Here is a 72089-nt window from a genome sequence, read left to right as displayed (position 1 = left end):
GTCTTGGAGACCGAGGCTCGATCTAGGAGATCGAGCTAGATGGCTACTGAGACTAGGAAGAGTAGGCTCAGTCTTGAAGGCTGAGGCTCGGTCTTGGAGACCGAGGCTCGATCTAAGAGATCGAGGTAGATGGCTAGTAAGACTAGGAAGAGCAGGCTCAGTCTTGGAGGCTGAGGCTCGATCTGAGAGGTCGAGGTAGATGATAGAGCAGTCTTAGAGACTGGGAGAATTTGGCTAGTGGGACTAGGAGTATCAGTCTAGGAGACTGGAAGGCTAGTGGGACTAGGAGAATTATTTGATTGCTTATTGACTAACATTTTTATATGATTGTATGATTGATTATTATACATATATGTGTTTGTGTTACAAACGCCGTGCTTTCATCCTGTACTAGAAAGATGGACACTACGAATCCCATAGCCATAGTATCAGACGACATAGTTTCATCGGAGCACGAGGTGTACATTTCCGATACTACCGGCACAGACGATGACGACTTTCAGCCCTTTTGCGCTGCCTGATGTCGTAACAGAGCCTACTGATGGGCATCTTGTTGGGAATTTGCCACTCGCGGTAATCCCTGCTCCTGTGCCCCTTGCCGCTTATCCTGTTGTTGATATGCCCCCCCCCAACGTGGCCTCTGACGACGATAACGATCTACTAGAGGAGGACCCATTCGAGGGCGAGGCCCTATTGCTGCTGGTATTAGCCTACTGCTTGCGGACGCTCCTGCAGGGGAAACTCATGCCCATTCCCCTGTCCCAGACTCATTTGAGTTCCTGACATCCGCATTTTCGCATATACAGGGAGTGCAGCACCATTCACACAACGCCGACCCTGATACGGCATCATCGGCTGCACCGGTTCCCGCACACAGCTTTGAGTTTGATCACAGTATTGAGGGTGATCCTGTTCTCCCATCTAGTTTTGATCCAGACCATGACCTTGAGTTCATACACTTAGACCAGCCCTTGGAGGATCCTGTAACCCCCTGTGATGGTTGATCCAGCTGATTTTGAGATGGAGTTTGTTGATACGGAGCCAGCCGTGGCCCCTGAGCCAGGCGTTGCTCCTAACACCGCATTGGAGCATGACCCTGTTCATGCCGATGCACCTGCTGTTGCTCCTTGATTGATCATCTGCTTGGACGAGAGAAAATTTGGGGTAACTATGCAAGACAATTTATTATTACGGGGGCCCACGTAATAACGACTTGTAGTGCACAGAAATCCTGGTGGACTCTGCGGGTCAAGCTAATGAAAACCAATGTGGCAGGAAATAACTCGAACACGAATGACTAAGGCGATGAAGCCTCGAGTTCATTCTATTTCAAGCAACAAGCCAAATTGGCAAGCCTATGTGAAGGCTCAGAAATTTATTTCCCCACCCATACATTGAGTATATTTACGTGTAAAATTAGGTGAGTACATGATGGCTTATGGTGCTATGCATCTCATAGACAATTGGAAAGTTTTCTAACCCACTTCATGCCATTTCGGCAGAAGAGAATGCCACCCAGGCGTGACACAAACACCAGTATGTTGCCAAGGATAGAAGCTGAGCTGCGAAAACGCAACTCACAGGCAATTGCTTGACATGAAGCACTCCGCTCTAAGCACAACGATGGCACTACTGGGAATAACCCCCCCCCCCCAACTGGCCGCACCACTTGCTACATTCTTCTCTATGACGCTCGATAAGCCGATTTGATGGTCCCTATAAACGCACTATGCTAGCTATAAACCCTTACCATTCCTCGCATTATGAAAAACACACACAGGATAAGTTGCTCCTATAACATTGACTGCAGTTGAGGATATGAGTCGCGGAACATTGAAGCTTGAGCTGACACCACAAAGGGCAACTTCTAATACAAAACATTACATAACCGAAGACATGAGTTAAGTGTCTACATCACAAGACAGCATATTGTCTGAAGACTTTAAGTAAAACACCACGTCCTCCACCAGCATGCTTTGATCCGCCGCATACATCAAGACCCCCTTGTGCTCTTGACCTTGTTCTTTCACCATTCCCGGGATTCTGATGTTCATGTCTAAACTAACAAGCGATAGAGCAAATGACTCACGCACGTTAACAGTATACTTTTCTTTCCTCCCCCACCTCGGTCACCAGTATAGTTGCTTTCTGGATTAAGCGAATTGCATTACTCTTGGGAAAAGATGCTAATGATAAGCGGGGATTTCGGAGACTTTTGAGGATCACTTCTGACTATGTGATTGTGATGCACCGATATACTTGTTGGACAAGGGTAGGGTGACCCTATGTCCCTTCTGATGTGATGCATTTTGGTAAGACACAGTGATTGTGGCCGGAGGATAATGGAAGCCCGATCATCTTTAAACATGCGACAATACTTATGACTAATGACTGACGAAAAATATCGTCGCTATGCTCCCACTAAGCACGTTGATGATTTACATATCTGTGCTATAACTATAATACCACATGTTTGCTTGCTACGTTCCTATCTGCCAGCTGTGCTATAACCGTGACGATATGTGATTAATTGTTAAACAACTGCGTATTTACGTAAATGTAATATACCTCTGAGGTCTTATTCGTTAAACAGAGATTTATGTGCTCGTGTCCTTACTAAGACCCGACCTAACCGACTTCCTTCTAGGAAGATGTCGACTCGAGGGAACACCGATACCAACAACCCTTTCCCGACGACAGAGGCGGAATTTCAAGAACGCCTCTTACAGTTCATCGCACAGTACGAGGCCTTTCGCCCCGGAAACAAACCACCCAACGGCTGCACCTATAAGCAGTTCTTAGGCTGCCAGCCCCTACATTTCGACGGCACTGGGGGTGCCGTAGCCTTCGTGCGCTGGGTTGAGAAGACGGACACTATTTTGCGTGCGAGCAAATGCGCCCCAGAGGATCAGGTCACGTACATTTCCGGGCTGTTCCGAGATGGGGCTCTGTCATGGTGGAAACTACAGGTTCAGACAATGGGCGAGGCTGTTGCGTATGCTTTATCATGGGACGAGCTAAAAGAGCTAATGCATAAAAAGTACTGTTCGAGAACAGAAAGCCAGAAGGTGGAGACTGAGTTCTGGAACTTGAAGATGGAAGGTCCAAAAATAGCTGAGTATGTGGAGAAGTTCCAAGTTCTGTCGCGTATTGTTCCTTACATGGTAAATCCGGAGTTTAAGAGGATTGAGCGTTTCATTTGGGGATTGGCACCCCAAATCATGAGCATGGTGACGACATCTAAGCCTGCAACGATCACTGAGTCCATCAATCTAAGTGTAGCCTTGACTGAAGAGGCAATCAGGATGAACAAATTTTCAACCTCTGAGGAGAAGAAGGAGACTCATGTAGAGTCATCTGGGGACAACAAGAGAAAGTTGGCGAATTTCAAACAGGGTACCCAGTCGAGCAGCAACAACAAGGCCAAAAAGAGAAAAGAGTACATGGGTAAGCTACCTAAATGCGACAGGTGCCGACGTCATCATACCGGGCGATGTAAAAATGGGAAGTGTGACAACTGTGGCAAGGTGGGACACAACAGGGAAACGTGTTGGCGTGAGACGAAGCATGGAAAGAAAGGAAAAGGAAAAGATAAGGGATGTTACAACTGTGGGGATATGAGGCACTATAGGAAAGATTGCCCAAAGGAGATTAGACAAAATTATGGGAAAGATGCCTAACACCGGGCTAAGGAAGCACGCCAGGAATCCAAGCATGGATATCGGTACGTCCCATATTACTCAACGCTATGCATCCGTTTTATTTGATACTGGTGCCGATTATAGCTTCGTATCATTAGAGTTTAAGAATATGCTTGGGTTAGCCGCTAGTAAGTTAGATATTCCGTACTCAATTGAATTGGCTAATGGAAAGATAGTAGAAGCCAACGAAGTTATCAGAGGTTGTGTGATCGAATTGGGAGAGCGTGAGTTTGTTTTGGATCTACTACCCGTCCAGTTGGGAAGCTTCGACGTGGTAGTAGGGATGGATTGGTTATCGAGCAACAAGGCAGAAATTGTTTGCCACGAAAAGATTGTTCGTATCCCAACCGATGATGGTGAGACCATTATGGTTCATGGAGGGAAGCGTGAGACGCCTTTGAGAATTATCAGCTGCTCGAAAGCACATAAGTGTTTGCAGAAGGGATGTGCTGCCTTTCTGGCACATATTGTGGATAAGAAGGCTGCTGAGCCGAGAATCAAAGACATCCCTGTCGTGAGGGAATACCCAGAAGTCTTCCCAGAAGACTTGCCTGGACTGACGCCTCAGAGGCAAGTAGAGTTTCGCATCGATTTAGTTCCAGGCGCTGCGCCTGTGGCTAAGGCACCCTATAGACTTGCTCCGTCTGAGATGCAAGAACTGTCGACACAACTTCAAGAGTTGTTAGACAAGGGATTTATCCGACCAAGCTTCTCTCCTTGGGGAGCTCCAGTTTTGTTTGGCAAGAAGAAGGACGGTAGTCTTCGAATGTGTATCGACTACCGGGAGTTGAATAAGCTGACGATCAAGAATAGATACCCTCTGCCGAGAATCAATGATCTATTCGACCAACTGCAAGGTTCAAGCTTTTATTCTAAGATCGATCTTCGATCTGGATACCATCAGTTAAGGATACAAGAGGAGAGTATCCCAAAGACAGCCTTCAGAACTCGTTATGGGCACTACGAGTTCCTAGTTATGTTGTTTGGGTTGACAGACGCACCTGCAGTGTTCATGGATTTGATGAATAGATCTTCAATCTGCAGTGAGCATGAACAGCATTTAAGAGCCATTCTGGAGTTGCTGAAGAAGGAACAGTTGTATGCCAAGTTCCCTAAGTGCGAGTTTTGGCTACGCGAAGTGCAATTCCTTGGACACGTGGTAAATGGAAATGGAATCCACGTGGATCCAACCAAGATCGAAGCGATCAAGAATTGGGAAACGCCAAAGACGCCAACCGAGATTCGCTCTTTGGCTGGCTATTATCGAAGATTTATTGAGGATTTCTCAAAGATCGCTCAACCATTGACGCTCCTCACTTAGAAGGATAAGAAGTTTGATTGGGGAATCAAACAGGAAGAAGCGTTCCAGATATTGAAGGAAAAGCTCTGCAACGCGCCGATCTTATCCCTACCGGAAGGTATGGATGATTTTGTGGTATACTGTGACGCTTCGCGTCAAGGATTGGGTTGTGTGATGATGCAACGCCAAAAGGTTATAGCTTACGCATCGCGTCAATTGAAAGTGCACGAAAAGAACTATACCACGCACGATTTGGAACTAGGCGCAGTGGTTCTTGCATTAAAGATCTGGAGACACTACCTTTATGGTACAAAGTGTACGATATTTACAGATCACAAGAGCCTGCAGCACATATTCAACCAGAAGGAGTTGAATATGAGGCAGAGACGTTGGGTCGAGTTGTTGAATGACTACGACTGCGAGATAAAGTATCACCCAGGGAAGGCGAATGTGGTCGCCAACGCCCTAAGTCGAAAAGAGAGGATCAAGCCCATAAGGGTTAGGGCTTTGGAGATGATTATTCAGACCGATCTTTCCTTGTGCATTCGTGCCGCGCAGAAAGAAGCTCTCAAGGAAGGGAACCTTGAAGAAGAATATCTCCGTGGAATGGAGAAGCTATTGGTACCAAACAAGGAAGGAACGTTATGTTTTGAGAAAAGGATTTGGGTTCCTTTGTTTGGAGGTTTAAGGAAGGTCATTTTCGATGAAGCTCACAAATCGCGGTACTCTATCCACCCAGGAGCGGATAAGATGTACCAGGACCTTAAAGATTACTATTGGTGGCCTAGGATGAAAGGCGATGTGGCTGTTTACATGAGCAAGTGTTTAACATGCGCTAAGGTTAAGGCGGAATACCAGAAGCCTTCGGGACTTCTGCAACAACCAGAGATTCCCAAGTGGAAATGGGAACAAATCTCCATGGATTTTATTACGAAGTTGCCAAGAACACCAAGAGGCCATGACACTATTTGGGTGATAGTGGATCGATTAACGAAGTCAGCGCACTTCTTACCTATCAGAGAAAAGGATAACACGAGCAAGTTGGCCGAAATTTACATGAAGAGAAATTGTTACACGTCATGGTGTACCTCTCTCGATCATCTCTGATAGAGACGGAAGGTTCGTATCAAGGATTTGGCAATCCTTCCAAGAAGCTTTTGGCTCGCAATTGAATATGAGCACCGCGTTTCACCCGCAGACCGACGGCCAAAGCGAACGGACGATACAGACTTTGGAAGACATGCTGAGAGTGTGTGTTATGGATTTGGGCGGTAGCTGGGATAAGCATTTGCCTTTGGTCGAATCTTCATACAACAACAGCTACCACACCAGTATTGGTGACGCGCCATTTGAAGCCCTATATGGCCGCAAGTGCAGATCACCGCTTTGACGTAGGTGATAGACAGTTGGTTGGTCCTGATGTGGTCCAGGAAACCACAGATAGAATTGCACAGATCCGAGATCGCATCAGTGCGGCTCGTGACCGTCAGAAAGCCTACGCGGATCGAAAAAGGAAGCCTCTGGAGTTTGAGGTAGGAGATATGGTTTTGTTGAAGGTATCACCCTGGAAGGGTGTGGCACGCTTCGGGAAGCGTGGGAAGTTGAATCCGCGGTATATTGGCCCGTTCAGAATTCTGGAAAGAATTGGGTCCGTAGCATACAAGTTGGATCTACTTGCCGAACTGAATGGAGTTCACGATACATTCCACGTATCAAATTTGAGAAAGAGTCCAACGCAAGATACCGTTGTCATTCCTACCGACGAAATTCATGTTGACGACACGCTCCACTTCGTTGAAGAACCCGTTGAGGTTACGGATTGGAAAGTGAACAAGACCCGACGGAGAAGTGTCAAGCTTGTCAAGGTTCGTTGGAATGCCAGACATGGTCCTGAATACACCTGGGAACGTGAGGACCGGATGAAAGAGAAATACCCCCACCTATTTCCTAAGAACCCTGCGACTAGAAGCAGAACTTAAAATTTCGGGACGAAATTTTTCTAACGGGGGGAGAATGTGACAACCCTCACTAAATCAGGTATCCGTACGGTTTAATTAATAACTAATTACTGCTTAATTACTGTGCTTGCTTGAAATTACTAATGAACTGCTACTTGAATTCTGATACTTGTACATACCTGCATCATACTTTAATTACCGTCACTACATTATTTACATGCTGAACTCTAGTGACAAACATGATGCACAAAAGCACAGTAGCACTATGAACGGATAACCTATTGAACATGCTGATAAAGCCAGCATCAGGCAGACACTGCCTCTAAGGCCTGTATGAGCCGGAAAGATTTCACTACACCCATAGTGAGTGTAGGGATACAAGGGTTGTAGAACTGTGTCTCTAGGAATAAGATACAATGACAGGATGTGCCTAGGACATGCACTAAGCACAAAACTCAGCACTTTAATGAACAATTCAGCTTTTAGCTACCTAATAAGGTGCCAAAACATGAGAAAAATATTACTAGACACTTTCCAAAGTGTCGGGAATAAGTTGTGTCACTAAAAATGGTATTAACGACACTCTAAAGCTTTGTTAAGCGCTTTAACGGATTACTATCCAACCGAACAACCGGACTATACCCGGAACATAAAAATATTGTCATAAACGTTATTTGTCTTTTTCTGAGCCAGATAGGGTCCTGAATACCCTAACACCCGCTTTAAAGCACAACACACCACTAACCGGGTTAAGCACTTAACTAACCTATTTAACCTAACTAATAACTAACTATTAGTTGAATTTGAACTAGAACCCCCCCCCCCCTTTAGAAACCGTCCCCATACTAGGGGACATACTTGGTACACTTTTGATTATTTTATTCTTGGATGTTTAATATCTTTAAGACATAAAATCCAATGGATTATGAACATAATATTGCCTATAAGTATCAAGCTTTACACAAGAACACTTACATTCCATAACACCACACAAACTACTCTCTCCCTCTTGCTCTAGAGCTTTCGGCCGAACATCCCCTATATACATCCATCCATTTTCGATTTTGTTCATCACATTCCAACAACATACAAGTGTCAAGGATCATGCATAAGGAGTCTTGGTGCACTCGGAGCTCGAAGGACCTCATTCTCTAGCTTTTATCCTCTCATTTTGCACTTAGATCCTTCCCTAGCCTCGAGCTAGTGGTATGTTACTTAAAACACCTTCTCGAACTATTTTGAAGTGGTTAATATGTTGTGTAACGGTTAAAACTCGAAATCTTACAAGGTGATGCTTTAAAGTTTACTAAAAGCACTTAAAAGATGGTTAAAAGCTCATATGATGTGTAAATGTTGTAGTAATTAAATTGTGTGGTTATTCGGACCCGATCTATGTTGTGGTAGCTCGGATCATCATTTAACCCGGGTTGGTCATGATCATGAATCATGACATAAGGTTGTTTTGAATGAAGCAAGGGTTAAAGGGTGAAACTCTACCACACACGAATCATGAACTTGTGTAAAAGCATTTTTACTTGTGAAATAGTGTTTAAAACTAGCAGATCTACGTATCTACAAGTGGTATTTTCAAAGGACCGAGTGTCAAGAAAATCATGTTTTCTAAACACTTGTGTAACACAAAGTTTCGACAAAATAACTATTTTTGTAAAATTTACAAGAAGATGTAAAGACGGACTTTCTATAAAAATGGGGTTTTTACGAAACCGGACTAATTTACATTAAGATCCATTAAAAGTAAGGAGATTTACTTCGTATTTTTGAGTAAATCACAAGTTCATGTGATTTATGCGATTTACATATATATTAACTAGTTTGTTGTGTTGGACGTTATTTTGATTGAATAAGAAAATTGTTGAATTGATTTGTAAAAGAAAATGATACGCTTGAAAGCGTGGCCACCTCCAGTTACAGAGGAAACTCTGGCGAAATTTTTCCAAAAACCTAACACTTAGAATTATTTTCACTATAAGTGTTAGAAATACTTTTCGTCATGTTTTCAAAATATAAGTTTCGCCACGACTTTATTTACAAATATCGGAGGTGGGACTTTCACAAAATTAAACTTGATAAATATATATTTGGTAAATATATTTTTCACAACGTCCCTTGTCAACTATTTTGTGAAGATACATAAATATTATTTTTAGAGTAAAAATAATATTTTCGAACGTTAACGAATCCAAAAATAATACGAACGCTTTCACGATAAATATATAAGTTACACCGGTAATTATTATTACCACTCGATCGTTAAAACGTAACTTACGCAATTTACAGAAATATTCATGCACGCGTATATTTGACAAAGTATTATTTTGGGAAAATTTTGTAAAGTAGAAATATGATATTTTTGAGAAAAATATTTATATTTTGGGATTGGAAATAAATATATATTAAGTGAGACTTAATGATATAATTCGAACGCACATGTATTAAATCCCCCATCCTTGGGAAAGAAAATAATCACCAAGTATATACGGAATGTAAACACGAAATAGTTGTCTAACTATTTCCCAAAAACCTAATGTAACACCCCAAAAACATAAACCCGTATATTATCAAGTTCAAAGAATAAATAAACAAGAGTTTACCAACTAGGAATTTAACCTAGTTAAATTCCAAGTCTTGAATTAATGCATGTTATGGTTAAAATAATTAAAACTAAAGAAAAATCATAGTAAAGGGGCTAGACTTGTCAAAAACCCAAAGAAATGTCACTAGTAGTAACAAAACTCAGCCAAACACACCAAATTGGTGGTCTGGTCGACAGAAGCAGAGAAAGGGGCGACCCCCATTGTTCCAAAACCCTAACATCACAATTTCTTGCAAATTGAAGGCTCAAATCCTAACCAAAACGAAATCCGAGCTTAGAATTGTGTTCCTCATCGCAAGAGGATTAAGAGGTATGTAAAATTTTGTGAGAATTCACTACTTGAAATTCTCATGAATCTAGCAAATCTGAAATTTTGTTGATGCATGATAGTAATTAGTTAGATTAAAGATGATATAGTGTCTAGGATTAAAACCTAGACAACTATATGTGAAATCATGCCCTAATTCAGGAAAATTCCATGAATCCATAGATGTTAAGTTATGGGTTTTGTATGTTGATGATGAATATTAGGATTTTGAGTGTAATCCTAGTATAAATTTCATTATAAGAAGTAATTCCAGTGATATTGATACTAAATGTATGCAAAAATTTGCTATTATAGTGATATTTGATGTCAAATCATAAAGTCATGAACTTGGTAATGACTGTAGGAAAAATCTGACCCGCTAGGTGTTTGTTGAAATGCCTAACTGAGAACTTAAATGTTAAATTTGGATAAAAACGCAGATTTGATAATGATCCATAATGATGTGATTATGGTCATGAAAGGAGTTCTAAACATGTTGTAAAAACTGAATTTTCTAGGCAAAGAGTCCGGTTCATCTAGCGGACAAGCCGAGGGGAATTCACGAGGAAAAGGCGCGCTTTAAAGGTATGAAATTTTATTGTTTCATCACATTATAATTATTATTAGCCTTATGCGTTGTTTGAAAGAAAGGAAAGTATGAGTACCAAGAATTTCCATTATATCATGAAATCGGCTATTGCCTTAAACAAGTTCTAAACATGAAAATTGAGCATCCGTAAGGTGTCTAATTTCAGCACCTAAACGGGTCAAACAAGTTCTGGAAATAAACACGAAGCATGACTTATTGTATTGTATGAATACCATTTGAAGCGTAGGCCGTGTAGCGAGCACCATAGATGAACTCATAAACCTTGTCTTGTTATAGATGTTACGTTTTGGATTGAATGCATGATCGTAGTATGAAAGATTAAATAGAAATCTTGCAATTTAGAGTGAATGCTAACTCCCGTTACATGCCCAATTAAGTTATAATTGAGTAATGTGATGACCGAAATACAAACATGAAGAACTAGCCTAACCGTCTAATGATTTATGTGAAAGTATGCTGTCTCGTATCATAAAGAACCAGCAAAATCCTGCATTTTTAACAAGGGAGTTATGTGCAGAGTCCACCGTAAATTACGGTGGTACCGTAATTTACGGTGACCTGCAACTCTGTTACGGTGGATACCTACTGTGTTACGGTAGAACCCCAAACGTTCAGAAGTCACCGTAATTTACGGTGATACCGTAAATTACGGTGGAGCCTTGAACAAGAAGGTTTATTTCTTGTTTTGAATAAGTTTTCGAATCTAATCCAATTATGTGTTCTATCATAGTTAAAAACTCTAATGCTTGTTGAACACATTAGCTTTCAGGTACCCAAGTGAAGGATGAAGATCAAGCTTGTCAACTCGAACCGAACACTCTAGCAAACGCTTCCGCATATAACTTTTGTTTTAAAAACCATGTAAACAATTGTAGCTAATGTCTTGGTTATGATTTTGTAAAAATTGTACATGTTTGTGGTGCCTTGATGGATTAAATGATGAAAGTTTTTGTTAAGTCAATATTTTGACATTTAATGCAAGGTTTTTATGTATATAAATCTGGTTTTATAAGCTGGGTCTTACAAGTTGGTAATCAGAGCTTAAGGTTGCCAATAAGTGTTCGGTTCAAGCTTGATCAACATCCGGTAAGAGTTATTGCTTAAGTAAAATTTAGAAGTATAGAAATAATTCACGAAAGAATATACATGGAAAAGAGTGTATAAACACACTCAAACACAAGAAAAGCATGAAACAAGAATAATAGAATCAAGAATGTGTAAGCACACTCAAACACGAGAAAAGCATGAGACAAGAATGATTGAGTCAAGTTGCAAACTTGATCAAATCAAAACAAGTAAAACATGTATTACAAACGAAATGTTTAACAATATATGTAAACATTTCAGTATCAAAGATGGCAAGCGGAGGTGACGGAGATGCGGTGCCAAGAGTCACCGAACAGATGAGAATAGTGATTGCCGAAGAAGTTGGAAAGGCGATCGAAAACAGCTTGTCGAACTTCATTGATAAAATCCAAAATACGGTTTTATCAGTGGTAGAAGAAAGAATCAAGAAGCTAGAAGATAATTCAAATCTAGCAAAGGAAAAATCCGGGGAACGAAAACCTTGTTCATACAAGGAATTCATAGCTTGTAAACCGCCTATCTATAATGGGGAAGTTGATCCAATCGTGTTTCAGCGATGGATAGGCGATATCGAGGGAGTGTTCGAGAGAACACATTGTGATGAAAATGACTACGTAGCTTATGGTACGGGTCAGTTAAGAGGTCAAGCGAAGGATTGGTGGGATAATAAGAAGAAAGAGATTGGAAACGAAGCGGCTAAGGCCATGACGTGGGAGGAGTTTAAGACGCCGTTTCTTAAACACCATAGCCCCAAAGCGGTTATAAACAAGATCAAGGAAGAGTTCATGCAACTCAGACACAAGGGTGAATCCATAGACAAGATCACGGGGGTGTTTATGGACAAAATGAAGTTCTGTGATGATCTGATCACGAACGAAGAACAAAAAGTCTATTACTACCATAATATGATGAGCGCTGAATACAGGGAGTTCATAACCCCTTCAAAGTATGAGACCCTTACCGAGATTGTCAATGCTGCTCGGGAAAGGGAGATTGAGTTGAAGAAGAGTATAGAGCGAGGTGAACGAAGGGCACAGGATATAAATCCAAGCCCTACCAAGAAAGCAAGAACGAATGAAACGTCAAAGAAATCAGATGCAAAGGGCGGTACACCAAGTTGCAAAATCTGCGGCAAGAATCATAAGGGTGAATGTCGCTTCAAAGATAAGCCTTGTCCTATTTGTCGAAAAACGGGACATATGGCTATATCATGCCCGGAAAAAGTGACCGTTTGTTACAACTGTTACCGAACGGGTCATAAAAGATCGGAGTGCCCAGAATTGGCGGGAAAGAAAGAAGGGCAAGACTCAAAAGGTGAAGCCGCAAAAGCCAAAGCAAGATCCTTTCAATTGACCGCTGCTGAAGCAAAGGTCGAACCTGACGTGGTCTCAGGTATATTCACTATAAATTCAATTCCCGCACGTGTGTTATTTGATACTGGTGCGAATAAATCCTTTGTTTCATATGGGTTTATTCGACACCCCTCATTTGTTCTAACAAAATTACCTATGCCTTTAGAGGTAGAGATAGGTAATAATAAAAGCTTTATTGTCTGTGATGTATGTAAAAACTGCACGATGAATATTGATGACGAGGAATATGCAATAGACTTGATCCCGATGTCGATGGGAGAATTCCAAGTGGTAGTGGGAATGGATTGGCTATCCCGTTACCACGCAAAAGTGGTTTGTTTCCGAAAGGAAATAAAACTAACTTCTCCTAGCGGAAAGCAAGTTACAATATATGGAGAAAAGGGAGGTAACCCGGTGATATGCTCAGTGCCAGAAGCTCGCAAACTCATGAAACATGGATGCAAGGCCTTTATGGTATATGCGAGCGAAACGGAGAAGGAACTCCTCAAAATTGGGGATGTACCAGTCGTGCGAGATTATGAAGACGTGTTTCCGGAAGAACTACCGGGGATACCGCCAGAACGGGAGGTAGAGTTCGGAATCGAGTTGATTCCGGGCGCGAAACCCGTGGCCAAGGCGCCATACCGACTTGCACCGTCGGAGTTACAAGAATTGATGTCTCAAATTCAGGAATTTCTTGACAAGGGATTTATCCAACCGAGTGTGTCTCCGTGGGGCGCACCAGTCTTATTCGTGAAAAAGAAAGATGGCAGTATGCGCATGTGTATCGATTACCGGGAGTTAAACAAACTCACGGTGAAGAATCGATACCCACTTCCAAGAATTGACGATTTATTTGACCAACTGCAAGGAGCAAGTTGGTTTTCCAAAATTGATCTCCGATCCGGTTATCACCAATTGAAAGTCAAGGAGGAGGACGTACCCAAAACGGCTTTCCGTACGAGGTACGGGCATTATGAATTCCTTGTAATGCCTTTCGGATTGACCAATGCGCCCGCGGCTTTCATGGACCTCATGAACCGGGTTTGCAAACCCATGCTAGATAAGTCGGTAATTGTATTTATCGACGACATTCTGGTATATTCAAAGAGTGAAGCCGAGCACGTGTGTCATTTGCGGGAAATATTAGACACACTTAGACGAGAAAGGCTATATGCAAAATTCACGAAGTGTGCTTTCTGGTTACGGGAAGTACAGTTTCTTGGGCATCTTATTAGTGCTGATGGAGTACTAGTAGATCCGTCAAAAATAGAAGCTGTGACGAAATGGAACCCTCCAAGAAATCCCTCGGAAATCCGAAGCTTTTTAGGGCTTGCGGGATATTATCGGAGATTCATACAGGATTTCTCCAAAATTGCCTTACCCTTGACCAAATTAACTCGTAAGGAGGAAAAGTTTGTGTGGGGTATTAAGCAAGAGGAAGCTTTCCAAACGCTTAAGGAAAAGTTGACCCACGCTCCGGTACTGACCTTACCGGAAGGGACTGAAGACATGGTGGTTTACTCGGACGCTTCTCAATTGGGGCTCGGATGCGTGTTAATGCAACGAGGCAAGGTCATCGCCTACGCCTCGAGGCAATTGAAGATTCATGAAAATAAATATCCGGTTCACGACTTAGAATTGGCAGTGGTGGTGTTTGCCTTAAAGATATGGAGACATTACTTGTACGGAGTTAAGTTTACAATCTTTACCGACCATAAAAGCTTGAAATATTTCTTCGACCAGAAGGAATTAAACATGCGGCAAAGGCGGTGGTTAGAAACCGTCAAGGACTTTGATTGCGAAATACATTACCACCCCGGTAAGGCCAATGTAGTTGCCGATGCGCTGAGTCGCAAAACAGATTATGCCCCGATTCGGGTACGATCAATGCAACTGGTTGTGACTTCAAGTTTACTAGAACGAATTCGAGAAGCACAAGATGAAGCTGTAAAGGCGGAAAACTGGAAAAGGGAAAGAATTATTGGTCAAGTTAAAGACCTTGAAGTGGGCGGTCACGGCCTAAGAACTCGTTTTAATAGAATCTGGGTTCCTAACACATGTGGTGTTAAGAAGCTTCTACTTGATGAAGCTCATAAATCCCGTTATTCCATTCACCCGGGGGCGACCAAAATGTATCATGACTTGAAGCAAAACTATTGGTGGCCCGGAATGAAGCGAGACATTGTGAAATACGTGGAAAAATGCTTGACATGCCTACAAGTCAAGGCGGAACACCAAAAGCCGTATGGTAAACTCCAACCGTTAGAAATTCCGGTTTGGAAATGGGAACAAATCACGATGGACCTATTGACTAAACTACCTAAAACAAGTCGTGGTTTTGATGCTATTTGGGTGGTCGTGGATAGATTAACTAAAAGCGCCCACTTTATTCCGATTCGTGAAACGTATACATCTGAGAAAATGTCGGAGGTATACACCAATGAAATCATAGCAAGACATGGGGTACCGATATCCATTGTATCAGACAGAGATACTCGGTTTACCTCGAAATTCTGGCGTGAATTCCAAGAACAGATGGGAACTAAATTGTTCCTTAGCACTGCTTATCATCCACAAACGGATGGGCAGAGCGAAAGAACAATACAAACATTGGGTGATATGCTACGGGCTTGCATCATTGACTTTGGGGGTAGTTGGGATGTCCATTTACCCTTGGTCGAATTCGCATATAATAATAGCTATCACGCGAGCATTAAAATGGCCCCGTATGAGCTATTATATGGCAGAAAGTGTCGGACTCCGGTATGTTGGGGAGAGGTGGGCCCGCGAGGGCTAGCACCAACTGATGTAATCCGAGCTACAAATGCGAAAATTGACATAGTTCGGACACATTTGAAAGCGGCTCAAGACCGACAAAAGGCATACGCAGACAAAAGAAATAGACCAATCGAGTTTCAGGTTGGCGATATGGTCATGCTAAAGGTTTCCCCATGGAAGGGTATTATCAGATTCAGAAAAAGGGGGAAGTTGAGCCCGAGATTCATTGGGCCATTTAGAATCATTGAACGAGTTGGTAAGGTAGCTTATCGACTTGCATTACCCGAAGAGTTGAGTGGGATTCATAACACATTTCACGTATCACATCTCCGGAAATGTTTGGCCGACGAGACCGCTCATGTCCACTACGATGACATCGAAGTGGATAACAGTCTCAACTATGCAGTAAAACCGATTGCGATTTTGGATCGTAAAGAGAAAAATTTGAGGAACAAAGTGATACATCAAGTCAAGGTCAAATGGGACCACAGAAAAGGGTCAGACACTACTTGGGAACCCGAAGAGGAGATGCGGCGTCTCTACCCTACATTATTTGGTACGTAATTCGGTTTCGGGGACGAAACCCCTTTTAAGGGGGGTGGACTTGTAACACCCCAAAAACATAAACCCGTATATTATCAAGTTCAAAGAATAAATAAACAAGAGTTTACCAACTAGGAATTTAACCTAGTTAAATTCCAAGTCTTGAATTAATGCATGTTATGGTTAAAATAATTAAAACTAAAGAAAAATCATAGTAAAGGGGCTAGACTTGTCAAAAACCCAAAGAAATGTCACTAGTAGTAACAAAACTCAGCCAAACACACCAAATTGGTGGTCTGGTCGACAGAAGCAGAGAAAGGGGCGACCCCCATTGTTCCAAAACCCTAACATCACAATTTCTTGCAAATTGAAGGCTCAAATCCTAACCAAAACGAAATCCGAGCTTAGAATTGTGTTCCTCATCGCAAGAGGATTAAGAGGTATGTAAAATTTTGTGAGAATTCACTACTTGAAATTCTCATGAATCTAGCAAATCTGAAATTTTGTTGATGCATGATAGTAATTAGTTAGATTAAAGATGATATAGTGTCTAGGATTAAAACCTAGACAACTATATGTGAAATCATGCCCTAATTCAGGAAAATTCCATGAATCCATAGATGTTAAGTTATGGGTTTTGTATGTTGATGATGAATATTAGGATTTTGAGTGTAATCCTAGTATAAATTTCATTATAAGAAGTAATTCCAGTGATATTGATACTAAATGTATGCAAAAATTTGCTATTATAGTGATATTTGATGTCAAATCATAAAGTCATGAACTTGGTAATGACTGTAGGAAAAATCTGACCCGCTAGGTGTTTGTTGAAATGCCTAAGTGAGAACTTAAATGTTAAATTTGGATAAAAACGCAGATTTGATAATGATCCATAATGATGTGATTATGGTCATGAAAGGAGTTCTAAACATGTTGTAAAAACTGAATTTTCTAGGCAAAGAGTCCGGTTCATCTAGCGGACAAGCCGAGGGGAATTCACGAGGAAAAGGCGCGCTTTAAAGGTATGAAATTTTATTGTTTCATCACATTATAATTATTATTAGCCTTATGCGTTGTTTGAAAGAAAGGAAAGTATGAGTACCAAGAATTTCCATTATATCATGAAATCGGCTATTGCCTTAAACAAGTTCTAAACATGAAAATTGAGCATCCGTAAGGTGTCTAATTTCAGCACCTAAACGGGTCAAACAAGTTCTGGAAATAAACACGAAGCATGACTTATTGTATTGTATGAATACCATTTGAAGCGTAGGCCGTGTAGCGAGCACCATAGATGAACTCATAAACCTTGTCTTGTTATAGATGTTACGTTTTGGATTGAATGCATGATCGTAGTATGAAAGATTAAATAGAAATCTTGCAATTTAGAGTGAATGCTAACTCCCGTTACATGCCCAATTAAGTTATAATTGAGTAATGTGATGACCGAAATACAAACATGAAGAACTAGCCTAACCGTCTAATGATTTATGTGAAAGTATGATGTCTCGTATCATAAAGAACCAGCAAAATCCTGCATTTTTAACAAGGGAGTTATGTGCAGAGTCCACCGTAAATTACGGTGGTACCGTAATTTACGGTGACCTGCAACTCTGTTACGGTGGATACCTACTGTGTTACGGTAGAACCCCAAACGTTCAGAAGTCACCGTAATTTACGGTGATACCGTAAATTACGGTGGAGCCTTGAACAAGAAGGTTTATTTCTTGTTTTGAATAAGTTTTCGAATCTAATCCAATTATGTGTTCTATCATAGTTAAAAACTCTAATGCTTGTTGAACACATTAGCTTTCAGGTACCCAAGTGAAGGATGAAGATCAAGCTTGTCAACTCGAACCGAACACTCTAGCAAACGCTTCCGCATATAACTTTTGTTTTAAAAACCATGTAAACAATTGTAGCTAATGTCTTGGTTATGATTTTGTAAAAATTGTACATGTTTGTGGTGCCTTGATGGATTAAATGATGAAAGTTTTTGTTCAGTCAATATTTTGACATTTAATGCAAGGTTTTTATGTATATAAATCTGGTTTTATAAGCTGGGTCTTACAAGTTGGTAATCAGAGCTTAAGGTTGCCAATAAGTGTTCGGTTCAAGCTTGATCAACATCCGGTAAGAGTTATTGCTTAAGTAAAATTTAGAAGTATAGAAATAATTCACGAAAGAATATACATGGAAAAGAGTGTATAAACACACTCAAACACAAGAAAAGCATGAAACAAGAATAATAGAATCAAGAATGTGTAAGCACACTCAAACACGAGAAAAGCATGAGACAAGAATGATTGAGTCAAGTTGCGAACTTGATCAAATCAAAACAAGTAAAACATGTATTACAAACGAAATGTTTAACAATATATGTAAACATTTCAGTATCAAAGATGGCAAGCGGAGGTGACGGAGATGCGGTGCCAAGAGTCACCGAACAGATGAGAATAGTGATTGCCGAAGAAGTTGGAAAGGCGATCGAAAACAGCTTGTCGAACTTCATTGATAAAATCCAAAATACGGTTTTATCAGTGGTAGAAGAAAGAATCAAGAAGCTAGAAGATAATTCAAATCTAGCAAAGGAAAAATCCGGGGAACGAAAACCTTGTTCATACAAGGAATTCATAGCTTGTAAACCGCCTATCTATAATGGGGAAGTTGATCCAATCGTGTGTCAGCGATGGATAGGCGATATCGAGGGAGTGTTCGAGAGAACACATTGTGATGAAAATGACTACGTAGCTTATGGTACGGGTCAGTTAAGAGGTCAAGCGAAGGATTGGTGGGATAATAAGAAGAAAGAGATTGGAAACGAAGCGGCTAAGGCCATGACGTGGGAGGAGTTTAAGACGCCGTTTCTTAAACACCATAGCCCCAAAGCGGTTATAAACAAGATCAAGGAAGAGTTCATGCAACTCAGACACAAGGGTGAATCCATAGACAAGATCACGGGGGTGTTTATGGACAAAATGAAGTTCTGTGACGATCTGATCACGAACGAAGAACAAAAAGTCTATTACTACCATAATATGATGAGCGCTGAATACAGGGAGTTCATAACCCCTTCAAAGTATGAGACCCTTACCGAGATTGTCAATGCTGCTCGGGAAAGGGAGATTGAGTTGAAGAAGAGTATAGAGCGAGGTGAACGAAGGGCACAGGATATAAATCCAAGCCCTACCAAGAAAGCAAGAACGAATGAAACGTCAAAGAAATCAGATGCAAAGGGCGGTACACCAAGTTGCAAAATCTGCGGCAAGAATCATAAGGGTGAATGTCGCTTCAAAGATAAGCCTTGTCCTATTTGTCGAAAAACGGGACATATGGCTATATCATGCCCGGAAAAAGTGACCGTTTGTTACAACTGTTACCGAACGGGTCATAAAAGATCGGAGTGCCCAGAATTGGCGGGAAAGAAAGAAGGGCAAGACTCAAAAGGTGAAGCCGCAAAAGCCAAAGCAAGATCCTTTCAATTGACCGCTGCTGAAGCAAAGGTCGAACCTGACGTGGTCTCAGGTATATTCACTATAAATTCAATTCCCGCACGTGTGTTATTTGATACTGGTGCGAATAAATCCTTTGTTTCATATGGGTTTATTCGACACCCCTCATTTGTTCTAACAAAATTACCTATGCCTTTAGAGGTAGAGATAGGTAATAATAAAAGCTTTATTGTCTGTGATGTATGTAAAAACTGCACGATGAATATTGATGACGAGGAATATGCAATAGACTTGATCCCGATGTCGATGGGAGAATTCCAAGTGGTAGTGGGAATGGATTGGCTATCCCGTTACCACGCAAAAGTGGTTTGTTTCCGAAAGGAAATAAAACTAACTTCTCCTAGCGGAAAGCAAGTTACAATATATGGAGAAAAGGGAGGTAACCCGGTGATATGCTCAGTGCCAGAAGCTCGCAAACTCATGAAACATGGATGCAAGGCCTTTATGGTATATGCGAGCGAAACGGAGAAGGAACTCCTCAAAATTGGGGATGTACCAGTCGTGCGAGATTATGAAGACGTGTTTCCGGAAGAACTACCGGGGATACCGCCAGAACGGGAGGTAGAGTTCGGAATCGAGTTGATTCCGGGCGCGAAACCCGTGGCCAAGGCGCCATACCGACTTGCACCGTCGGAGTTACAAGAATTGATGTCTCAAATTCAGGAATTTCTTGACAAGGGATTTATCCGACCGAGTGTGTCTCCGTGGGGCGCACCAGTCTTATTCGTGAAAAAGAAAGATGGCAGTATGCGCATGTGTATCGATTACCGGGAGTTAAACAAACTCACGGTGAAGAATCGATACCCACTTCCAAGAATTGACGATTTATTTGACCAACTGCAAGGAGCAAGTTGGTTTTCCAAAATTGATCTCCGATCCGGTTATCACCAATTGAAAGTCAAGGAGGAGGACGTACCCAAAACGGCTTTCCGTACGAGGTACGGGCATTATGAATTCCTTGTAATGCCTTTCGGATTGACCAATGCGCCCGCGGCTTTCATGGACCTCATGAACCGGGTTTGCAAACCCATGCTAGATAAGTCGGTAATTGTATTTATCGACGACATTCTGGTATATTCAAAGAGTGAAGCCGAGCACGTGTGTCATTTGCGGGAAATATTAGACACACTTAGACGAGAAAGGCTATATGCAAAATTCACGAAGTGTGCTTTCTGGTTACGGGAAGTACAGTTTCTTGGGCATCTTATTAGTGCTGATGGAGTACTAGTAGATCCGTCAAAAATAGAAGCTGTGACGAAATGGAACCCTCCAAGAAATCCCTCGGAAATCCGAAGCTTTTTAGGGCTTGCGGGATATTATCGGAGATTCATACAGGATTTCTCCAAAATTGCCTTACCCTTGACCAAATTAACTCGTAAGGAGGAAAAGTTTGTGTGGGGTATTAAGCAAGAGGAAGCTTTCCAAACGCTTAAGGAAAAGTTGACCCACGCTCCGGTACTGACCTTACCGGAAGGGACTGAAGACATGGTGGTTTACTCGGATGCTTCTCAATTGGGGCTCGGATGCGTGTTAATGCAACGAGGCAAGGTCATCGCCTACGCCTCGAGGCAATTGAAGATTCATGAAAATAAATATCCGGTTCACGACTTAGAATTGGCAGCGGTGGTGTTTGCCTTAAAGATATGGAGACATTACTTGTACGGAGTTAAGTTTACAATCTTTACCGACCATAAAAGCTTGAAATATTTCTTCGACCAGAAGGAATTAAACATGCGGCAAAGGCGGTGGTTAGAAACCGTCAAGGACTTTGATTGCGAAATACATTACCACCCCGGTAAGGCCAATGTAGTTGCCGATGCGCTGAGTCGCAAAACAGATTATGCCCCGATTCGGGTACGATCAATGCAACTGGTTGTGACTTCAAGTTTACTAGAACGAATTCGAGAAGCACAAGATGAAGCTGTAAAGGCGGAAAACTGGAAAAGGGAAAGAATTATTGGTCAAGTTAAAGACCTTGAAGTGGGCGGTCACGGCCTAAGAACTCGTTTTAATAGAATCTGGGTTCCTAACACATGTGGTGTTAAGAAGCTTCTACTTGATGAAGCTCATAAATCCCGTTATTCCATTCACCCGGGGGCGACCAAAATATATCATGACTTGAAGCAAAACTATTGGTGGCCCGGAATGAAGCGAGACATTGTGAAATACGTGGAAAAATGCTTGACATGCCTACAAGTCAAGGCGGAACACCAAAAGCCGTATGGTAAACTCCAACCGTTAGAAATTCCGGTTTGGAAATGGGAACAAATCACGATGGACCTATTGACTAAACTACCTAAAACAAGTCGTGGTTTTGATGCTATTTGGGTGGTCGTGGATAGATTAACTAAAAGCGCCCACTTTATTCCGATTCGTGAAACGTATACATCTGAGAAAATGTCGGAGGTATACACCAATGAAATCATAGCAAGACATGGGGTACCGATATCCATTGTATCAGACAGAGATACTCGGTTTACCTCGAAATTCTGGCGTGAATTCCAAGAACAGATGGGAACTAAATTGTTCCTTAGCACTGCTTATCATCCACAAACGGATGGGCAGAGCGAAAGAACAATACAAACATTGGGTGATATGCTACGGGCTTGCATCATTGACTTTGGGGGTAGTTGGGATGTCCATTTACCCTTGGTCGAATTCGCATATAATAATAGCTATCACGCGAGCATTAAAATGGCCCCGTATGAGCTATTATATGGCAGAAAGTGTCGGACTCCGGTATGTTGGGGAGAGGTGGGCCCGCGAGGGCTAGCACCAACTGATGTAATCCGAGCTACAAATGCGAAAATTGACATAGTCCGGACACATTTGAAAGCGGCTCAAGACCGACAAAAGGCATACGCAGACAAAAGAAATAGACCAATCGAGTTTCAGGTTGGCGATATGGTCATGCTAAAGGTTTCCCCATGGAAGGGTATTATCAGATTCAGAAAAAGGGGGAAGTTGAGCCCGAGATTCATTGGGCCATTTAGAATCATTGAACGAGTTGGTAAGGTAGCTTATCGACTTGCATTACCCGAAGAGTTGAGTGGGATTCATAACACATTTCACGTATCACATCTCCGGAAATGTTTGGCCGACGAGACCGCTCATGTCCACTACGATGACATCGAAGTGGATAACAGTCTCAACTATGCAGTAAAACCGATTGCGATTTTGGATCGTAAAGAGAAAAATTTGAGGAACAAAGTGATACATCAAGTCAAGGTCAAATGGGACCACAGAAAAGGGTCAGACACTACTTGGGAACCCGAAGAGGAGATGCGGCGTCTCTACCCTACATTATTTGGTACGTAATTCGGTTTCGGGGACGAAACCCCTTTTAAGGGGGGTGGACTTGTAACACCCCAAAAACATAAACCCGTATATTATCAAGTTCAAAGAATAAATAAACAAGAGTTTACCAACTAGGAATTTAACCTAGTTAAATTCCAAGTCTTGAATTAATGCATGTTATGGTTAAAATAATTAAAACTAAAGAAAAATCATAGTAAAGGGGCTAGACTTGTCAAAAACCCAAAGAAATGTCACTAGTAGTAACAAAACTCAGCCAAACACACCAAATTGGTGGTCTGGTCGACAGAAGCAGAGAAAGGGGCGACCCCCATTGTTCCAAAACCCTAACATCACAATTTCTTGCAAATTGAAGGCTCAAATCCTAACCAAAACGAAATCCGAGCTTAGAATTGTGTTCCTCATCGCAAGAGGATTAAGAGGTATGTAAAATTTTGTGAGAATTCACTACTTGAAATTCTCATGAATCTAGCAAATCTGAAATTTTGTTGATGCATGATAGTAATTAGTTAGATTAAAGATGATATAGTGTCTAGGATTAAAACCTAGACAACTATATGTGAAATCATGCCCTAATTCAGGAAAATTCCATGAATCCATAGATGTTAAGTTATGGGTTTTGTATGTTGATGATGAATATTAGGATTTTGAGTGTAATCCTAGTATAAATTTCATTATAAGAAGTAATTCCAGTGATATTGATACTAAATGTATGCAAAAATTTGCTATTATAGTGATATTTGATGTCAAATCATAAAGTCATGAACTTGGTAATGACTGTAGGAAAAATCTGACCCGCTAGGTGTTTGTTGAAATGCCTAAGTGAGAACTTAAATGTTAAATTTGGATAAAAACGCAGATTTGATAATGATCCATAATGATGTGATTATGGTCATGAAAGGAGTTCTAAACATGTTGTAAAAACTGAATTTTCTAGGCAAAGAGTCCGGTTCATCTAGCGGACAAGCCGAGGGGAATTCACGAGGAAAAGGCGCGCTTTAAAGGTATGAAATTTTATTGTTTCATCACATTATAATTATTATTAGCCTTATGCGTTGTTTGAAAGAAAGGAAAGTATGAGTACCAAGAATTTCCATTATATCATGAAATCGGCTATTGCCTTAAACAAGTTCTAAACATGAAAATTGAGCATCCGTAAGGTGTCTAATTTCAGCACCTAAACGGGTCAAACAAGTTCTGGAAATAAACACGAAGCATGACTTATTGTATTGTATGAATACCATTTGAAGCGTAGGCCGTGTAGCGAGCACCATAGATGAACTCATAAACCTTGTCTTGTTATAGATGTTACGTTTTGGATTGAATGCATGATCGTAGTATGAAAGATTAAATAGAAATCTTGCAATTTAGAGTGAATGCTAACTCCCGTTACATGCCCAATTAAGTTATAATTGAGTAATGTGATGACCGAAATACAAACATGAAGAACTAGCCTAACCGTCTAATGATTTATGTGAAAGTATGATGTCTCGTATCATAAAGAACCAGCAAAATCCTGCATTTTTAACAAGGGAGTTATGTGCAGAGTCCACCGTAAATTACGGTGGTACCGTAATTTACGGTGACCTGCAACTCTGTTACGGTGGATACCTACTGTGTTACGGTAGAACCCCAAACGTTCAGAAGTCACCGTAATTTACGGTGATACCGTAAATTACGGTGGAGCCTTGAACAAGAAGGTTTATTTCTTGTTTTGAATAAGTTTTCGAATCTAATCCAATTATGTGTTCTATCATAGTTAAAAACTCTAATGCTTGTTGAACACATTAGCTTTCAGGTACCCAAGTGAAGGATGAAGATCAAGCTTGTCAACTCGAACCGAACACTCTAGCAAACGCTTCCGCATATAACTTTTGTTTTAAAAACCATGTAAACAATTGTAGCTAATGTCTTGGTTATGATTTTGTAAAAATTGTACATGTTTGTGGTGCCTTGATGGATTAAATGATGAAAGTTTTTGTTCAGTCAATATTTTGACATTTAATGCAAGGTTTTTATGTATATAAATCTGGTTTTATTAAGCTGGGTCTTACACCTAAACCATAAAGCTAAGGCACGGCCGTCCGTCTAATAGAGTTAGTACATGTAGGTCGTTGCACAGCTGCTTGACTTGGAATATTACTTGTTAGAGACGCACCGCTGTGAGTTCATGTCCCCCTTTTCTCTTAACTGTTTTCAGTTTTCTAAACTGCGGGGGTGAAATACATGTTACTATGGTTACAAGTACTTTTATACATGGTACGTTTAGCGTAAGGAGGGTTATTACCTAGATCATGTGAATGGGTAGGCTATTTTCGTAAGACCATTAATCCTTGTATAAGGACCGAGAGGCATGAGTGATAGATCTATCGGGTGTTGCGAGCCCCACGCATGAGCCAGCGTGTGGCTGCATGTGGTGACTATGTCGTTCCGCCGGAAGGACCGGTATGAAATTCGCGTTACAGGTTTGAGTGCTTCCTAGGCCATTTCACTTATTAATGTATTAGCTACACATTAATTGATCTCTTTTTCCTTATTGCTACATACCAGGAATTTTCATACATACAGACATTTTACAAAGGTTTTACTTACTCACTACACATGAACTCGCTCAACATTATTGTTGATTTTTCAACTTACATGTATTTCAGGGAATTAAAGGATCTGGCACGGTATGGCACGTTTTCCCGCTGCACTAGTACGAGGTCATCCGGGTTTAGGGAATGTGACTCTTTCCTGGACAAGTCACAGTCCTTAAACTGTGTTTATGTTTATGTTTGCTGAACAATGTTTATGTCGTTAGGGTGTGTTTCCGTTGATACAATGTTATTGTATTTGGTTTTAAAACTTAAATGAATGGATGATCTTGCATGGTTTTTATTCATATAGCTTTGTTATGGTTAAGCTATGGTATTAAGAAGTCACACCAAATTAACCACGCTTCCGCAAAGCCAGGGTGTGACAGTTAAGTCCCCGGTTAGTTTAATTACTATCCGAAAAGCCTTATCTTTCATTGTTGACGCTTCTAACCCCTCGCATACGAAATTGATCATAACTTTCTCGTTTTAAAACGGAACTTCGCGAAATTTATATCGTATATTCTAGTGAGCGTAATTTACTGTTACAAAGCCTCGGGTATGTTAAAGGGTCACTCAGAGGTATAACTTAAAGATGTTGACACAATTAACCCCTGTAGTTTGTAATCTCTCACTTTCTTCCGCATTTCGTTCCGTACGATCCATGCTTTATCCGTTTGAAGGTACGAGCATCATTTAGGGCTACTGTACAATGTACTTATCCCTCGTTGACATTTTAACCCTCGAATTTACATACTTTCCATGTTTGTCAACTTTAGTCCTTTATTCTGTATTTAATACCACGTGTAAACTCGAGACACGTGTCAATACATTATTGGACGCAAAATTTCGAGGTGTTACAGTAATGAAAAAACTAATTTAATCATTTACTCAGTTTAATAAGAGAGTAATTTTGTTCTCTTTACTATTTTGTGTATTGAATAATTGCTTTTATTGTGCTTTTACGATTTCGTAATTGTGCTTTTTTCAATGTAGTGTATAATTGTCCAAAGTAAGTGTAGTTCGACTTTGTTATAATTGTTGTTTGACTCTGTTAATAAGTAATGACTAAATAAATTTTTATTTGTAGAATAAAAGCCAAGCTAAATACATAATTTTTACTTTTAAACTTAAAGTATTTTATTAAAAATTAAAACAGAGATATTTAATATATATTTAAAAAACATAAGATAAAAAATTATAATCATTTACAAAAAGTAAGTTTTTTAAATAAAAATACTATTTTTTACTTAGGTATCATTAATTTAGAATTTGACCAATTTGATTAGGAGAGAGACAAACAAATTAAAAAATACATAAACAAAAGTACTCATTTAGGTAAATAATTTTTAAAGTATCCAAAAAGGTAAATAATTTTTGTAAATACACTACTTTAGGAAAAAAAACTCCCCTATATACATATACATTTAATTATTATATGTTTATAGACAGGGGCAGATTTAATTGCATCTTACGGGGTGCAAAGGCGCCCCCTCAACTCTAGCTCAATAGTGTTAAAAACCCATTTAATTTGACAAATTTATATTTATATACTATACAAATGAGATGAAGGGGAATAGTGTCAGACAACTTGTCTAGTATTTTCCTGTTGGTCCAAACAATTTATTATTTATCATCAGTTTAAAATTACGGTTTCGCCATCGGTTTAAAAATACGTTTTTGCTCTCAGTTCAAAATAAAATTATGTTTTTGTCTCTAGCTCAAAATTACGATTTTGTCCTCAGTTTAAAATTAATATTTTGCCCTCAGCTCAAAATTACGTTTTTGACCCCAGCTCAAAATAAAAGTATGTTTTCCCCTAGCTCAAAATTACGAATTGCCCTCAGATCAAAATAAAATTATGATTTTGCCCTCAGCTTAAAATTACGATTTTGCACTCAGTTCAAAATTTTGCCCCCATTTCAAAAATTACGATTTCTCCCCAGTTAAAAAATTGTGATCTTGCCATCGTTTTAGGTTTTTTTTTTGTGCAAAACTATTGTAGTGTTTTATTTTACCTGGTTGACTTAATGTAATTTTTATTGTGTTAAGCATCAGTTGTCTAGCACTCGCTTACTGGTCATAACAAATTAGTATTTTACCATCAGCTCAAAATTACAGACCTGTCATCGTTTTAGTTTTTTTTTTTAGCAAAACTATAGTAGTGTTTTGGTTTAATTGGTTGTCTTAATATATTTTTTTATTGAGATCGTGTTATAAGTAGTATGTACAAGTAACCTAAATACATGCATACATGCTGTGAAACTAAGAAATATACGATTTAACGCCCCGCAACACGGGCAAGCATAAGTGTAATTTTTATTCGTCCAGGCATGCCTGCCTGGCACATGCTCATTTGTCCTGAAAAATGACAATTTTGCTCTAAGTTTAAAATTATAGTCTTTTCATCGTTTTAGTTTTTTTTTAACAAAAGTACGGTAGTGCTTTGTTTTAATTGGTTGACTTAATGTAATTTTTTTTAGATCGTGTTATGAGTAGTATGTACCAGTAACCGAAACACAGACATATAGGTTATGAGAAAGAAATATTCGGCTTAGGGCCCCGCAACGTGAGCGGGGAAAACTAGTTTTAAACAAAGTAGGAAAGGCACCCTTTGTATATTTAAGTAGGCACTTTATTGCAAAAAGAATAGGAGAGGAATATATAAGAAAGAAAAGAGAGACAGGACGAGAAAATAAGTGAAGGAAGATAGAAGAAAATAGGAAGAAGATGAATTGCAGGTTATTGAAAAGAAACTGAGAAAGGAAAGGGTAGATGGTCAACTTTTGAACTTACCTTTCATATTTAATCTGATTTAATGTACAATGAGAGTTTTTTGGAAAATGAAACAATTATTGTGCATTGATTCTACATGAAAAAAAACATAAAAATTAATATGGTTTGCATGACTTTATAGCTTGGTGGTTAATGAGTCTCAGCCCAAATGGTTGGGAGGTAGGGGCGTGAATTTCTGAGACGACCCGAAAATCTGACACGAACCTAACATGAAATTTGCGGGTTTGAGTTTAGTTTAAACGGGTTCAGGTCAGTTTCAGGTTGAACCCGTGAACCCGTTTAACAAATTTATACTATATTATATTATATTTTTTTACAATATATTTTATGTCAAAAATTAAATGAGGTGTGTATTTTATGCAATGATTATAACTTAAAAATAGAAATAAACATAGATTTTATAATTTAAATATGATATTATTATATACATTTGCGTTTTTTAAGTAAATTTTAATTTTAATTTTAATATATTAATTTCAGAAAAAAATAAAAAAATTTGGGTTGAACGGGTCGTATTCGGGTCAACCCACGAAACTTCGGGTCGTGTTCGGGTTCTTATGTATGATACGATTTTCTGGTTCGGTTCGGGTTCGGGTTTGTGTAAAATTTTCGGGTTTGGGTCGGGTTGAACCCGGCGACCCACGAACACGACCCGTTTAGCACCCCTATTGGGAGGAGGTCAGGAGTTTTCCCCCCTTGAGGGTTTCTTCTGGAGGGGTGCGGGTTTGAATCCCACTCAGGGGTAAAAGCCTGGGGGCTGGACCTTGGGGGGGGGGGGGGGGGCGGGCGGGATCGAACTCGGGACGTGGGTGAGTTCCGTAGAGGGGTGTACCACTGAGCCATTAAAAAATGACTTTATAGCCTAGTGACATCTTGGGGGTGAGATAAAGTTTTGGGATCAATAGGTCCTGGATTCGATTCCCACAAGGAGTTTTTCCTATATTTTTTGGGTTTCCTCCTGAATTGGTGTATATGCATTATGCCTAGTGGAGATGGATGTGATCGGGTGATTCCGATGATGGTATAATAATACTCCAATAGTCCATCAGTGATACAAATTTACCATTCAAAAAAAAAATTAGAATTAATATGGTTGATAATTTGTTTAAATAAGATTCTATGATTATAGAATATGGTTGATAATTAACACAACTTTACTATCCGTTTTAAATAATAATCATGTATAAAACTAACTTTTATTTAGAAACTGGTTATAAGATATTTTTTATTGAAAACTTAGAACTATTTAATAAACCGTTCATGACTAGTTAATCTTTAAAATATCCTTATGATATTTTGTTTTTTCTTGACAAGAAATCCTGGATCGACCACTCTTTATATAGATGTATACACACACCCATCAATATATTATATTTCTTTGAACAACCTTTAGTGTAATTGGATTGCAACATGGCAGGGTTATACATGTCGGACATCCTATCCGGGTTTGAATGCTAGAATAGTGGTGTTCTCCCGGATAATTGGCATACACTTGTTGAATTATAACTCAAGACCCTCTAGAAAGAAACCATTTAGGGGCTGCTTGTTTACCTTAAAATGGGCTCTTAATGGTTCAGACCTCTTACTGGTTCAACACTTAATGGTTCAGACTGTTTGTTTCGCGAACTGATGTCTGAATGGTTTAGACATATGCCTCTGAATGCTTAAGCATTATACTGAGTCTGAATGGTTAAGACCTCTAATCTGAATTGGTCAGATATTTGACTCTGAACGGTTAAGCATTATATTGGTTCTTAATGGTTCAGACCTCTTATTGGTTCAGCACTTAATTGTTCAGACCTCTTATTGGTTCAACACTTAATCATTCAGAAGTTGTCAAACAGTCGTTTTAGAAAAAACTCTGACCAACTAAGCTATCAATATATATTATACATATAATCAATACATATACGATATACATATAATAAAAGAATAACAAAATTAACATTTGTCTCGACTCATCACTTTTTGTTACGTACTTATTTTATTTTATTCTTATAAAGAAGCAAGTTGAATATGTATATATGTGTTGTAATATATGTTTAGGGAGTTTTTCAAAAAAAAATAGAATTTCCCTTTTTAACCTTCAACTTTTAATCTCTAACAATTTAAGTTTTAAGTTTAATCTTTGTTTCCTTTTTAACCCTAAACTTTTAATCTTTGATAATTTAAGTTTAAAGTTTTAATCTTTGTTAATTTAACCCTTTTGATTAATTTAATTTTTCCCTTCTAATTCAAAAGTTTCTATCTTATACGATTTAACCCCTTTGATTAATTTGATTTTTTACTTCTAATTCAAAAGTTTTCATCTTTTGCAATTGAACCACTTTGATTTTTTTTACTTATGTGTGGTAATCTTGGCTTTAGGGGTTTTTCAAACAAAAAATGGTTATGCATATGGTTGTTAAAACGTTCGCTTTTGGGGGTTTTTTTTTAAAAAAATGTTTTTTTTACTTTTCACCCAAAAGTATTTCATAAATTACTTTTAACCCAAAACTATTTGTTTTTTTTTTTTACTTTTAACACAAAACTTTTTATTTTTTGCAATCTATCCTCACAACTTTTTTTTACTTTCAGCTTTGGTCCTTTATAGCTTTTGTTTTCCGCAAATTTTTCGCTTTATGCTTCGTTCTAAATTTTGTGACTTAACACATCGCAACGTGCGTCTTTAGTTTAACGTTTTTACGTTTCGTTTATTTTTTCCCGTTTGACAGGTTCAACATAACGTGCGCGTCATAAATCGATTTAGTTATAACTAAAGAATCCCCGCCGCATTGCGGCGGGTCGTAATTCTAGTTAACATTAATTAGCATTAACCCTATATTCACACATACATTTATCTTTAAAGGGGAGAGCTATATAGAAAACCCTATATATATAGAAAACCCTAGAAAACCCAACCTCGACATTTTTTTTTTGAAAAAAATAACACATGTAATATACATGTTTTTAAAAGTTTTGGGCCAAAAAAATCAAAAAAACGCCGAAGGAATGATTTAAAAAAAAATCAGCAAGTTTCTGTCTTTTGTGCCTAACACATGTTAGGCAACCGGACATTGCTGAAATTTGTTTATTTTTTTTAAAAACATCCCTTCGGCGCTTTTTTGTTTTTTTTTTTTTTTTTTTGCCCAAAACACTTTAAAACATGTATATTACATGTGTTATTTTTTTCAAAAAAAAAATGTCGGGAGGTTGGGTAGAAATGGGGGGAGATTTGAGTTTCCAGAGTTTTCTAAAAACTTAAGGGTTTTCTGTCTAGCCTTCCCTTATCTTTAAATTACTCTATATATTTACACATACATTTATCTTTAAATTACTCTATATTCACAGTGGAAGTTTTTAACAGTTATGAGCACAATGGAAATAGCCTAGAGGACGACTTGAACTCGGAGTGGGAAGAAGAGGAAGTCTCGGAGTCAAAACAACAGGAGTCAGTCGAATTAGCAAGAGATGGAGGAGAGGAGAATCACGAGTCAAATACGGAGAAAATAGACAAGTAGAGGCGACATTGTCTATTGGGAAATTAATCGGAGTCGATCTGTCGAAACATGAGACGACTGTGAAGATCACAGTGGCCGAAGACCAGGAGGAAGTTAGGCAACAATGAATTTTGGCTCCATCAACATTAAGGGGGCAGGAAGGGCAGGGAAATCTGCTTAAGTCAGATGATTATTAGGTAAGTACAATTTATCTTTTTTAGCCATTCAAGAGACCCAATTCAGGGATTTACCCCCAAGTAAAATTAGGAGATTTTGGGATAACACAAGTTTCGAGTTTGTTAAAATAGACGCGAAAGGAAGATCAGGGGTTTATTATCATTATGGAATCCAAGTGTGTTTAAGAAAGAGTTAGAGGTTAGAAACCAAAACTTCATACTGTTAAAGGGTAGGATCGTTGGGGAGGAAGTGGATTTAGTTATTGTAAATATATATGGGTCAACGTTAAAAGCAAATAGGAGAAGGATGTGGGAGGAATTGTTGGAAGTAAAAAGTTCAATTACGGGTCTTTGGATAATGTTGGGAGATTTTAATGAGGTAAGATTCCCCGAAGAAAGGTTTAATTCACAATTCGATGCGAGTGGAGCTATGTGTTTCAACAGTTTTATGGGGGATTTCAAGAGTACAATATGGGGGGGTATGAAATTCACTTTTTTATCGGGCGACGGCTGTAGGATCGCTGTATGACCCGAATGAGTTGTTTAGAAGAGTTTGGATCCGAATCAAAGGCGGAATCAGTGAAACGGATGTGAAAACAGCTTGATTCACTTTAATATGTCTCTATTAATGATATAATAGTCTTACAGCACCTCGAGACAAATTGGCAGCACTTCGGTACCAATTCAGAATTCCGTTCCAAATGAAACGAGATTAAGGGTATTTATAGGTGTGTAATTCCGTTTGGAATTAACAAGGTTTGGTTCAAACGGAATTAGCTAAAGCTAATTCCGTGCGGAATTAACCTGTCAATCTCAACCGGAATTAACGTTCAAGCGATATTACCTATTCCAAGCGGAATTACCAAGATGGTAATTTCGTGCGGAATTACCCTAAAACTCATAAAACCTATTTTCTTATTCTACGAGCTCTGATCTATCAATTCTATTGCATTACATGATACAAGACGAAGTCAATAGACATAGTGCACTAACAGACTCCCCCTTGGATGTTGACGAAGTCTTTAGCGTCTAATCTTCAGCATGACACATCTTCAGTCTTGATCAGTCTTTTTGCTCTTACCAAATTATCTAACACTGTAAGTATCCATCAATCTTTATCTTCTTCCATCATCTTCCATCTTGAATGCTATACCAGGATCTACTTCTGGCTCTTTCATAAACAACTTTCTTCAGGCTCCCCCTTTCGTTAAGCTTCCGTGCTTTAGGGATCGACACCTAGCTTTCCGGTCTACAAGCTCCCCCTTGCGTCAAGCTTGTCTTCAGACTCCCCCTTAGACTCAGCTGCCGGGATCGTAATCTGGTATCTGCAATTTCTCAAACATTTATAAGTAACAATCTTTTGAAATTGTCCAGAAATTATAATCTGGCTCTCTCTTAAACATTCTCCCTATCAACAATTTTCCAAGATTTGCAGTTTCAGCGAACAGGATCGGAAACTGGTTCTTTAACAATATAAGCATTCAAATCCCTCACAGTTTATCATCCAAGTCCAAACTAATGACTTTGGAGATTTCACAAACTGTTTTTGATTTTTAATTTTAAAACATCAAGTTTCAAATTAATGAACTTGTTTTATTTTCAGAAACACGATCAGCATACTTAGATTTTGAAACTCAGCATTCAGACATCGGTTGTCGAAACTAAAGTAAAATCAAAATCTTTTTGGATTCTTTCTGAAAACATAAAGCACTAGAGAAATATTTACAGACTATATTTTTGTTTGAGTTCGCGTCAGAGGATCATATCAGTTTTTGACAAATCATTAGTACCGTTGAGCCTTAAACACTTTAAGTTCTAAACAATTCACTTAGATTGTCAGTATATTTGTCCACTTAAATTTTCACACAAAGGTCAACTGATTCGAGATACGAGATTAATGTTTTAAGCACTTAAACTTATTCGCGTGTCCCACCTCAGAATATACTCATGTATCCAGACTTCTATATTCAGTCTTACAGGTGAATGTACACTAATGATATCTGTAAACGGGTAAATGCGAAACCGTGAGAGCTCAGGTCAGAACTTCCGTTCAGCAAAGAGATGACGGCTTGACTTTCAGATGTGTCCCATTTGGGGATCTTTTCTTCAACTGCCATTGATACAAATCTTTCGATATTTCTCAATTTTTTTTAGCAGGGGGCTGGCTTTAAAGATTAAAGCTTTTGCAAAATATTATACGAGGAGTAGGCTATTGCTTCCGCAAAATCAGAAGTCCATGTATAATACCTCAGATATCACCACGCACAAAGACCTAGTATGTCAGAAATAGAAAGCCCTTCAAACAAGATTTCAGGGGTTACCTATATATCCGAGAGATATTCCCCACGAAATAAGTAAGTTTGAAATTTAGATTTATATCTCGAATACAATCTACTAAGTGTGTAAAAATCTACTAGCATATCATCAGTGAGACCATTTATCACATTAAAACTTTCCATTTCTTTAGCGTACTGTGATTGTCTACTTATGTGCTATCATTTCCTCTTTTTACACAAAAACTCAAATTTTGAATTTTATCATGTTTTTGGCTTTTTCAAATTTTCAAATGTTTTTGTATTTTCTAAAATATTCCTACTCCCCCTAAAAAGCAAAACCATTTAAAGAAAATTTGACAAACCGACACTGATAGCTTTGTCTCTCCATCCATTTTCTGCATCTCATGCTCTGTTTTGCAGAAATTATAACGTACCCCCATGATTTACAACAAATTGATATTTTACAGTTTGAAAACCATTTTTCAATCTTGTGAAATTAATCATGTTTGTTCCGCCGTGAGGGTTTCAGCATATTCAAATAACATATTTTTGATTTTTTTTTTCAATTTTTAGGGTTTTTGAAATATTGTTTATTTATGTACAGAAAACAAATAAACTCCCTGTTTAACCAAAGCAGGGTTCAGCAGCCTCCTCCTCGTTGTGCCAGGCTGCTCCAACTTCCATTCTCACAATCATCGGTTTTGTTGAGCACCTGCACATTTAAAGTATTCAATTACTTGAACAATTTAGCCCAGGTCTGTTTGACCTTAGGCATTTCAACACAATATGCTTCATTCAACTTCGGAAAATCTTTGTCATTCTTAACAAAGACTTTTTCAATTTGCACTTCAAGTTTTTCATCCACTTTTGAAATCATTGGTTTTTTAACTGACCAAGTTTGACCTTTTGAAGCACCTCTTTTGTAAAAATGTGAGTCTTTTTGAACATTTTGATTTTGAACAACAACTTTTTATTTCCAAAACTGTTGGGGTTTTGTCATATCAACTGATGTTTTCCAACTTTGTGTTGTTTTTAATCTGGGTGTGTGAGAATTCCAGGTCTGTCTTAAATCGAACCTGTTCTGGTTTGATTTCCAACTTTGATTTGAAGTAAACTTGTTTGTATTGTACCTCCAAGTTTGTTTCGAATCAAATCTGGTTAACCTTTGTTTCACATTCTCATATTTTTGTTTCTCAACATTTTCAGACTTCTTTTTCGACTCAACATCAACATGTTTCAGATTCGCACACTTGCGTGCAATATGTCCAATTTGATCACATTTGAAACATGTTCTCTTGGACACATCTTTGACCTGTGGTTGTTGCCTTTTCTTTTGAGCTAAGAACTCTTCATTAGACTGTCGTCTAAATTGTAGTTCTTTCTCTTCTTCTGAAGTTGTTCCATGAACAAAATTCATCTTTGCCTGATAATTTGGCATTTCATTTTTCTTTCCATTTTGTTTCTTCTTATAACCCAACCCAGCCTTCATGTTTTTCTTCTTGAAACCAGGTTTGTTATAAAAAGTTTTGTGACCTTTTCCAACAAACTTTGAAATTTCAGATTTTTCAATCTCAACCATTTTGAAAACTTTGTCAATCTTTTCTGATATCACATTCTGAATCGGGAATACAACATCTAAGAATAATTTGTACGATCCAATCATGGTATAAACCAATCCTTTTGAATCATCATTCAAAATTTTCTCAGATTTTGTGTTTTTCAGATATCCATCATGAAAATTACCGTCATTTTCATCCTGTGATTCAGAATTACCTGTTTCAACCGACTCTTCTTTCAACACACTTTCAACGACCTTACCTACCACATCTGAATCACTAGAATCATCATATTTGGAATAGGTTACGTCAATGTTGTCTGGCAATTGATCTACCAAGTTGAAATCTTTTTCGACCTTTTCATCATCATAAAATACAAACTTTTCCGGTGGTGGAACTTGATGAAACTCTGAGCCAATACCTTTCTTGTTTTGCTCAGAATCTTTTCCGTCCGGTTTTATGTTGAAAATTCTTTCAAGCACATATGACGACGCGTGATAACTTTTTAACTTGTTATTATCCTGTTCTAAATCAGCAATCTGACGCTTAAGTTTAGCAACATCCTCAATATAAGAATTTACAACTTGTTGCTTTATTTCATATTGTCTCTTAAACGTATCAGTTGTTTCAGAACAATATTTCAATCTTGATTGAACAAGTTTCATTTCATTTTTTACTTTTTCATATGATTCTTTTGTAATGTGATAAGCTAATTTTATTGAATCATACTCCTTTTTTATTTCCTGACAAACTTTTTCTTTTTGATCACATTTTTCTGTCATTTTTGAAACCTTTTCTTTCAAACTTTCATTTTCTTTTTCTAACTTTTTATACTTTTCTGAAAATGTTTCATTATTATCTTTTAAAACTTTTTCGTTTTTTAACATTTCTTTGCATTTTTCTTTGAAAACTTTTTCGATTTTATTGAATTCAAGATCTATTGTTCTGAACTTTTCATCTTTTTCAGTACAGACACTGCATGCTTCCATGCATTTCTTGCACTGTTCAACAGTTTCATTTAAGACTTCAGAATCAGATTTTATCTCAGTGATTGGCACCTCGGTGTTTGCTTCTTTCTGCTTCTGATCATCTTCACTCTTCTCTTCTTCACCCGTACCAACATCACCAACAACATCTGCTGAACTTTCAACTTTCACTTCTACCGAATTTTCCATCTTCTTCTTATCCCCTTCAACTTGTTGTTCTACAGTAACAGCCTTTTCTATCTCGGCTACCTTCTCATCTTCTTCTTTTTTCTGTTCTTCTTCAGCAGTATCCTTTGCAAAAATCTTCACTTCTTCTACCTTGACCTCCTCAGCAACTTTCTTCAAATCATCAACCAGATTCTCAATATTCTTTTTCATTCTTTCTTCATTCCTCTTCCTCAGATTTGTTGTCATAGCATCTCTGATGATTTTATCCAACCTTTTTACATATGTTTTGTCTTTTGCAACATTTGAATAATATTCGCCAGATCGAGAAATTACTAAAAGAACATCATCATGAACTATGTCACTCCTGGGAACAACAGGTTCACCTTCTTTGTTGACATAACATTCTTGTTTCTTATCCCATCTTTTGTTTCAAACAGCATTTTCATATTCTTCCTGCATCTTCTCCATTTTGCATCCAACAATGAAAATTTCTCTATCAGTTTTCTCTTTCAAAATCTCTTCTTGAGTTTTCTCTTTGATTTCAGCTGTGCCTTTTTCTTCTTTGTTTTCCTCTTGAATTTCAGCAACAAAAACATAATGATTGTTCTTTGATATAGTTTTGCCATGAGCTGTTTTTCGAATATTTTCCAAACGATCTTCTTCTGGAAGAATCTGACTCCAATCATATCCTTCGTCATCATGAAATACAGCAAGTGCTCTTGATTTTTCTCTGGGTTTATCTTCAATCATTTTCGGCTCTTCTTTACTGCGGTGGTAAATCGCCTTTCGATAATAATCATCATTGAAAGGTTTTTCAGTTTCGTCAACTTCAGCATTTCTGCATTCTCTTTTGAAATGACCTTTTTGCTTACATCTGAAGCAGGTCACTTTGGATTTGTTGAATCCAAGCTTTGTTGACGGACCACCTAATGATTGCTTCCCAGTAATCTCCATGTATCTCTGTGCTCTTCGAATGCAACTTGCTAAACACCAACTTATGTCAATGAGTTCCATTTCTGCTGGATCGATATGGTCGTAGTCTTCTTTAGTCAGTTCGGAGTTTCCAATTCTGCCTGCTACTAGACCTTCATACGATTCCAGAACTGATGCAAGAAAACTCATTTGCTGTTTAGCTGCATTGACGCTCATAGCCGGAGAATTCTTCAGCTTAATAGCAATGTTGCACAATATCTCCTCTGATTCTTTAGAACTGGTTTTTGAAGATGAATGATATCCAGAATGGTAGCTTGATGAGTTTGTTTGTGATTCTTTCATCTTTTCAGCACTGAATCCGGTCTTTGGTGATTCACCCTCTTTCACCGAAGGTATGTTACCTTTGTAATAAAGACCAACATTCTGATGATGTGACGAACTGCTCATCTTGCTTTGCTTTTGCAACTCCAGATCATGCCTTTCAATTTTTTCTAACAGAACATCAAGAGAAATTGTATCATATAAAGCATCATTTTTCAATATGAATACAAACGTTTGCCACTGATCAGCTCGTGGTAATGCTTCAATGATTTTGTCAATTATTTCTTCTCTTGTTTTCACAATTTCAAACCTTTCAAGTTCAATTTTCAGGTGACAAAAACGTTCAATCATTTGCCTAAGAGATTCACCTTTCAAACTATCGAACAAATCAAATTCCTTTTTTAATAACGCGATTTTGTTTTTCTTGATTTGTTTACCCCCCTCAGCTTTCACCCATAAAGCTTCCCATACAGACTTTGAAGACCCATCATGAATTAATAATGAGAAAATATCATCTCGGGTCGATTGTTGAATCAAAGCAATCATTTTCTGTTCATATGAAAATCTTCGTTTGTCTTCTTCATTAAAACTTTTGAGCGGGATTTCTTCTCCTTTGTCATCAACAGGTTTATTGTAGCCAAACTCCAAGCAAAACCAGCTTTCATGTGCATAAGCTTTAGTCCAGTTGATAAACCTTTCTTTCCACCAAACATAATCCTCAATGTTTTCAAGTTTAGGTGGTTTCGAATAGGTTCCATAAAAATTGTCATGTTTTATGTTGTCTTTAATTGATTTTGTTATCGCTTTGGGTGTAACATCTGAAGTTTCCGACGAATCTGAAGTGAATGCGTTGTAGAAGGTGTTGTAGAATTCTTCAGCCCTGGAGACAACAAACAAACAAACACAATCAGTTTAACCAATATCAAACAATTTGAAAAACACTAACACTTGGTTGACGCGAAATGATCTTGGTACGAAATATCCACTTTCAAACGGAATAATGATTTCAAGCGAAATCACTTTGGTCCGAAATTACTTTGGTGCGGAATCAGATTTCAAACGGAATTCCTAAATGACACTTTAAACGAAATTAGAACTTCAAACGGAATAAGGACTTTCAAACGGAATCACTTGTTTCAAACGAAATCTTCAAACGGAATTACCCTTTGAAGCGGAAAAACTGATTCCGTGTGAACCTTTCAAACGGAATTACACTTTTTAAGCGGAATTAGGTGCAATTCAAACGAAATTAGCAATTTCGTTTAAAATTGTCTCAATTTTTCAAGCGGAATTAAGTTGTTCGTTCAAACGGAATTAGGTTTTTGATCCATTTTAGTCACTTTTAATCCGAATTTTGATCTGATTCTCTCAAGGCTTTGTTAAAACACTATTTCGCGTGTAATATGTGAAATTCAGTTCATTTTGACCGTGAAATCTTGTTCAATTTAGAAAAGAAGGTGTAGAAGTAAGAAATTCTGATGAAATCAAGCCGAATTTGATAGAACTCCTCCTCCTGAGCTCTGATACCACTTGTAGGATCGTTGTATGACCCGAATGAGTCATTCAGAAGAGTTTTGGATCCGAATCAAAGGCGAAATCAGTGAAACGGATGTGAAAACAGCTTGATTCACTTTAATATGTCTCTATTATTGATATAATAGTCTTACAGCAACTTGAGACAAATTGGCAGCACTTCGGTACCAATTCAGAATTCCGTTCCAAATGAAACGAGATTAAGGGTATTTATAGGTGTGTAATTCCGTTTAGAATTAACAAGGTTTGGTTCAAACGGAATTAACCTGTCAATCTCAACCGGAATTAACTTTCAAGCGATATTACCTATTCCAAGCGGAATTACCAAGATGGTAATTTCGTGCGGAATTACCCTAAAACTCATAAAACCTATTTTCTCGTTCTACGAGCCCTGATCTATCAATTCTATTACATTACATGATACAAGACGAAGTCAACAGACATAGTGTACTAACAACGACTCAAATCTAAGTAAGATAGACCGGGTTCTGGTGTGTGATAATTTTATGGATAAATGGACAAACGCGTCAATATTAGCACTTAATAGAAATATCTCGGACCATAGCCCGTTAATATTAACTACCATAAATAACAGTTTTGGCCCATCCCCCTTCAGACTTTTCAACAGTTGGTTTGCTTTGGAGGGTTTCGACGAAGCGGTGAGGAGAGGTCTGAATAAATCATGTGACTCTAGTTTTAAGGATAAAATAGTGGCAGTTAAGTTCAAGCAATGAAAGATAAGTTGAAGATATGGCGAAAAGATGGTAAAGAGAAAGAGGAGAAGGATTTGTTGGAGGCACAAAATAAACTGGTACATCTGGATGAATTGGCGGAAAATAGACTGCTTTCTGATTCAGAAATCGTCGTAAGGCAAGACTGCAAAGATAAAGTTAGGAAGTGGCATGACAAAGTAGCAACAGATTTGCAACAAAAGGCGAAGTTGAGATGGATAGGCCTATGCGACGAGAACACCAGTTATTTTCATACTATTGTCAACAATCACATTGCCAGGAATAAGATCAATGTATTATGGATAGATGGGGCATGGGTTTCGGACCCAAAGGAGATTAAAACACAATTCTTGATGGCCTTTCAAGAAAAATTCAAGGAACCGATCACTAGCAGACCAAGAATCAGTGTCGGGGGTTTCAAAAAGTTAAGCGGGGTTCAAGCCGAAGGTCTAATCAGTCCGTTCACAATTCAAGAGGTATGTAGTGTAGCTTGGGATTGTGGTATCAACAAGTCGCCGGGACCGGATGGGATAACCTTCAAACTGATAAAATCATACTAGGAGGATATGAAGGGGCTTATTATCGAGGTTATGAATCAGTTCTATACACATGGATCTATTCATCACTCTTGCAGTGCTTCGTTCATAGCCCTTATACCAAAGGTAGTAGACCCTATTACTTTTTCTGATTTCAGACCAATATCTCTAGTGGGTGTGGTAAATAAAATAATTTCGAAAGTATTAGCCAATAAAATTAAAGGTGTCATTAAGAGCATTGTCTCGAATGTTCAGTCGGCCTTTATGTCAGACAGGAACATAATCGATGGACCCCTAGTAATAAATGAAGTGGTGGGTTGGGCAAAAAAATCAGGAAAGAATCTATTTGTTTTTAAAGCAGATATAGAGAAAGCTTATGACACACTGAATTGGAAATTTTTGATTTCCGTCTTAGCACATATGGGATTTCCTCCAAAGTGGAGGAATTGGATTATGGGTATATTATTCGCAGGAAGAGGATCAGTATTGGTAAACGGCTCACCACGAGGGAATTTCAATATAAAAGAGGGCTAAGACAAGGAGACCCCTTATCTCCTTTCCTCTTTATTATTGCTATGGAAGCTCTACATGTCATGATGGAGAATGCAAAAGAAAATAATATTTTTCATGGTATAAAGCTACCTAGGAACGGCCCATATTTGACCCACATGCTATATGCAGACGACTAAATATTCATTGGAGAGTGGGAGAATGATAATATGAGAAATCTCAAAAGAATTCTCCGCATTTTCTACTTAATCTCATGTTTAAAAGTAAATTTGAGAAAGAGCCATTTATACGGGGTAGGTACCGGTCAGGAGGATGTGAAAAATATGGCAACATTTTTCAACTGTAAGGAAGGAAAATTCCCATTTTTGTACCTCGGCTTAAAACTTGGAGCGAATATGAACAGAATCATAAACTGGAAGGAAATCACTGATTTGTTTAACAAAAGACTTACAAATTGGAAGGCTAAGAATCTATCTTTCGCTGGAAAAGTTATACTCGTTAAATCAGTTTTGGGTAGTTTACCAAACTACTACCAATCTCTCTATAAATGTCCGAATGGGGTCCTAAGGGTATTACAAGGGATTCACAGGAAATTCTTATGGGGAGGTTGTAATATGAATAACAGGATAAGGTGGGTGAAATGGGAAAAAGTGGTAGTCTCGAAAGATTTTGGGGGTCTCGGTATTGGAAACTTAAGGGATACGAACTTGGCTCTCCTAGCAAATGGTGGTGGAGGATAAAAATGGAACCAAACAGTCTTTGGGCAATAGTAATAGGATCGTTACATGAAAGCCAAAGGAAAGTGGAATCTATACCGTTTAAAAAATCTTTAACGGGTGTATGGAAGAACATTGGGGAGATAGCAAAGGATTTCATGAAAAACAACATCAATATCAAGAACAGCTTCAAAAGCAAAGTGGGTTTGGGAGATAAAACTTTATTTTGGGTCGACACGTGGATTGGTAATGAATCGCTGATGGTTCAATATCCGAATCTATATGTACTAGCAGCAAAGAAAAAAAGCAAAGATAAAGGAACTTTATAAAAATATGAATGGGGGTACGTTTTGGGATTGGGCGTGGATCAGGGCACCGAACACTGCAGTGGAAAAACAAGAGATGGATTCACTAAAGGAACAATTACAACAACAAAAAATGTCTCAAGCCGGTGACGTTTGGGTCTGGAGGAACCATGAACATCAGGACTTTTGTGTCAAAAACGTGAAACTTACACTAAGCCGAAACCTGGATTTGAACTCATCTCCAAATACTTTTTGCTGGAACAGTTGGTCGATCGGAAAAAGTGCAACCTTTATTTGGCGAGCAATAGATGAAAAGATTCCATCAGCCGTGGCTCTGAGTGATAGAGGTATGAACCTGCAGGACGTTACCTACAAAATATGTGGTGGGGGAGACGAATCTGCAGTACATATTCTGCCGAGTTGCAATCTTGCTGTAAGAGTATGGGAGGCAGTGACAATCTGGACAAGAACACCGATGGTTAACACAAATGGCACCATTGTGGAACTGTTACAAACGTTACGCGAAGGTCAAGGAGTCGGAACATGAGGAAGATGATACACGCTATAGCAATACAAACGATGTGGATTTTGTGGAAAACTAGAAACGAAAAAGTCTTCACAGGTAAACAACAAACGACCCAGATGATCATTAAAGATATAAAGGATACGTCTTTCCAAGGAGTGAAACTACAATCAAAACATAGCTCGATTACAAAACAAGAATGCTGGGATTTCAATTTTATCTTGTAGAGAAAGTTTTGTTTCTTTTTCTTTTATTTTTCTTTCGATCTGTTCGTTTTTTGGTTTTGTAATTTGGTCAGCTGCTGGCTGAATCGTTTGTGTATTGGTTTTTTATATGAATGAAAGTTCCGTTCGCTATTAAAAAAATGTATTTTATCTTATACTAATTAATTAGAAAAGAAACACATTAATGTTGTATTTTTTTTCTAAATTTTCTCTCACTGAAAAAGTGAAAAGACACAAACACACACCAAAAAAAGAAAAGAAATCATAAGGGTGTAAGGGGCACTCCTCTAAGTGGGGAGTGACCTCTCTTATCCACAGCCAATCAGCACGCGCCACGTCAACTCCCCACTTAACTCCCCCCCCCACACCCTCAATTTGATGGCGGCACTCCTCTCTTAGGGGACTTGCTTTTTTTTTTTTTGTTTTTTTTATTTGTTGTAATTATGCATGTATTATAAATTAAACAAATATTAATAAAAATTAAATAAAATTTAAGAAAAGACATTTCATTAAATTAAAAATAAAAATTACATTCAAACTAGAAAAATAAAAAAACAAACTACTCGTCGTCGGAATTCGCTTCAAGATGAGGTAGATCTAAACGTCCGAGATGCTCAACGAGATCGTGTTTTAGTCTCCAATGCGTTTCTTCGTCAATGAGCTCGCTAAAAGCAGTATCATCGAAGACAGGTTCGACTGGAGGATCTTGAATGTGTACCGGTGCTATCGCCATTCCTTCGTCTTTTATAATCATGTTATGTAAAATAATACACGTATACACGATGGACCTTATCTCTTTTACCGTTTTGGAACGCATTGGACGATTTAGTATTCTCCACTTCACCTTTAACACACCAAATGCCCGTTCCACATCTTTTCTTGCGGCCTCGTGTTGCCTCTTGAACTTTTTTTCATTCAGGATGTGAGGATATGGAAAAGATTTCACAAACACGGACCAGCTAGAGTAGATCCCATCAGTAAGATAATACCCGCGTTTGTATAAGTGGTCGTTCACCTGAAATGGACAATTTGGCGCCGTTCCGTTTCGTTGAGTAAGAAATAACGGAGATTGTTGGAGCACGTTGATTTCGTTTTGTGAACCCGCCGGGCCACAAAAAGCATGCCAAACCCACAAATCTTGAGACGCCACCGCCTCTAACATAATTGTCGGGTATTGATGTTCGCCTCTCATATATTGTCCACGCAATTATGTGGGGCACATTCTCCAGACGAAGTGTGTACAATCCAAACTACCCAACATACCAGGTAGGTGATGTCTCTCCTCATGAGCCTGATACAATAGCGCAACGTCGTGGCTCGTTGGTCTATGTAAGAATTCACCAGCATACATTCTACAGACTGTCTCGCAGAAATAATCAAGGCACTCACGAGAGGTCCTTTAGCCATATTTAAATACTCGTCGGTTTCGTCTGGTGGGTTACCGGTTGCAAGTTGTTTAATCGCAGAAGTAACCTTTTGCAACAGCGTGAAACTTTTCTTCATTCTCCTGTCCAAGCCCTCTTGAAACCACTCGTTATTCGCTTCCACGTCACTAACAATTTTTAGGAACAAAGACTTGGACATACGAAACCTCTGACGAAAAATATCGGCATTAAATTTTGGATTATCGACAAAATAATCGGCCATGAGTGTTTCGTGGCCTCCCACACGATCTCGACGGACAACTTTTTTTTTACTAGACGATGCCGTGTCTAGTAGCTCCACTTGTTGGATGAGATTTTGGAAGAAAATTAAACTACTATCGCTTGACGATGAATCTTCATCGTCGGGAAAGTCGGGCAGGAGAGAAAAAATGGGAACTTGGAATCCATATTTTTTAAAAATTGGGTAAAAAAATATAGTGAGAGTTGTTTTGGGTTTGAAAAATAAAAGGATTGAAGTGGGTTAGTATTTATATGGTTTAGGAGATTTTTTTTTTAATATATAACGGCTATATAGCCGTTTGAAAATGGAATCTCTCATCGGTGAACACCCACCGCTCCCCATTCATCGCTTAGCCTCCCTGAGGGGTCGGCGGCGGTGTTCCCGCTCGGGGACTTGGCTCACCGCACCCCTCCCCGCAAAACGCCTCGGACACCCTAAGGTTTATACATAAGTTGTAAATCGGTTATCGTTAATTTTCATGTCCAACTTTCCTATTTCCTATAATAGAATAATCATCTACATTTAACTTCCATACATAATTATATTTATCTTACATTTAAAGTTTGTTTTCTATTTTTATCAATATTGAATTCAGTTTTAATATTTATTTTGTCCAAAACATTAAACTTAAACCTCATTTATTTATGAGAAAAGTTTCTGGATAGTCCTTGTGGTTTACTTCAATTTAACTTTTAGTTCGGACATTTTCACAATTACAGCTAAAGTCCCCAATTTTGGCAAATTCGTTCTCGAATGGTTCCTGACGTGGATGGGGGTTAATTTTCCCAGTTAAGTGGATGTGAAATGACCAAATACACTTAGGGGTTGTTTATTTACCTCTTAATGATTCAGACCTTTTACTGGTTCAACACTTAATGGTTCAGACTGTTAGTTTCTGAGCAGATGTCTGAATGGTTCAGACATTTGCCTCTGAATCGTTAAGATTTATACAGAGTCTGAATGGTTAAGACCTCTAATCTGAATTGGTCAGACATTTGCCTCTGAACGGTTATGCATTATACATGCTCTTAATGGTTCAGACCTCTTACTGGTTCAACACTTAATGGTTCAGACATTTTACTGGTTCAGCACTTAACCATTCAGATGTTGCCAAACAACCCCTTACTAATAAACAATTAATAAAAATATTATTAAATATCTATTTAATCATCTAATATTAAAATAAAGTGGGGCCCACCTTTCACACACATACCCACCCCCACCCCTCTCTCCTTGCCATGTTCTTTCTCTCTTTATGCTTCTTGGGTGCATCACCACCACCCCCATATGCTAACCACCACTACCCAAATATCAACCCATCTCCTATTAATTCAAACCTTACTGCTTATGAATCGGCTGATGTACGATTGGAGCATGTTTGTGTACCGTCTGAGGGTTCAAGTCTTCAGCCGCCCCTACAAAACACATACATTTTGGCCCAAAATCCTTCCTCCTACCCAGATGCGAATATCCCGTTTGAGTTTAAGGCTGCTGGAAGTGATGGGGTGTAACAACCCGACTTTTTGGATTGTTATCCAATGTTACTTGCTTCAATTTATAACCGTTTTGTACTCCGAGATTCGATATAAATAAAGGGTTATGTTATACTAAATACATTTTTATCACACAGCACCACTGCACGCTTAAAACGCTTTATATTCGCAAACGCTCAACGCTAACGCAACACGAATTACAGAGAATTATGCTACTTTACTTATCGAGTGTGTTTGTTTGTTCTGTAACCACTCTCGTCTTCGCAATCGCTTATCGCGCTAAATCGTAAACGTTGTTAGTAGTAGTAATGTTATGTTGTGTGTTCTTATATGCTTTACTTGTGTGTGCTTATTATGGTTATGTGATTATCTACGCATTTGCTCGAAACGCTCAAACGCTACTTGCACAACTCGATTTATCACTACAAAACGCAATGCAACGCCACACTTAACCTCTCATTAAAATACTTAACATAACTAGTGCTAACTAACACAACTAAACGCATTAAACGAGCATCCTACACGTGAAACGAGAAACTTGTTGCACAAAACAGCACCTTCGAAAGAAGCCCGCCAGCCTCGTACGAGCAGTGCCTTCGTACGAAGGTAGCCAGCTTCGAACGAGTGCTTCTGTGCGAACCCACCATCCTCTATAAATACCCAAGCCCTTCTCCATTTCATTCACTTGCTGCCTTTTGATCTGAAATGCTGTCGAATTGCTGTCCGATTGTTTTCAATTAAGATTTACCATTTTTACATGATTACATAACGTTTTCCACTACGATTTTTCACAAGAATTACTTCGATTTCATCCAAACTCTTTTGTTTTCAACCAACTTCATCTTTTCATCTTCTTACAAAGAACTTCATCTTTTTCATAGAAAACCCTCACTCTTTTTACAAAATCTTCATCTTTTTCATCAAATCTTCTTATTTTATCACGGATCTACACTTAATCGAGTGTATTGGGCCTAGCTACGGCTTCCTAAGTTAGAAATCTATAGATTTCACATTCACCAAGTGTTAGATCTAAGTGAAAACCTTTTAAAACTCTTTTTAAACTTGAATTTTACACTAAAACAGACCTAAAACAACATGTATTTCGTTCACTGGATAGTGGAACGAAGTAGTGTCGAAACCACCATGAATAGGACTCGAAAATACATCCGATTCAGGCAAAAACACAGCTCTGAACGCCAAGAACAGCCACGAATGCCAGCTGGACTTTCTGCGCGAAGCCCAGCTTCATACGAAGGCACACATGGCTTCGTACGAAGGCACTGGTTTTACACATCACAGCCCGACTCTCATACGTGACTCCGGCAAAGACCTCTCTGACTCTAAGTTTAATCAGTAGCTTAAGGTTGGAGAGATGAACACTCGATTTTCCGAAGACCAACGCGAAGAACACTCGATTTTGGACAACGAAAGCATCAATGTGCGAAGACCCACATTCGTACGAAGGCACAGCTTCGTACGAATCTTCTGTTTCCCACCGACACTCTGATTTTCGACCGTTTCAGCACTTTGGAGGACTTACGCTTCTGTTCCCGTACGCGGGCTGATCCGGCGCTCCCTTCAATCCATTTTCAGATCGTGTTTACATGCTAGACACGCACTGTGAGTATACTTGAACCCGTTTCCGTTTAACGCACTTTTGGGTGTTACATACGTTCTCTATCAAAAACACAACACACAACGCTTAACACTTTTATAAACGCTAACCGCTTCCGCATGTTATACGTGATTAGTTGAATGCTTGTTGCTAGCTTACACAATGATTACTTGCCCGACCGCCTTTAGCAATGATAGTACTATAGTTTGGACTCAGCACCTGTGTATTCAGGGGTTGCTAAGGATCACATACTTTACTTCACGTGTTCGCTTCGGTGAACATGTGTCGAGCATACTCTACTCGCAGTCACGTGGTTAGGATGTATCATTGTTGATAGTTACTTGGTTCACCCGTTACCTGTTACATGCTGGTTATGCGTAAACACTTTTCATACTATATCTATGCAAACTTGTGTACTCACCTTTACATTATTGTATTGACTTTTATTTTAACGTACGTGACAAGTTGATGGATTCTTATGCTGCAAAAAGGATAGGAAGTCTAGAAACTGATCTAATGAAAATCTAGGTTGTCGGATTGGAACTTGTTTGAGAGATTTTGATGTCTGTAATGACTATTTGTGGTTTATTTGTTTAATAGTATGGGATATTAAACGTATTAAAAATATTGTCACTAAATAGTTGCTATGGAATCTCTTGAGCAATCTGATTCGCCTAGTGCTGCGCCTCGATGTTTCCGCCATCGGTTGGGGTGTGAGATGGGGGAACCCATTGTGATGTGTCTTCTCCCCAAAACATCTTGATTGTAGGGGTCTCGGTTACAAATTTGGATGTTGCGGCTTATAATCTTACGGATTTGGAGCAGAACAAGGTGCATAAAATCAAGGGCTTCGGTAATTCTACCTTATCTACACCTTATAATGTCTCTCCTACAAGCAACAATAGAGTATTGAGAAGCAGGGGCCAAAAATCCTCTTCAAGAGATGCTAATTGGATGCTTGTCGAGCTCAGCACGTGGCTCATGATGCAAAGCTCCAACGAGAGTTTAACGAGGCCCATGGCGTATCTCGGTCTTCAAGATCTCGTTCTAAGCAAAGTGGAGTCCAGGTTACTGGCTTTCTGAGAAGGGCCTGCAAGGGGGTTTTCACCTTCTCTTAACTCTTACCATTGAACAACCACCACGAACGTGAAGATTGTAGATCTGACAAAGATGACAATGAAAAACTATCGTCAAAGCCACCACCCCAGCCGCCCCATCTCCCCCCTAAACTGCCTATTTTATTTTTCAGGTTCAGATCATTGTTGTAGGTTAATTTGAATCGTTTTTGTTGTGTTGAATGATAATATTTGTCAGTGAAGGAGAGGTGTATGGTGGTGGTTTTATGAGGCGCCGGACGTTACGGTGGTTTTGGAGCTCGGAGTTGGGTGGCTGGCCAGAGTTGCAGCGATGGTGGTTGAGGTGGTCGGAGTTAGGAGGTCGGAGTTGGGTATGGGTTGAGAAAAAAACAAAGAGTTGAAGAGGAGTGGGATGGGGCTGGATGGGTTAGATATTTGTTAATGTTATAAATATTATTTTAATAGCAAGGGTATTCTAGTCATTTCACATTTACTTAACACCAAAAACTAAGTTTCATCCGTTTCAGGGACCATCTGAGGACGAATTTGCTAAAGTTAGGGACTATAGGTGTAATTTTGAAAATGTAGAAACTAAAGGTGAAATCGGAGCAAACCAGACTATCCGGGCACTTTTCTCTTTATTTATTGAGTAAATTGCCATTTTAGTCCCTGAGTTTTGTCCAAATTTGCCATTTTAGTTCAAATAGTTTTTTTTTGCCTCTGGGTCCCTGACTTTTCCCTTTTGTTGCTATTTTGATCACATACACGAACTCCATCCAAAAACTCCATCTTTAACCAGGGGTATTTAGGGGATTTTCATTTTAAATGTTTTCAATTGCCATTTTGATCCAATTCCAAAGAATCAAAAAAATTCAAAACAATAAAAAAAAATCCCAAAAAATTCTAAAAAATCATAAAAATTCTAAAAAACTCTAAACTGACACCGTTTCAACGCGAACCGTTTCGACCCGAAAAAATCTAAAAAGTTCCAAAAAATTTCGAGCTGAACCGTTTCAACGCGAACCGTTTCGACCCGAACCGTTTCGAGCTGAACCGTTTCGACGCGAACCGTTTCGACTCGTACCGTTTCGAGCTAAACCGTTTCGACGCGAACCTTTTCGAGCTGAACCGTTTCGAGCCGAACCGTTTCGAGCCGAACCGTTTCGAGCCGAACCGTTTCGAGCCGAACCGTTTCGACGCGAACCGTTTCGACCCGTACCGTTTCGACCCGAACCATTTCGAGCTGAGCTGAATCGTTTCGACGCGAACCGTTTCGACCCGTACCGTTTCGAGCAGAACCGTTTCGAGCTGAACCGTTTCGAGCCGAACCGTTTCGAGCCGAACCGTTTCGAGCGGAACCGTTTCGAGCCGAACCGTTTCGAGCCGAACCGTTTCGAGCCGAACCGTTTCGAGATGAACCGTTTCGAGCCGAATCGTTTCAACGCGAACCGTTTCGACCCGTACCGTTTCGACCCGAACCGTTTTGAGCCGAACCGTTTCGAGCCGAACCGTTTCGAGCCGAACCGTTTCGACGCGAACCGTTTCGACCCATACCGTTTCGAGCTGAACCGTTTCGACGCGAACCTCGAAACGGTTCGGTTCGAAACGGTTCAGCTCGAAACGGTTCGGCTCGAAACGGTTCAGTTCGAAACGGTTCGGCTCGAAACGGTTCAGGTCGAAACGGTTCAGCTCGAAACAGTTCGCGTCGAAACGGTTCAGCTCGAAACGTACGGGTCGAAACGGTTCGCGTCGAAACGGTTCGCATCGAAACGGTTCGGCTCGAAACGGTTTGGGTCGAAACAGTACGGGTCGAAACGGTTCGCGTCGAAACGGCTCAGCTCGAAACGGTTCGGGTCGAAACGGTACGGATCGAAACGGTTCGTGTCGAAACGGTTCAGCTCGAAACGGTTCGGGTTCGAAACGGTTCGCGCCGAAACGGATTTTTTGTATTTTTTTAGAATTTTTTAGAATTTTTATGATTTTTTTAGAATTTTTATTATTTTTTAGAATTTTTTTGATTTTTTGGAATTTTTTTGATTTTTTGGAATTGGATCAAAATGGCAATTGAAAACATTTAAAATGAAAATCCCTAAAATACCCCTGGTTAAAGATGGAGTTTTTGGATGGAGTTAGTGTATGTGATCAAAATGGCAACAAAAGGGAAAAGTCAGGGAAACAGAGCAAAAAAAAAAAACTATTTGAATTAAAATGTTAAATTTGGACAAAACTGAGAGACTAAAATGGCAATTTACTCTTATTTATTGTAAGAAAACAGTAATCCATATTTATTGTAAGAAAACACTAATACATATTTATATGAATGTTTTTCTATATAATTTTATTAATCTGACAATGAGTTGAATTGTTATGTTGGGTTTCCATGTTTGAAACGTTTACAGGTTTTGTATTCCATTTAAGCAAAAAACATTCATTCCCCCTTCTTCCATACTCTCTCTCAGAAAACTCAAATAAAAACTCTGCAAATTAGGGTTTCAAATTCATTCTCCATTTCACAAAACTTCATCCTCTTCAGGTACTCTCTATCCATCCATCTTTCAATGCACCTCTTTCAATCTCAGTTTCACCATATTCCCCCACTTTACGCTTCTAATTTCATACAAATTTTCTATTAGCTGTTGTAAATTACATGTTCGCTGTTACCGATTGTATGTTTTCAGATCTTAGGCTTTTGTTTGTTTGAATTGCAGGTTGAATGGACTCGTGAACTGTTGTTAACTTGTTATAGCAAACTTATTGAACATTTGAGTTTGATTTTGAGTTGTGTTATTGCCTAGGGTTTTTTCGTATAATCGAAAAAAAGTGTTGTTAATAATATTGTGTTGATATGCCGTCGACTAGTGGCTATACTATGCCGTTTGGGACGTTTCGTCGGTCGATTATGGGGATTGGGAATGATCATAGTCATAACCAGATTCATTCGATGGATGTTAGTGGCGACTCGAGTTCCGATTTCCATTGTGAGCTTGGGTCGTTTGAGCACCAAGTGTTCAGGCAGTTTCGGACACTTTCTGCTGCTTCGGCTGATGAACTTCTGTCGCTGGATTGGGTTTCGAAGTTGTTGGATGCGTTTACTGCTTGTCAGGAAGATTTCAAGGGTATTTTGTTGAAACACGAGTCGAATCTTGGAAAACCGCCGTTAGATAGGTTTGTGACGGAGTTTTTCGATAGGAGTATTCGGGCGCTTGATATTTGTAATGCTGTGCGTGACGGGATTGAAAGGATTCGGCTTTGGAATAGACATTTGGAGATAGTTCTGAGTGCTTTCGATTCGAAGTCGAGGAATGTTATGGTGGAAGGGCAGTTTAGGAGGGCAAGGAAGGCTTTGACTGATTTGGCTATCATCATGCTTGATGATAATAAAGAATCAACATCTTTGTTTTCGCACAGAAACCGATCGTTTGGGCGCCCGAATAAAGGGAAAGATGGTCAACATAAGGCAGGACATTCGCGGTCTCTTTCTTGGAGTGTACCGAACTCGTGGTCAGCTAGCAAACAGCTTCAATTGATTGCTAACGGGTTAATCCCGCCTAAATCGCATGAAATCTCCGCCACTAATGGCTTGGCTAATGTTGTTTACACAATGGGGTTTGTCCTTATGTTTGTTTTATGGGCTCTGGTGGCTGCAATCCCGTGTCAAGATCGAAACCTTCAAGTTCATTTCTCTGTACCAAGACAGTTCTCATGGGGTACCCCGTTGAATCTGCTTCATATTCGGATTATGGATGAATCTAAAAAACGCGAACGCAAGAACAGTGTTGGGTTGTTGAAGGAGATTTACCAAATGGAAAAGTCTGTTAATCTGGTAACGGATTTGGTTGACTCAGTTAACCAGTTTCCATTGACCGAAGAACAAAAGGCGGAAGTACAAACGTGCGTTCAAGACGTGTCTCAAGTTTGTAACGCGTTTAAGAACGGACTCGACCCGTTGGAGCGCCAATTGAGAGAAGCGTTTCGCAAAATCATGTCGTGTAGGACCGAGGGACTTGAACATCTGGCCAGAGCACAATCTTGAAGATCAAATGTCGAAAGAAACATAACCCTCCACCACCCGCCGCCACCACATGTTCTATTATTTTGTTATTTTGTTGATTTTGATAATTTTTTTTTCATGTTGTTATATATTCACCATCTGGTTATTACATACACTTGGTCCTGAAATCTTGAATCAGGATCATGAATAAGTGTCATGTAACATGTCATGTTTTGTTTGGAAGATTGTGATGGATGTGAAATGCTAACTATAGACATATGGGCATGCTCAATTTAATAGAATAATATAATAATGCATGTATTGTATGATGATGATTTGTGAGGAGTATGATGGATATGGATTCAGTGCAAATAATAGACATATGGGTGTGATCAAATAAATGTAATACATGTATTATCATGTGTGAGTGTGTGTGTGCATTAGGTGAAGGTCACATACACAGCCAGCTTTCAAGTAGTGGTTGATTTTATATGCAATGAATTAAATGAATGGAACAGTTTGACATGATTTCTGGTTAGACATAAATGGTTGGGGTCAAGCCCATTTTTATGTCACCAATTGATAATTATTTGTTGGGTCCCCTCCTTGATGCCACCACCCACCTACCCCACCAGTGTAGACCATGCACCAGGCTGGGTTGGCCCTCAGACCTTAACCCAATCCACAAAATAGGAAGGAACCCAGCCCAGCCCAGTTGATCCATACTCTTGCCCATTTCAGTCCAGTACCTGAGGTCCTGAACCAATTGTTCAATTTGAATCTTTTAACCTTTTAACAAAGATGTGCACAAAAAAGTGTTAATCGGTTAGTAATCGTAACCAGTTTGTAACTGGTACACTAGTAACCTTTTTAGGTTAGAAAAAAAATGGGTAGGTTACCTAGGGACCGGTTTGGGATTTAAGAACAAGAATAGTTAGTAACCGGTTTTTTCAGTTAACTGGTTATTATGTTTTTTAGCCCATGTATATACACATACACATACGTACATATAAATAAATAAAAAATGAAGTTTATTGAGCTTATATTATATACTTTGGTAACATTTGGCTTTATTTTTTGAAGTTTACCTTCTTTTTAAACCTATTATAGGTTAAAATGGTTTTTTTAGGGTTAATGGATTTAAACACCCCCAACTATTGCCATTTCGCCGCTGGCACTCTCAACTTTGACTTTGGCTCACACCACTCCCAACTTGACACATTGTTTGTCATGGCACCCCCTCGTTAAATAATCACTAACCTGGTTAGTAAAATTAGCTACGTGTCAATTTAAGCTGATGTGGCATGTATGGCGTGTCAATTATACTGATTCATCATCTTTAAAACCCCCAATCCCTAACAACAGAACTTCATATGAAAAACCCTAGAAATCAGTTAACAAAATTAGACGCACCTTGGAGCAAATCCATCATCAACATACGATCCGGCCGATTTCCCTGAAGAACAAGCCCTAATCTTGAATCAAAATGAGCTCCTCTTCTACGTCTTCATCCACAGTATTCAGAAACCCTAAATTGTTTAAGGTTGATTTGGAGGGTAACGTGTACTGCCATCACGACATTGTAGCAGTTATTCGAGTTGTTGGACGGAAAAGTGTGCGACAAGGTCAACAATTTTATGGCTGCTCTCATTGGCCGGTAAGTTCCACCTTAATTCCAAGTTTTTTGCTTGAATTGAATTGATTGATTAACTGCAGTGTTGTTGCCTTTTGTGGAGATCACACTACAAGTTCTTCTTATGGAAAGAAGATGTGGACAAAATGTTCAACCAACATGCATCCGACTGCAGGTTCAGTTATGAAGACCTGAAATATGAAAACATGGACTTATAGAATAAGCTCTTAGTAGACGAGAATAAGTGGTTGAAAGCAAAGATATCTGGTAGAGAGTCGAAATGGAACAAGCAATATGTGTTAACCTTGTTTATTACCATTACCATAGTGTTGTATATGTTTAGGTAGTATGAACTGTGTTCTTGTTGTAATTCTACACTTTTGATGAAATTTAATGCAAAATCCTAGTCCTTGATTGTATATATCTGCACATGTGTTGATATTACCAGATTAGTCAACATATCCAAACTGTATTTTGACCAACAAATGTCAAAAGTCAAGATATAACAAGAAACATGCCTCTAATGGTCTGCACATTTAGCTGCACATGTAATGATGATTACTGCATATGTAAAGAGATGAACAAAACTGCACATATAGCTGCACATCTGTAATGACCAAAATTGTGTTGTTTGACCAACCAATGGTCAAAAATGCAATTGTCCAAAACTGCAATGCATAATGACCAAAACTGCAATGAGCAATGACCAAAAGTGGAATGTCTTATGACCAAAAATGTGTAGTTTGACCAATCAATGGTCAAAACTGCAAGGTCCAAACTGTAGTGCATAATGACCATAACTTCAATGAATAATGACCAAAATGAGTAATGACCAAAAGTTCAGTGTGTAATGAGCAAACAAACACATATAGTCTCTAATGACCAAAACTGTGTAGTTTGACCAATCAATGGTCAAAACTCCAATTGTCCAAACTGTAATGCATAATGACCATAACTTCAATGAGTAATGACCAAAAGTGCACTGTGTGATGACCAAAACTACACATACAGTCTCTAGTGACCAAAAATGTGTAGTTTGACCAATCGATGGTAAAAAATGAGTAATGACAAAACTGCAATGCATCTTGACCATAACTTCAATGAATAATGAGCTGCATAGTATAATGACCAAAAGTGCACATACAAGTGTGAATGACCCAAACTGTGTAGTTTGATCAATCAGTGGTCGAAGTTGCAATTCTCCAACACTGTAATGCATAATGACCATAACCAAGACTTATAACATTACATAAACATTACATAACCAACAGTAAATTACTTGAGTTATCCTAAACAGTTATAACATCACCAAAAGTTATCCAACAGCCTAACAGCACAAAAAGGTCATACAGACCACAAAAAAGTCAAACTAGTCTAGTTATCACAAAAAAAGTCAAACTATAACTTTTTAACTGCAGCCTTCTCTGTTCCCTTTCCCTTTGTTATTTCTTTTGACAGTTGACTTTTTAGTTGACTTCTGGCTTGAAATTTTGCTTCCCTCCTAGGTAGATTGCTGAGTTGGTCCTTGTGAAGCTACTGGAGTAGATTGCTGAGTTGGCTTCTGGCTTGACTTTTTGCATCCCTTTTATCTCATTGTAGTAGACCCTACAATATAAAAACAAAAGGAGTTAAAGCCTACAATATACACACAAACACCTGGCACTAAAACAAGTCATTCACCTGTAGTCTTATTTCCCTGTTCAGTACACTTTCTCTTGTTGTGACCTCTAGCCCCGCAATTACCACAAGTCATTATCACCCCATGCTTGGTAAGTTTCCCTGGTCTCTTTGGATCCTCATGAGGATCCCTCTTTCTATTCTTCTTAGGCCTCCCAGGTTGAGATCTTATTGGTGATGGATCCATAGGGTGGTGAATCTTGGGCCAATACCTTTCACTAGGTCTTGGAGGGATTGAGAATTCATAAGCCTTCATGTATGTGTCTTTGTGGTAACACACATCAACATACTCTTCTGCATTTTTATGTAAAAACCCAGCTACTGCACAAACATCTTTACATGGAACAGTTTCTTTGTACTTCTTACCTCTTATATCATCATCCTCACTCTCAATAGGAGTAGCAATGTCACCATCAGATTCCTCGTAACTACTGTATCCCTCTACATGTCCACACCCTGCATCATTAGACTCACTCAACTTACCTTCTTTTTCATAAGGTTTAGTACACTGTTCAACTAACTTCTTTTTAGCTTCAAGTGCATCCTTATTAGCTCGTTTAATGGCATCTTGTGACTGTCTCCATTCAGCATCTTCTCTGTCTGAATCTGAGAAGGCTACTTCATCATGAACCTCATCATCATTACCCTCCTAAAAAAAAAACCTTCCTCTTCATCTGAACTTGACTCTTCTGTCCCATTTAAGTCAACTTTATAGTCACTGTCTTCACTGTCATCTCCATCTGCACCCTCTTGTACACTATGCTCCTTATCAAAACTAATCCCTTCTTCCTATACACCCTTTTGTACACTAGCCAGCTTATACAAACCAATCCCTTCTTCCTCTAGAACCTCTTCTACACTAGGCTGCTTATGCAAACCAGCTGTTTCTTTCAATACACCCTCTTGAACAATAGACTCCTCATCCAAATCAAATGCCCATGTAGCCTCTTGTACACTAGGCTGATTATTCAAACCAACTGGTTCTTCAGCAACAACCTCCTTTCTTGAGGCAGTAGATCCAGATCTAGGGACTTCAAGTACAGGAGTGGTAACACTTTTGTTAGATGCCATACTCACTCTCCTGACATGGACTACTTTCTTTTTGGACTGGGTTATAAGTTTTTTGGGCCGTCCTCTTCGTTTAATGGGTTGGGAACTGGATTGGGCTTGTGGTTTAATGGGTTGTGAATTGGATTGGGCTTGTGGTTTACTGGGCTAGGACATGAAATGGGCTTCCTGTTCATGGGTAATAGGACAGGCTTGAATAAATACTTCCATGAATGGTTCAGACCATGTTCGAGCCTTTAATGCAATCTCCATAACATCATTATCATTCCCAAAAAGCTTGAATTCACCATTATGAGCATTTAATCCATACATGTAAAAATCCTTAGTTTTATAACACCCAATATCCATTGCATACTCTAACAACATAAAGTATGCAATGTGATCAACATCCATACGTAGCAACTTAGATTGACCTCCCATATGTTGAGGTTGATCAAAACCAAAATCCAGTGTTCCACTATACCATAGCATCACATTGATAACCTCCATCAGTGCAATAAGTGAACACTATCAAAATGCAGTCTACCCTGAGAGAAAACGTACCTCTGTATTGGTTGCAAACATCGATTAGGGTTTGATCGCCATTGATGAAGATGAGCGTCTGATAGCTTGGTTTGAGTGAAGTGTTAGGATATTTAGGGATTATAAAGATGATCGAATCAGGGGCAATGATCCACATCAGATCATGTATGACACGCCATACATGTCACATCAGCTTAAATTGACACGTAGGCTAATTTTACTAACCAGGTTATTGATTATTTAACAAGGGGGTGCCATGACAAACAATGTGTCAAGTTGGGAGTGGTGTGAGACAAAGTCAAAGTTGAGAGTGCCAGCGGCCAAATGGCAATAGCTTGGGGTGTTTAAATCCATTAACCATTTTTTTTAACCTAATTGGTTAACAAGTTATAAGTTTTCACCACAAAAAAACCGGTTATTTTTATTTATAATTACCTAATTTAAAAAAAAAAGAAAAGAAAAGAAAACACAGGTTTGGTATTTTTTTTTTAAACTGATTTTTGCACCTCTACTTTAACAACTTGGAGATAAATAGTATTTCACATTTTTACCCAGCCACCCTTTTCCATAACACAAATATGATCATTATTAATCTTTTGACGGGTAAAAGTTTGAAGTGATTAACTGATTACATTGATATGATAATAGTTAATGTTGTCTGTTAGTACTTAGCTGTGTTGTCTGTTAGTATATATAAAATTATTGAACCTACACTTAGTTCAATGATTTAATTGAGTTAAGAGTGAAAGAGTAAAATGAAAAAAAATAGAGTAAAATGCACGGATGGTCTCTGTGGTTTTGTAAAGTAACACCTATAGTCTTCAACTTTTGGAAATTACACCAGTGCTCCCTGTGGTTTATTAGTTTGTTACTCGGATAGTCCCTGGAGTGGATGGGGGTTAATTTTATCCGTTAAATCCATCTGAAATTACTTATTTACCCCTTGCTTTAATTAAAATATAAAATAATCACACATATATATAAACACTCTATCTAAAACACACACAAACACTCTGACTCTCTCTATCTCTATCTCTTTCTCACGCTTAGGAAAAGCCCCACCACCACCACCTACCGTCACTAGCACCACCATTGCCACCACCCTCACACCACCATCCAACCTGAACCCACTTCCACCTCCACCATAGCTACCCACCTCCACCTTGAACCCACCGCCTCCAACCTGAACCCACCACCGCCGCACCCCCAAATAAACCTTCATTTTTCCGATCACCACCACACACCGCACATCGATTGGCAACCTGTAACACCTCCGATCATGTAAAGATTCCCAGGGTTCAATTGTTTATTTGTTTTGGTTGAAGCTTCAGTGGCTGATGTAAAGATTTTGACTTTTTGAAGTCATATTTGTGTTTTGCAAATTGTAGGTCTAGTTTACAATAAAACTTTATAGTTGTGTGTGTGAGGTATAAACACTGGTATGTTAATAATTTTGAAAGGGTGATAAGCAAAAGGCTAATTATGAGCATGTTCCAGCGAGAGAGAATGAGAAAGGGGAAACATACAGACAAAGAGATGAGAGAGAAAGGTATAGGAGAAATAGAGAAGAATGAGAGAGAAAGGTGGGCTGGGTTTGTTGGTTGGAGTTCAATTTGGTACTTTTGTCTGGCGATTGTTTGGGGTTCGATTTGTTTAGGATATTTGTTGCAGGTTTGGAGTTCGATTTGTTGGTTACATGTTTTGATTTCAGATTTGCTGGTTAATGGCGGGGTGGAGTTGTGATGATGGTTGTTGTTGTCCGACAAGAGAGAACAGAGAGAGGGTGGTGGCAGGTGGTGGTGTGGGGTTGGTCGTGGTGGTGTGGGGTAGGTGGTGGCTGGTGGTGTTGTGAGGGGTGGGTGGTGGCAGGTGGTGGTGCTGGTGGCGGCAGGTGGTGATGGGGGTTTGCCAGGGAGAGAAAGAGAGAGCCATGGTGGAAAAAATCTGGTGTATATATATATATATATATATGTGTGTGTGTGTATGTGAATTATTTTTTATATTTTAATAAAAGCAAGGGTAATTTTGTAATTTCACATGGACTTAACGGAGAAAAGTAACCCCATCCACTCCAGGGACTATCCGAGTAACAAACTATCAAACCACAGGGAGCACGGGTGTAATTTCCAAAAGTTGGGGACTAAGGGTGAAATTTTACTAAACCACAGGGACTATCCGTGCATTTTACTCAAAAAAATATAACAAACTATTAAAGTAAAATGACTATTTTTAAAGAATTTAAACAAAATTATTAAATTGACCAAATGAAATGAGCACAACAAATGTTTACTCTTTCTGAAAATCCCAAACCCACCATTTATCCAATAAAAGCTTTTTGGAAAATAAATTACTATAAATTTCAGATATAAGGCTGGACGGTATGGAGGTTCGTCCTCCGCCGTTCCACCATCCAGCTCGCCTCCCCTTCGTCGCGTCGTGAATGTCTTCTTCTTGCCGATGGAGACGGTCCATGTGAGGACAAAACTACCTCATAAACATATATATACATACAATATATAATATATATTTAGGATCATCCCCCATTTCCATACCTTCATCCTCTTTGCCTCATCCTCATGCCCATCCTACGTGGCGCTTACGTGGCGGTAGGGCTGTAAACGAGCCCAGTCGAGCCGAGCTAGACCCAGCTCGAGCTCGGCTCGAACTCGGTTCGAGCTTGAATTTCAAATCGAGCTGAGATTTGAGGCTCGAGCTTGACTCGATTAGAATTCGAGCTAGCTCGGCTCGGCTCGGCTTGGCTCGATCTAGCTCGAATTAACAAAGAACCGCAAAATTTATTAATTAAAAAGCCATTAAAAATGAATTTCTTCATAGACTAAGGGCCATAATTGTCATTTAAATTAACCACATGGCTAAATATGCAAGTATAAATAGTTAATTCACTTTGCACATTGTCTTTACCTTCTTTTATAGGGGAGATACTCCCTTAGTTTTTGTTTTCTAAGCGATGTGGGACAAAAAAATGAAGGATGTAAACCTTATCGAGCCAGCTCACGAGCTCACGAGCTGAGCCAAGCCAAGCTCGAGCTCGGCTCGTTTACAACCGAGCCAATTTTGAGCCGAGCATTTTTCGAGCTTTTTCTGAGCGAGTTTCGAGCGAGCTGCGAGTCACGAGTTTTTTGAACACATCTACGTGGCGGACCATCCTAAGGGAGGACCATCACCATACCTTAGGCCATGGGGTATGGGGCTTGGGTTGGGGTAAAACGTCCAAGCCACCACCCCGGGTGGGCTTGGGTTGGGGCGTGGCCCTTGGGGCTTGGCTTTCAAGCCGGGCGTGGGGCGGTATGGCCATGCTAGGTGGCTGCCTCCCATTGGCTCATCCGCCACGTCACAGCGGGGTTTCAAATTTTGAATTTAAAATTCAAACGGTCGGGGGAAAAGCAAACCGCCACCCGGTCACCCAACAACCCCTATATATTGTAACCCCCAACCCACTGGTCCCCCCATCCCACGAACCCAACCCCACCGGCTACCCACCACTGGTCCCCCCATCCCACGAACCCAACCCCACCGGCTAACCCGCTATGGCATCCTGGATCCATGAAGAAGAAATGACTCTCGTGACAAGCGTCGTTGACGCTATGAAGGGACGGCCACCGGGCCAAACAAAATATTGGGTGGAAGCATTCGCAGCCTACCGACATAACGTCGGTAACGACCGCCACAACCTCAACGCGTGCCAACATAAATGGCGCGAGCTACGGCCCAAGCTCGAGCGTTTCAAGGCTTACTACGAAGCCGTTCCGAACGGCGAGTTGAGCCACGAGGACCGGGTGGCGGTGGCGAACATAGAGTTTCGAGGCAAGGAGCGAAACGCGTTCGACAAGATCGACCTTTTTGAAATTTATTTAACGCTCTAGGTTTGTTATTTTGTAATTTTTAGAAATTATAGGAATATGTAATTTTAAATTGAGTAAATTACAAGCTTTGTCCTTTATGTTTACATCAAATTACAAGCGTTGTCCTTTTAGCCAAAAGTTTACAAGCGGTATCCTTAACCTTTCAAAATTTTGCACGTTTTGTCCTTTATGCCAAACTTGGTTAGAAATCTCAGTTAAAAACTGTCATGTGCAATACACATGAGGGTAAAATGGTAATTTCCCTCTCCACTTTTCAATATGCCTTCTCCTGCTTCCCCCAAACAACCCACCAAACAGATGATGACCCACCAAATCGGAATCTTGAGTTTTATCACCATCTTGCCATCACTGGAAGACGATCCGATCATCATGTTCCGATCGTCTTCATCATCCCACTCATCTGTAATCATCTTCTCCATCAATCGGTTAACATATTGTTCGATTAATAAAGAACAAATAGTGAACAAACCCTAAAGAAGATGCAGGTGAGTTGAGGGAAATTGACCATTGCGTTCGTCTCCGATCTCAGACCTGTTCCGTCCGTCTCCAACCTCAGACCTGTTCCGTCCGAACCAGATGATAACCCATCAAGCGTTTGTTCGGGGTGTGAACCCCGATTCGGGAGCTGAAAACCGGGAGGCATATTGGGCGGCGGCAGATCCCTGCACCTTCAATTAAAGCCAACAATTTTTAAGACATAAAATCATATTTTTTGACATATTGTTGCAGGTTACCACGAGAAGTAAAATGGTGGGCATGAGTTTCAAGATTTCGAGGATAAAAAATATGGAATAGAACAACAGTGGATGAAATGAATTCAAAAGCTAATTATTATTATACAGCAGGAGAAGGCATATTGATATTTTGAGAAGGAAATTACCATTTTACCCTCATGTGCATTGCATATGACAGTTTTTAACTGAGATTTCTAACCAAGTTTGGCCTAAAGGACAAAATGTGCAAGATTTTGAAAGATTAAGGACACCGCCTGTAAACTTTTGGCCAAAAGGACAACGCCTGAAATTTGACGTAAACATAAAGGACAAAACTTGTAATTTACTCTTTTAAATTTTAATGAAGTTGTAGGTTTTTTTATAAATGTTGTGTGATTTTTTATAATTTTTTGTAATTTTTTTTAATATTCTGCCACCGGTGCACCCAACCCAAGCCCAACCCACGCCCTGCCATACCCCGCGGACACGTAACCAGGCGGTGGAGGGCTCCCATTCCACGTGTCAACAAATGCCCCAACCCAAGCCTAATCCAAGCCCCACCATACCCTATGGTCTTAGGTGACACGAGGTGGGAACGTTATGATCCGTGATACATTTCTATCACTCATGGAACACCGCCGCCGGCACTTTCATAACGAGTGATAGAGTATCACTCGTTATATATATAACGCATTGAAAAACTTTGGTGTTGAATGTGTATCTTGTACATTGTGCATTAATACTTGTACATTAGAATCCCATAACTAGTGATACCACCCCACCTTACATTTCTATCACTAGTGATAGAATATTGGGTGCTGACATGGCATGATTTGATTGGATAGTGGAAGTGATAGAAACTATCACTAGTGAACCACCCCTTATAGCCTAATAAACCGATGATATATACTTACACCTGAAACAACCACATAACATTCCCGCCAAAACCATTTCAAACCCTAACAGAATCCTTCATCCATACAACAATGGCGTCCACTTTCATCCCCTCAATCTTCCTCCTCCTCATCACCGCCATCAACACAGTTGCTGTAACCGCCGTACCGGAACATGAATACTCTTCGCTACTTTCCGCTCTCCGAAACAGAGGCTATCACGTCTTCGCCAACGCCATAACCACCACAGATCTCTACTACGACATCATCAGCGGCGGTAACTTCACCTTCTTCGCACCGATCGATTCCGTTCTCTTCACTCTCGACATGAGCATGTCCGCTGCCGATTACACCTCAACTATGCGTTTACACGTCGTTCCTCACCGCCTCTCGTTTTCAGATCTCCGGAACCTTCCGTACGGTTTGAATTCTTTCTCTACGCTTTTACCTGATCATCAGATTCATGTAGTGAATCCTATGCCGTTGCCGTTACCGATTATTGTTGAAGGAGTTTATATTGCTGTTCCTGATCTGTATACTGATGTGCATGTTGTTGTTCACGGTTTGGAAAGTATTATTGAATTTAGATCTAAGAATGATACGGTTAATTCTACTTCGATTGGTGAAAATCTTGCACCGGATCTCGCTCCGACGGATGTTCACCGCGAATCGTACCCGCCGTCTCCTGAGGTTGCAGTTCCGGTGAATGCTTTGGCGCCGAAATCTTCTGTTGTCACCGGAATTGACACCGTTGCATCTCCGGTGCCGGTGCCACAGAAGTCTTATGTGCCTTTTCTCAGTGTACCTCAGCCGGAGACTAGATCAGAATCTATTATTCAATCGATTCAGTCGCCGGAACCTAAATCTGAATCTATTATTCAATCAAATCAGTCGCCGGAGCCAAAATCGGAATCTGTTATTCAATCGAATCAGTCTCCGGCGACGAAATCTGAATCTATTGTTCAATCGATTCAGTCACCGAAGCCTAAGTCGGAATCTGTTATCCAGTCACAACTGTCACCGGAGGAAAAATCGGAATCTATTGTTCAAACGCATCAGTCGCCGAAGAGTTATTTCGAATCTATAACTCAACCGATTGAAGAACACGCATCGATAGCTTCGAGATCTAGGTTTATTCCTCAGGCAATACATCACGTTTCACTGGCTAAGAAATCGATAGCTGCGGTTGAGGAGTTTACTCCGGTGGATGAAACGATCATTGACTGTCCTGTAACAGATGATGAACGTGAACCGTTGAGCATTGCTAACATACGCCGTCGTGATAAATACATGCGTGAGCTCTACAACCCTACCGAAATGACTTGTGCACATGAGTAGATGGTAAGATGTTAACTGGCTTTGAGTTAGAATATAACACTGATTTTACTGCAAAATAATGTTTGATAGTAGTTACTCGTGTTGTTACAGTTGATTTTAATCTTGAATCAGTGTTAAAGTTGACTATTATCGGGTATCAAAAGGTTTTTTTTTTTTTGAAAGGTGTGCATTACTCTCGCGAACGTCGGAAGGTCTAGCATACGTCGTTTTAACCGGGTTCGCGCTAGAGATCCTCCTTGCACAATAGATCACCAATTTAAAACCTCTCAATGAGAAAACCCTATCACCCACACTCGAATGTGAGACCTGAAGGGGAAAACTCACCCGAACCCACCATAGGTGGAACTTAAATACCCGTAGCCACCACTATTAGTCCATTTATATGTGTTAGGGTTTTGATCTTGAAAACTTAAAATTTGATCTCACTTGATCGATTTAGAACGATCTGTGGGATTCGACGATGAAGATTGGTGAAAACCGATATAGACATTGTTGGTAATGATTTAAAATCAACGATGGGTTTCAATTGGGGATGGGTATTAGTTCACGGACTACGCGGGAAATTGGTAGAGCAAACGCTAGTTTATGGCTCCTATACAATTTTCAGGCTTTATGTTAAGCCCTCTTTTTGAAAACGCTATGAGGTGTGGTTCACCAGACACTTCAAAATAGATTACACATTTTGTTATTTATAAGAGTAAAATGTACGGATAGTCCCTGTGGTTTGGTGAATTTCACATTTAGTCTTCAACTTTTTAAAATTACACTTTTAGTCAATGTGGTTTGACAAGTTGTTACTCGGATAGTCCCCAAAGCGGATGGAGGTTAGTTTTTATAGTTAAGTGGGTGTGAAATGACAAGGACTATTCGAGTAACAACTTGTCAAACCACAGGGACTATCCGAGTAACCTTTATTCGCTTTAGGGACTATCCGAGTAACAACTTGTCAAACCACAGAGACTAGAAATGTAATTCTGAAAAGTTGGGGACTAAAGATGAAATTTCATCAAACCACAAAGACTATCCGTGCATTTTACTCAATTTATAAATAAATACAAGTTTCTTTACAAAAAGGGTTTGTAAATGTGTACTTAAAGCTAACCACATACCTGTTCGTTACATAATGTACAAGTGATATAACAAGCGATGACAAAATAAAGGTTTGGTACATGAAATCAATGTTTTTAAATCATACTGGATTGAGCTCTGAAATTGTTTAACTGATTGAACCGAGTTACTAGTTAACCCTATAATTTTATAAAATACAAATTTATCTCTATTAGGATTTACGTAACCAGTGACAGAGCTTGACTAAAAGTTTCGGAGAGGGGGGGGGGGGCGGAAAGTCATGAGACCTAATTTATATATTGTATAAATATTTAGGCAAAATAATTGGGGGGCGATCCTTTATAATTTTAAAATTTTCAGACGAAAAATCAGAAATTTTACACTTCTAACCAAAATATTCGGAGGGCCGGGTGCACCCCCTGGTTTCCACTAAGCTTTGTCTCTGTATGTAACTGAACATAATTGTTTTATTGTAAAATATTAAGCATTTTAAGAGCATTTTTATTATTTATAAATAATATTGCATTGTACGAGGTAGGGAACAATTGATGAAATATTGGAATGAAAAATCCTAGGTTAATTACCGAAAATATAGAAGATCAATATTGCCTTAATATCATATTTTATTGAAATTAAAAAAATAAATCTTAAGATAATGCAAACCGGTTCAATGGTTTGAATCGATTAAACCAAATTTTACCGTTGATACATAAGAGATACCGTATTCGGGTTTTACCAATCATTATCATACTGGACTTATGTACTGGTATAATTGGCCAATTTATACCGATATTTAAAACATTGCATGAAACCACACATCACACGAACTTAATGAAACATTAAGTGAATTCTACAATAAAGGTTATGTACCTCAAAAACAATAATATGATTAAAATCTTGAAATTCGGGTTACCACTATGGTGGAAGAGGTGCTTATCAAATAGGGAGTGGTAAACTCTTGGGGAGCACCCTTTCATTATAATGGTAACTCGAGTGGAAAAGTTAAATTAATATAAAAATAAGACACGCGTTAAAGAAAAATAAATAAAATGATATTAAAATATATAAAGGCATTTTAAAGCTAAAACTAATTTAACTATTCGTCATTGGAATTCGTCAAAAGGTAGGGTAAATCCTGTTCTCCAAGATGCTCCACATGATCATATTTTAGTCTATAATGCATATCTTCGTCAATGAGCTCGTTATAAACAGTATCATTGAAAACGGACTCGACTGGAGGATCCCGAATATGTACCGGTGCAATCGCGTTTCCCTCGTCTTTTAGAATCATGTTATGCATAATAATGCACGCATATGCGACATTCCTAATCTTTTTTACACTAATAGCACGCATTGGTCAATTAAGTACACTCCATTTTGCCTTTAAAACACCAAAAGCCCGCTCCACGTCTTTTCTTACCACCTCGTGTTGCCTCTTGAACTTCTTTTCTTTCAAAATGTGAAGATACACAAATGATTTCACAAACACGGACCAAGTAGGGTAGATTCCATCGGTAAGATAGTATCCACGCTTGTACAAGTGGTTGTTCACGTAAAATGGGCATTTTGGTGCAGTTCCATTTCGTTGAGTAAGAAATAAAGGAGTTTGTTGAAGCACGTTGATGTCGTTTTGTGAACCTGGTGGTCCACAAAAAGCATGCCAAATCCACAAATCTTGAGAGACCATCACTTCGAGCATAATTGTCGGGTACCTGTGATCCTCCCTCATATATTGGCCCCGCAACTCTGTTGGACACATTCTCCAAACAAAATGTGTACAATCAAGACTACCCAACATCCCAGGAAGGTGATGTTTCTCCTCTTGAGCTTGGTACAAAATCGCAACGTCGTGGCTTGTTTGTCTACGTAAGAAGTCGAAAGTGTATAAATTACATAACTTTTCCAAAAATATTCTAGACACTTACGGGAAGTCCTTTCGGCCATATTTAAATACTCGTCATTCTCGTCTGGGGGGTTACCGATTGCAAGTTGTTTAATCGCTAATGTTACTTTTTGCAACGGTGTAAAACTCTTCTTCATTCTCTCATCCATGCCCTCTTGAAACCACGGGTTATTCTCTTGCACATCACTCACAATTTTTAAAAACAACCTTTTCAACATACGAAACCTATGACGAAAAACTTCTTCCTTGAATTTGTGCTCCTCGACAAAATAATCTGCCATAAGGGTTTCGTGACCTTTCTCTCGATCTCGACGGACAACTTTCTTTTTTCTATAAGTAGGGCTATAAATGAACCGAACGTTCAGCTAACAGTTCGTGAACCGTTCGGCAGGATGTTCGTTTATGTTCGTCCATTTAATAAACGAACGAACATGAACAAGAAATTTCGTTCTATCATTTAAATGAACGAACATAAACAGATGTCTCATTCGTTCAGTTGTATTCGTGAACGTTCTGTAAGGTGTTCGTGAACATTCGTTCGTTTATATTCGTATGTCTGTGTTTTAATTAAAGATTTTTGTACTTTTGTATAATTTATCTATACTTTTTATATTATTAAACTTTAATTTTTTTATTACCCTAACAATTAAACTAGGAAACTCTATTTCCCTTGTTTATGTACCATTTCCCTTTCGTTTCTCATTATTTACATCGACGAATACGATCGACCTTCGTTCCACAATAAGGGATTCAAGTTCTAGTGCTACTCTCTGGGCCATCCCTTGTTTATGTACCATTTCCCTTTCGTTTCTCATTAGGAAAGATGCTTGAGCTCCAGGAACCTCCAAGAGGTGAGTTGTGAAGTTGCAAGTGAATGAGCAATTTGAAGAACACAACTAAAGACCCTTATATAGGTTTCTTAGATCATCAAGATCATTACAAACAAGTCTATGAATGTTATGGGATCATTCCAAGTGTCCCTAGACCCTTTAAAACCATCAAACAAGCTCCAAGTATTGAAAACCAGGCATCTAAGTCGGTTAAACCGTCTAGAACAGGCAGCTGTGCACATTTTCTGCATCTGCAGGTCTCACGCAGCCCGTGTAAGGACCTTTAATGGTCTTACGCGGCCGGTATGGATGTCTGATCCGGTTACAAAGTTTTAAATATTGCACATTTGGTCCCTGGTCCTTCCAAACTTGATTTTAAGCTCATTTCTTGCACTTTAAACCTCCAAACTTGACTTTTAAGGACCCCAAGTCATAAACCAACTTTGTTTGGTCCCCGGTTATTCATACGTTCACAGAAAAGTCTTAAATTTCAACGTTGTCGCTATTAACCCCCCGTATACGAATATTGTCACAACTTTCTCATACTTAATCGAAACCTTGTGAAATTTTTATCACACATTCTAGTGAGTATAATTTATCATTACAAAGCTTCGGGTTTGCTAAAAGGTCACTCAGACGTATGCTTTAAACATGTTGACACATTTAGCCCCTGTAGTTTGTAATTCCTCACTTTCTTTCACAATTAGCTTCGTATGATCCATGATTTATTCGTTTTAAGGGTATAAACATCATGTAGGGTTATTGAAAGACACATTTATTCATTGTTGACATTTTGAATCCTTTTACACACATAGATTCCCTGTTTGTCAACTTTAGTCCTTCATACGTAATCTTTCACACGTTCAAAGCTTATGACACGTGTCAATACTGTCACACCCCCAAAATCCACCCGCGGATGACACCCGCTTTGAGGGCGCGACTGACCAGGATCCAGCCACCAATTATACTAAGCATTGGTTAATATTAAAGGAATACTTACTAACCATAAGATTAGCAAATATCAAGTTCAGATTTTCAGGTTTCAAGTTTAAAACAGTAACAAGTAGCGGAAGCATAATTAAATAGTTTTAAACAGTGTTCATAAGGTAAGCATGATAAATGCCCAACACACGGGCAGACGACCACTACACATCCCAAGCAGCTGCTCCAGTCACTGGCCACCTGCAAAGCATGCAGTAAGGGGTCAACAATAATGCTGAGTGAGTTCACTAGTTGTCCAGTTTTAATTACCAAAAACTTGTTTCACCAGTTAATTTATCCGTTTATACATGCCATGGGGAGCTACCCCAAAAGTTAGCGACTAAACTGTTTTTCCAATACCGAACACTAGGTAACCGTTTGCGTTTCCGCAGGATGCCCCGTTGTCAATGTTCTATCATCATTGACGGATGCCTGAGTACATTAGTTCACGACCGATCCCATACCATGGCACGGTGTGAGGCTGGTAAGACCTAAATAGCGCTATCAACTAATAACCCGTTCGCCTGGCACCGGCGACTAATCGGTATTATGTAGTAGGGACTTGAGTGATAGAGTTGCGTTTAGTGCCGTTGGTTGCATTCCGTATAAACAGTAATTAACTAAAAAGGGTTCCCAATACTAGGGAAGATAAAGTAAGTTTGTTCCCAATAACTAGGGAAGGAATGTAGACGGTATCCCCTTTACAAGGGGATAGGGTTGTTTCAGTCTCGTGTCCCAAACCACCGGGACGCATGCTTTTAAGTTGTGAACTCACCTTGGGTTGCTCGGTAAGACACGTTACTTGGTTAAGCTCGTTGGTCACCACGTCCTAGCATGGTTACCAAGTATGGGTCAAGTCGGGTACAAGTAAACACGTATAGCATGCACGTATACAAACAGTTAACAGGCAGGACTACAAACAGTAACTCATATACATACAGTAGCAGATCAGAATGAAGTCCAGTCAATAGGAGGCCCAACAGTTGAAGCCCAGAACGATAAGACAAACAGTCAAGGCCCAATAACATAAAACAGCCCAGTCGAAACTAAGGTGGTTGCGACTCGCAACCGAGGTTGCGACTCGTAACTGCGGTCTCGGTCCGTCACGTTTTGGTTACGACTCGTAACCGGAGATTGCGACTTAGCAGGTGTGGTTGCGACTCGCAACCAGGTTTGATGGTGCTGATTGCGACTCGCAACTGGGAGGTTTCGACTGGTCATGCGTGGTTTCGAGTAGCAACCAAAGGTTGCGACTCGCAACCGTGATAACGTGCATGGCAAACTTCTAGAACCTGCAGTGTACTATCCAATGAAATTGCATTTTCATGTAAATGTTGTACTATGCCACTAAACATGTTTCTTGGTCGGTTTTGTGCACATTTTAGATCAAAATCAGCAGATTCAAAACTTTTTAGTAACATTCAAGCTGTTCATCATATATTCATCAGCCATAATCAAATTTCATTCATAAACAACCCAAAAATCCTGTTTAAAACTCCTACTTCTTTTTCGGACAAAATCATAAACAAGGTTAAACCCAAACATGCATTTTAACAGCCACAATCATGAACATTAACTAACAATCAAGCACAAATCTTTTAACATCATCGGATAGCAAATCCCATCAACTTAAACAATATAATACTTCCTATCATGGTCCGAAACATTTAACCAAAACCATAACAAATCGGATATCATACATTTCATGATTATTCACCCTAAATCATCTAAGCCAGCTTTTTAATCATCAACCATCATGCGAAAAGATCATTTAACCAATCATTTATATCATATATCATCATCACACATTCTAACACAAGGCAAAAATCATGGTAAACACATAAGACACACTAACCGGATGATGATGTGGTTGGTCCGAGAGCTAGGATTCGAGAGTTTCTTGATGTTGGTTGGCCCGAGAGCTTGGTTCCGAGTAGGAAGAAGGTGATGGTGGATGTTGGCGTTAGTAAGGGTTTTAGGGTTTAGTGAAGAAGATGAGAGGAGAGTGTGAGAAGAGAGTGTGTAAAATGATTAAGGGAGGTGGGGTTGGGTTTATATAATGTACCGAGTTGGGCTAGTGGGGATTCCGGGTTGGGTTTTTCGGCTACAAGGCCTTAACCGGCCCAATTGCCATTGTTCACTCGAGACCATTCCGGGTCTCGAGTCGGGTCGAGGTTTCGGTTCACATATATATAACACTTATATATATATATACATACACATAAGTAAATCGGCATATAACACATAATAACAAATAGTTTTTCATACATTTTTACTGTTAGTCAATTACGTACACGTTTGTTACATCGAAAGGT

General features: G+C 39.2%; 4 protein-coding genes across 4 annotated transcripts; 2 read left to right on the top strand and 2 right to left on the bottom strand.

The window, feature by feature from the left end:
* Positions 1–35074: 35074 nt before the first annotated feature.
* LOC110881698 lies at positions 35075–37338 on the bottom strand. The gene is made up of 2 exons (XM_022129882.1): positions 36909–37338; positions 35075–35094 (listed from the first exon to the last, which is right to left on the bottom strand). Exons 1-2 carry the CDS (start codon positions 37336–37338, stop codon positions 35075–35077), a joined length of 450 nt encoding a protein of 149 aa, XP_021985574.1.
* A 14278-nt stretch (positions 37339–51616) lies between these two features.
* On the top strand, positions 51617–53596 carry LOC110885103. The gene is made up of 2 exons (XM_022132806.2): positions 51617–51806; positions 51982–53596. Exon 2 carries the CDS (start codon positions 52119–52121, stop codon positions 53304–53306), a length of 1188 nt encoding a protein of 395 aa, XP_021988498.1. The 5' UTR covers positions 51617–51806; positions 51982–52118; the 3' UTR covers positions 53307–53596.
* A 10071-nt stretch (positions 53597–63667) lies between these two features.
* On the top strand, positions 63668–65147 carry LOC110885102. The gene has a single exon (XM_022132805.2). The coding sequence runs from the start codon at positions 63748–63750 to the stop codon at positions 64990–64992; it is 1245 nt and encodes a 414-aa protein (XP_021988497.1). The 5' UTR covers positions 63668–63747; the 3' UTR covers positions 64993–65147.
* Positions 65148–67417: 2270 nt separating this feature from the next.
* On the bottom strand, positions 67418–68244 carry LOC110881697. The gene is made up of 2 exons (XM_022129881.1): positions 67986–68244; positions 67418–67806 (listed from the first exon to the last, which is right to left on the bottom strand). Exons 1-2 carry the CDS (start codon positions 68242–68244, stop codon positions 67418–67420), a joined length of 648 nt encoding a protein of 215 aa, XP_021985573.1.
* Positions 68245–72089: the final 3845 nt, after the last annotated feature.

This window comes from Helianthus annuus, chromosome 10 (assembly GCF_002127325.2).
Source record: "Helianthus annuus cultivar XRQ/B chromosome 10, HanXRQr2.0-SUNRISE, whole genome shotgun sequence".
Classification (NCBI taxonomy): domain Eukaryota; kingdom Viridiplantae; phylum Streptophyta; class Magnoliopsida; order Asterales; family Asteraceae; genus Helianthus; species Helianthus annuus.
This window is presented reverse-complemented; position numbering and strand designations above follow the sequence as displayed.

Excerpts from the sequence above, each read along its gene's own strand:
- LOC110885102 (XM_022132805.2), top strand. The coding sequence starts at position 63,748 with ATGGCGTCCACTTTCATCCCCTCAATCTTCCTCCTCCTCATCACCGCC.
- LOC110881698 (XM_022129882.1), bottom strand. The coding sequence starts at position 37,338 with ATGACAACAAATCTGAGGAAGAGGAATGAAGAAAGAATGAAAAAGAAT. Across the intron at positions 35,095-36,908 it reads CATGGAAGCATGCAGTGTCT|GTGCTCAACAAAACCGATGA; the intron begins GTACTGAAAAAG and ends TTAAATGTGCAG.
- LOC110885103 (XM_022132806.2), top strand. The coding sequence starts at position 52,119 with ATGCCGTCGACTAGTGGCTATACTATGCCGTTTGGGACGTTTCGTCGG.
- LOC110881697 (XM_022129881.1), bottom strand. The coding sequence starts at position 68,244 with ATGGCAGATTATTTTGTCGAGGAGCACAAATTCAAGGAAGAAGTTTTT. Across the intron at positions 67,807-67,985 it reads TATGGCCGAAAGGACTTCCC|AGTTGCGGGGCCAATATATG; the intron begins GTAAGTGTCTAG and ends TGTGTCCAACAG.